Here is a 72089-nt window from a genome sequence, read left to right as displayed (position 1 = left end):
CAGCAAGACTTTTGTTAGCCGCTCTCCAGCCATCTATTTAAAACTGTATACAGCTATGGTACGACCACACTTGGAATTCACGTCATCAGTTTGGAATCCCTATCTTGCTCAGAACATTGACCTCCTGGAATCTGTCCAGAGACGTGCAACCAAACGCATACCCTCCATCAGACACCTACCATATTCTGAGCGCCTTGTTTCCCTGGGCATGGATTCACTGAAGCTCCGGCGTCTGGCGACGGACTTGGTAAACACCCACAAAGTTATCAACCACCTCACCAACAACAACACTGAACACCTTTTTGATCTCCATGTGTCTAACACACGTGGACATGCCTACAAAGTCAGAAAACAACACAGCTCCCATGACTTTCGGAAACATTTTTTCACGCTCAGAGTTGCTGAAGCATGGAATAAACTGCCTGCGTCAGTTGTTGACTGCCATGACACTGCATCCTTTAAGGCCCTCATGCTTTCCGAAATCCGTCGAAACTACACCTGATTATATATACACTTTAGATGAGTTGTAGTGCACCTGAGCACTGTACACAATTATTATTATTATTATTATTTTATTATTATTATACACAAGCATCATACAGTCTACCTTTTACTCTGAGAGGCAGTCCTTTTGTTACCAACAGAAGTAATAACTCTCTGGACTTCTTTCGCCCTATTCTTATTCTAAAAACAGTACTTTCAGAGCATCCTCCAACATTGCTAATTTAGTCACCTGGGTAACAGAAGCTATCTACAGCCTCAAGATAACCTCCTGGGCATTTGAGAGAATCTAAGAGTACTTAGTACTTACTGTTCTTGCACATCTGCCACATACAAAAATGGCTTTATCTGTTAATCTACCTGTGATTCTACTGCACCTCTTATGTGTCCATAGTTTACACTAGACATAATGAATAGAATCTCTTCCAACTCCTTTACTACATATTGAGCAGGGTCATTTACTCGAGAAAGGGAGTTTTATCTTCTTTCTTGCTAACAACTTTGGTCTTTGCTAGGTTAACTTTAAGGCCCTTTGATTCTAGGTTTTGTTTCCATACATGAAATTTCCTCTCCAATTCTGCAATAAGAGTGAAGTCATCAGCATACAGCAGTTCTCATAGGCATGATGATGATGAATTCCAATATTTTAAATCTGGGTTTGTCCCCATTAATGGGGGTGGCTGGATTTACCTCACTCTTACAGCAACCGGCTCTCACACTATCCCGCCATCTCACCTGGTTTTGGGCATCCTCCCTCCTCAAGCCAACCTATTTCTTTATTACCCACAAGGGGCTAAACATAGAGGGGACGAACAAGGACAGACATAGGTATTAAGTCGATTACATCGACCCCAGTGCGTAACTGGTACTTAATTTATCGACCCCGAAAGGATGAAAGGCAAAGTCGACCTCGGCGGAATTTGAACTCAGAACGCAGTGGCGGACGAAATACTGCAAAGCATTTCGCCCGGCGTGCTAACGATTCTGCCAGCTCGCCGCCTTATCCCTCCTCAAGCCAACCCTCCCAATCTCCTCCTCCACCTGTCACTTCCATGTTTTCTTTGGTTGACCTCGCTTTCGCAGTTCATTCACTTTAAACTCAAGCACTCTCCTCAGAACATGATCCTCATCCTCCTTCAACACATATCCATACCACTACACTTCATTCGCCCTTGCCAGCTGTTCCAATCACAGCATCCCCATTAAGTACCCAGCCTTCTTTTTATCCAATAATTTCACACCACACATTGCTCTCACCATTGCTCTTTCAGTCCTCAAAATTGCCATTTCGCTTTCCCTCAGACACCATTGCAGATCTCATGCAACTCCGATAAACCCTTCCTTTCATCTTCAAGGAGAACCTTTTCCCATATAATAATGCTCTGCATTCCCTGAACTTCACCCAGGCAAGTCTTGCTCTTGCTGTCATAGATGCCTCACATCCACCACTTACATCCACCCTATCTCCCAAATGAAAAAACCCTCATCGTATAGAATTTCCACTGGTTCCACCAGCCCTCCATCTCCTTTCTCACATCTTCCACAAATAAAGTCTCTTGCCAGTCTTGGGGGTCACCTTCTTCAGTTTTGTACATCTACCATGAATCCATTTCCCACATTTCATACACAACATCGCATTTGCAATTACCTTCCCACACACACCACATGGATCTTCCTTACTCACTAACACTTCTCCTTCCATCCCACTCACTATCACCTTTGTCTTCCTGAGGTTTACTTTCAAACTCTTGCTTTCAAATGCCTCCTTTCATTTCCGAAACTTCTCCCTCAATCCCGCCATCGTCTCACTCACCAGAACAAGGTCATCTGCATACAGTATCTCCAGTATCAATCCCTCTCTTGCACTCTCTGTCACCACATCAACCACTATTGCAAATAACAACGGTGACAACACAGATCCCTGATGCACACCAACTTTCACCGCAAACTCCTCCAACAACTCTGATCCAACTCTACCTCTTGTCTTTACCCTTTCATACACTCTATCTGGGTTCTCATCCAGCCCACTCAACTTCTTCTCACCCTCCTTCCTCATAGATCTCGCAACCACCCCCTTTGCATCCAGTTTTGAATTCTTCTGTTATGGCCTAGAGGACTATAATGAATAAGAGTGAGCTGAGAACTGAGCCTTGGTGATCCCCTACTTGTACACTAAATTCATCACTGTATTTGTGGTCAACTTACTGATAGCATCACTGTACATGGCTTGTACAGCTCTAACAAGCCACTCTTCTACTCCTAGCTTCCTTAGAGAGACCACTAGACAACAGAGCAGGGAACTCCATGAAAAGCTTTCTTCAGATCAATGAAGGCTAAGTACAATGGTTTACTTTTGGCCAAAGTACTTTTTCTGCAACTGTCTCACCAGGAAGATGGAATGTGGTACACTTCCGAGGTACAAAACTAAACTGCATTTCATCAAACTTAATTCTATTCCTGATCAATTGAGCTACAATGATTGTATGAGAACAGGGAATGTAGGTTGACCTGGGAAAGAGGATAGGGTGGCCACATGGGATGGCTTAAGTATTATATGTCTAAATATTTATAAATCAAGTACCGTTAACTGTATACAACACTCATTCAGGTGCTTGCTTGAAGGTATAAGGATATAAGCAAAATATGTACTCCCACACGTAGCCCAGGAGGAGTATATGAGTCACCAGGTGAAACTTCATGTATGAATTAAAATGATGGTGGGGGAGGGAGGCAAAAGAGGTGTGCAAAAACGGATGTTGCTGTGCACAGATCTTGCGCAAAATAAGTTTAGTCCCGACTTAGCTATATGGGCTTAGAAGAAAAGTAGTAGTATTAGACTATTAATAATAATAATAATAATAATAATAATAATAACAATAATGTGGAATCTAAAAACAGAAACAATTCCTATCATAGTAGGTGCATTAGGCATGATAAAAAAATATTCAGACAAATACATAACAAAAACACCAGGACTTACAAACACATATAACATACAGAAAATTGCACTACTAGGCACTGCACACATCCTACGTTGAACACTTTCAATACAGTAACCATCAGAGCATCACAACAAATCACAGCACATACCCAAGGCACACAGAGCTGCGCTCGGTAGTGAAGTGAAAGCACGTTATAAAAATAAAACTACTGAATGATAATAATAATAATAATAATAATAATAATAATAATAATAATAATAATAATAATAATAATAATGTTAATAATAATAACAATAGCAATAAATACTAAATTAATACACATGTACATTTTAATCAGCAAATTTATTGTATAAATATTTTGCAATGGGAAGGGGAGGGTGTCTGAAATTGAAATGAAATACATGTGGCCTTGGCAAACGAGATACTGAAAACCTAGATTCATTGACTATGTCACATTTGAACAATAATAAAAACTTAGCTGTTAGTATATCTCTTATCTTTTATCTTTTTACTTATTTTAGTAATTTGACTACAGTCATGCTGGGGCACCGCCTTGAAGAGTTTATAGCCAAATAAATCAATCCCAGGACTTATTTTTTAAAGCCTAGTACTTAATCTATTGGTCTCTTTTGCTCAACCACTAATTTATGGGGATGTAAACACACCAACACCAGTTATGAAGTTGTGGCAAGGGAACAAAAACAGACACATAGATACACACACACACACACACATATATATACGATGGGCTTCTTTCAGTTTCTGTCTACCAAATCCACTCACAAGGCTTTAGTCAGCCTGAAGTTATTATCGGAGACACTCATCTAAGGTTCCATGCAATGGAACTGAACCCAGAACCACATGGATGGGAAGCAAGCTTCTTACCACACAGTCACGCCTGAGCCTATAAAATAATGGTGCACCCGCAGAGGGACTTGAACCTGCAACCCATAGATCATTTTTCAGGTCAACTTTTATAAGTTTGTTGCTCTACTGGCTGAGAAATGTGGGAAAAAAATCTTTGAAGAAAGTTGATTAATACAAAGGGTTTCTTTAGCTTTTCAAACCTGTAGAAGAGAGTAATTATTTGGACCTTGAGTATATGGTTAGTAATATGCTGATAAAAGCACTTTCACTGTCTAGACTACCTGATGTCACTCACAGTTTTAATACAAGTGTTGCTAGATCTACCTCAGAAATTCCGCTGTGTCTATTGAATTTATAATGAATGAGGGAAATGGAAAATGAAATTCACAAGAATCTTTATTCATCACAACGATCATTTTAACACATCCTGCATCAGTCCCTTGTAGGTGGGATACTAACTAGTTGAACAGTATCTCACCTGCAAGGGACCGACGCAAGATGAGTCGAAACAACCGTTGTGATGAATAAAGATTCTTGTGAACTCCATTTTCTGTTTCCTTCATTCATTATGTACATATGTACATTATATATCATCATCGTTATCATTTAATGTCCATTGTCCATGCTGACATGGGTTGTACAGTTTGACCAGTGTTGGTAAGCTGAGGAACTGCACCAGACTCCAGTCTGATTTGGCATGGTTTCTACAGCTTCCAAACTCCAACCACTTTGAAAGTGTACATACATGTACAAACACACATATGTTTACACTAACTAGCGGCTCACAAAGGACTTGGTGAGTGATGCCAAGATACCCTTAGCCTTCTTGGTAATTTTGGCGATGTGTTTTGTCCATCGCAAATTGCTGTCGACAATAACACCCAGGTCACGTTCATGGCATTAAATAGAAAATATGTATGTAATGCTCATACATATATATATAATGAAATTATTGTATACAGTGCTCAGGTGCACCACAACTTGTCAGAAAGTGCATATAAAGTACATGCAGTGGTGTAGAAATGTCTGGAAAGTGAACATGCTTGTGTGTGTATCAAGTGTAGTGTTGGCGAATCTCAGGAAGCATGGAAGTTTTGAAGGATGCAGTGCTCCGACAACTAACAACCGATGCCGGCAGTTTGTTCCACGCTTCAGCAACTCTCAGCGTGAAAAAATGTTTCCTGAAGTCATGGGAGCTGTGCTGTTTTCTTACTCATGATATTTATCAATCACATTGTTGCTGAATTCATAGACGACACTAAGTCGCTTAACTTGATATATATGATGTAACCGGTAATTCCCGGGCAAACAAGGCTTATCCCTTGGTTCCATTCTCATAATTGTTTCGCTAATCCAATAACAACATTACAAAGTATGTAGCCCTTAAAACGGTTTTTGTGCATTTACAGAGAATACCTGTCTTACACAGGATCTTGTTTTTAGGAATTCCCAGTAAGTTATGAATACCCAAATTGTGAAGTCATTTATGTAATAACATGAAATTACTTACCTGATAGTAAGAATTCAAATAAAGTAGCCCCGAAAAGGGCTTTAATGCGTTCCCAGAGTATAATAGAACATAGGAGGAAATACTAATAAGGTATGTATACTAAAATCATGAAGCATGTAATGTAATAGCAGGTTAATCAGATATGAGATAACAATTCTAAGTAAATAACACTGAAAAGGGCTTTGTGTGTTCCCAGAGAATATTACCCTCAGGAGCGCTAGTGTTGGGATATTCGTGAATAAGTCACTAATCAAAATAAGTGGATCTGTTGTTTAGGAAAATACTATTTACTTGTTTAATGGTTGTACTGGATAAATTTGCGAAAATAACTCTAACAGTTCAAATACTAAGAAATAAGCATACTCAATTTAATTTTTACCAAATAATTTAGGAAAAAGAATGGGTTATTTTCCTTGGTTATATATAAGGATCCCTTCCAGTGGCCCTATTATCAATTTTGTTTTCAACAATCTGAGTATGCCATGAGATTTCCAGACATGAGTCCTACTCATGTATCAAGTTTCATCAAAATCGATAAAACAATGTAGGAGTTAGCTAACAACTTCACAAACACACCCACAGATAGAATTTCCCTCATATGTAGTATATATGTTACAGACTCCTTTAAGTTTCCTTCTACTAATTCTACTCACAAAGCTTTGGTGTGTGTGTGTGTGTGTAGCTAGCTAGCTAGATAGATGGATTGATGGATAGATAGATAGATAGATAGATAGATAGATAGATAGATAGATAGATAGATAGATAGATAGATAGATAGATAGATAGATTTCTTTATTGGCCACACAAAGCTGAACACAGAAGGGACAAAATACAAAGTAGAGCTTTCTTTTTGGGAAGAAGGAAAAAAAAAGGCTGTAGAGCGAATTGCGATCAAAAGGGATCGTGAAAAAAAAAGAGAGATAGATAGACAGATAGATAGATAGATAGATTTCTTTATTGACCACACAAGGCTGAACACAGAAGGGACAAAATACAAAGTAGAGCTTTTCTTTTTGGGAAGAAGGAAAAAAAAAAGGTGGGGGAGCAAATTCCGATCAAAAGGGATCGTGGAAAAAAAAAAAGACAGATAGATAGATAGACAGACAGACAGATAGATAGATAGACAGACAGACAGATAGATAGATAGATAGATAGATAGATAGATAGATAGATAGATAGATAGATAGACAGACAGACTGACAGACGGTCAGACAGGTGGACAGACAGATAGATAGACAGACAGACAGACAGACAGACAGACAGACAGATAGATAGATAGATAGATAAATAGATAGATAGATAGACAGACGGACAGACAGACCGACGGACATACAGACGGACAGACAGACGGACAGACAGATAGATCAATATAGATACGCACACATATATATGCATGTATGTTTACTTATACACACCCATGTATATACATACAATAATATAAAAAAAATATATGTTGAATATATTCTTGAGTTAGGTTTTAGTTATTTGTAAAAAAAAACCAGTGCCCATAGTCTATAAGGACCATCTGAATTAGTTAAGATGAGAAGAAATGTTAATAACAGAGTTTGGGAAATGTGATACATGAACTGAATTGTCTAATTTAGTGCAGTGGAAACTACTTGCCAATAGCTGGTTTTACAATGATTACTTTGTTGCCTGTATGAAAGCTGAGAAAAAAAAAGTATTTAGATTCCTAAAATATATTAGCTTTCTTTTGCTGAACAATTTCAGTGATATTTAAAGCAGAAAACAAATTTTAAAAAGGATGATTAATTGAATGCTCATCTTTATTGTAAAATTTTAAGATAAAGAAACTAATCTTTTAATATTTTGTTTTGTTAGTTTCTGAAAACTGATACCGGCTGTCATTGATTTCAGTCAGTCCCCATGAGTTAAGGAAAACGGTAGTAATATGAGATGCAAGTGCTGATGACACAGCATATTCAACAAAATAATGGTAAAAGTACCTTCAGGTCAGGTGACAAATGAAATACAAAAAGCACTTTTTTTTTAATATGATAAAAATATATTTAAACACTGAGACATTTTTTATTGATTTTATTTTCTGTCATTTAGTTTTAACATTTCAAACAATTAATTTAGTCATATCACAATAATATGATCTAAGATTCTTGTTATATACAGACGTCCCAATATGGTCACAGCTGAAACATGATCAAGAAAACAAATTATTGATTTTTAAACAATGACACACATCTCTATGAAATTATTAAACAGTAGGAATCAACTTAGAATAAAAACTGACTTACTAGCCTGCCTGCTAGAAACTTAACTCCTGATCAGTAGAGCTCACCACAAATTAACCCAAATATTGATTTCAAATTTTGGCACAAGGCCAGCAAGTTTAGGGGAGGGAATAAGGTGATAATTTCAATGCCAGTATTCACTGGCATTTATTTACTGACCCTGGAAAGGATGAAAGGTCAAGTCAACTTTGGCAGAATTTGAACTCAGGATGCAAAGACAGATGAAATGCCACTAAGAATTTGCCCAGCATGCTAACAATTCTGCCAGCTTACTGCCTCACAAGATAAACAAAAATATTAAGAACAAAATATTTTTTAAACATGGATCTGAAGTTTGGACTATCAGAATATTTTCAATCACGTTTTACAGATATAATAACATCACTAAAATTGACACTCTTTTCCACATAAAGATTTTATTCTTGTCTTTTGCAAAAAGACAAGAATTGTTATGATGTACTAAACTAGATTTGGTTTTATATATATATATATATATATATATATATATATATATATATATATATATATATATTTACAGTATACTTCTCTGTATACTTTAAAAGTCTACCTAAGCAATGCATTAAAATGTTGGTATCCAGGCTGAGAATTAACCAATTAACCATTGCAAACACAATTGTAAAGTGGAACAATAAAAATATGCAAGACTTTCCTAAAGTTCAACATGAAATACTATCATTTGTCTTATTCATTTTCTAAAAATGGAGCTATTTTTTTTTTGTTGGAAAACAGCTTTTTCATTGCAAAAAATTTTTGAGGCAGTATTTTATGGTTGGATGCCCTTTCTGATGGATTTTTATAGGTATAATGCTATGTTCTGTGTGTCATCATATGACATAATTATCTATGTCATATGATGTTAATGGGAAGACATGTTGAGACAAATACACACACACACACACGTGCACATGTGCATGTGTGTGTTGATGGGCATGTATGTATGCATGTATCTATGTACATTTGAAAAAATAGTAGGCAAAGAATGTCATTGATATTTCAAAGTTTTACTTTCTACAACTGTTTCAATAATGCACATGAATATTCACAATTATATAATTATTAACAACATAATTGTACAGGACTTGGGTATTATCTTTTCATCTTTTCATGCATATTTTCAAAAGAAGAAAATGAAATCAGTCATAGCCCAGTCTGTGTGTATGTATGTGTATATATATATATATGCCAAATGTTGATCCTGTAGAGGGACTAGCTATCCAAATAGACACTACCCTGGTAGATAAAGCAATTAAGGGTATGAAGCCAAGAAAAGTCCCCAGCCAATCAGGAATCACCGCTAAGGTGCTTAAAACATCTGGTGGTGTGGGCTATGGCCTAGTCACCTGTATTGTAGACCAGGTAGTTCATGATGGAGTCATAGCCAATGACTGGCATAGCAGTACCATTGTCAACTGCTACAAAGGTAAAGGTGATGCTTTAGATAGAAATAACTACAGGGGTATCAAATTTGCTGGATCAGGTGATGAAGGTCACAGAGAGGGTCATAGCCCAACTAATTGAGGAGAGAGTCTGCTTAGATGAGATGCAGTTCAGTTTTGTGCCAGGTAGAAGCACCACCGATGCTATAATCCTGGTACGACAACTGCAGGAGAAATATCTAGCCAAATATAAACCCCTATATTTGGCTTTTGTGGACTTGGAGAAAGCCTCGATCCCTTATCTGATGGACAATGCAGAAACTGGGGATTGACAAATGGTTAATAAGGGCTGTGCAGGCCCTATACAGAGATGCTGTTAGTAGGGTTGGGATTGGCAATGAATATAGTGAAGAATTCCAGATAGAAGTAGAGGTCCACCAAGGATCAGCCCTCAGCCTCCTCTTATTCATCATAGTCCTCCAGGTAATAACAGAGGAATTCAAGACAGGTTGCTCCTGGGAGCTCCTCTATGCTGATAACGAGGCCCTCATAGCAGAATCACAACCAGAACAAGAGAAGAAACTTCAAGTGTGGAAGCAAGGTTTAGAATCAAAGGGCCTTAGAGTCAATGTTGCAAAGACCAAAGTTCTATTAACTAGGAAGGCGAACACATCACACACCCCTTCAGGTAGATGGCCCTGCTTCCTGCTTAATCTGTAGAAAAAGTGTAGGTAGAAACTCCATAAGATGTACTCAGTGTAAGTTATGGACACATAAGAGGTGCAACATCAAAGGAAGATTAACTGGGAAGATAGCTTTCGTGTGCAGCAGATGTACAGGGGCAATAAGCACTACAGATGCTCAGAAAACAGACTCCATCACATGCCAGTGGGGAGAAACTAGAAGTAGTTGATAGCTTCCGCTACCTAGGTGACCAAGTCTGTAGTGGGGGTGGATGCTCAGAGAGTGTTACTACTAGAATAAGAATAGCCTGGGCAAAGCTCAGAAAGCTTCTACGCTTACTGGTGACAAAGGGTCTCTCGCTCAGAGTGAAAGGTAGATTGTAAGATGCATGTGTACGAACTGCCATGCTTTGCGGCAGTGAAACATGAGCCATGACTGCTGAAGACATGCGTAGGCTCGAAAGAAATGAAGCTAGCATGATCCACTGGATGTGTAATGTCAGTGTGCACACACAACAGAGTGTAAGCGCCATGAGAGAAATATTAGCTATAAGAAGCATTGGATGTGGCATGCAAGAGAGACGTTTGCATTGGTATGGTCATGTACTGTGGATGGACGAGGAGAGCTGTGTGAAGAAGTGCCACTCCCAAACAGTGGAAGTAATCCTGGGTAGCGGGAGACCCAGGAAGACATGAGATGAGGTGGTGAAGCATGACCTTCGAACGTTGGGCCTCACAAAGGCAATGACAAAAGACCGAAACCTCTTGAGGTATGCTGTGACTGAGAAGACCCAGAAAATAAAGTATCTTTAGCCAAGTTGCCAACTTACAGGGACATAAACAAACCAAGTTGTCAAGCAGTGGGAAGGGGGGAAAATACAAACACACACACACACACATACACATCAGGCTTCCACACAGTTTCCATCTACCAAATTCATTCATTGTTTGACCCAGACCTACAGTAGAAAGTGCTCCATCATCAGGCTGAAACATCGTGAGACTGAACATGGGTGGTTGCTAAATGAACTTCTTTACCACACAACCATGCTTATTTCTTCTGTATCTCTTCATCAGATATTCAGAATCTATTCTTTATTCTTTGCTTTGACTTCTTGGAAACATTAAACCAAATATCTAATTCCTTCTCTTGTTGAATCTCCACCAACAAACTTTGTAATAATCTATATGTGTAAAGATGAGAATGTGTGTCTGTCTGTCTATCTGTGTAAATCCCTAAAACTTACCCTTCCAATTGCTAATGCATCTTGCAGCTGTACCCGTCACCTGTATGTTGAGGAATCCTAGATTGGGGAGTGTTAATGACTAGGGTAGAGTAGCTGACTGCTTATTCTGATCATTCATCTTTTGGTTTCCTGTAGCTTTGCTCTCTTTTACAAACCCAGTGAACATACATATATTTCCGATTTCAAAGAAATTTGAACAATAGATATAAGACCCAAGTTAAAAAGATTCCCAACAATTCAACTTCTCTGGTTGACTTTAAAACACCCACCCCCAACAGGGGCCTTAACTTCCACATTTTAGAGCTCCATGAGCTCCACTTTTCAGGAGCAAAAGCCTTTGAATAGGTTCCATAACATTTGGATTTTGAAAACTGGGCATAAAGATGAGTAGTATGGGATAAATGTGTCATAATTAGAATTTTTGTTAGGGCGTGTAAAGAGGGAAAGAACCCTTATTAAAATTCTTCAGCTGCAATTTTGATGAAATTCGAATCATAGTTATTCCAGTTCATTAGAGAAAATACAAAAGTCAAGTCTAATTCTTCCATTCCATGTGACATGGGCAATGCTGGGTGACTCGGCTAGTAAAAATATAAAATGAAGACCTTATTATGTATCTGAGGTCAAATTATTCATGTATCCCAAGTATGGAACCAATTTGCACAGCTGTTTTTCCATGAAAAGCAAATACTAACACATACAGGTCTATTTTATATAATAGATGCATACACATATACATACTTATATATACATGCTTGTATATGCGTGCATGCATGCACACACACATTTCATATATATTTCCATATGTTCAACTTGTTCCTGAAATTCAAGATGGCTTTTAGTTTTTAATGAAGTGCACATCTCCAATAATATCACTTGTGTACTCCACTAAATTCTGCATTGTCATACTATTCAATTTATCTCTCTATACATCTGCCATGTAAATATGCTTTGCTACTCTCTGATTCTGTAAATCACTTCCTCATCTACTTACATATTTTTCATTTTCTTGCCAATCTCTTTCTCTTTCGTTCCCTGTAACTCAGTGCTACTCAAAGTGGTGGTCTGTGGACCAGTGCTGGTCCGTGAGCAATCAGCTGCCAGTACGCGACCGACGAGTTTCCAGAAAAGAAAGAAACACTATAAAATGCTTGTAATATTGTATTATTTGTTTACAAAATAGATATAAGGCAAAAAAAAGTTGTCAACTTTTATTAAATTCCTTGTATATATTGTTTCCAGTATGAATTAATATTAGTAAGAAATATTACTAGTCCCAAGCACATTGGATAGTTTGAGAAGTACTACTCTGACTCTTTAGTTGTCTTTCTACGTATGTTTCTTAGGGAGCTATTTTAAGTTTTTCTTGTTTCAGAATTGAAACCAGTCAATTACAGCCACTAAAGAGCAAAACCCTTTCCTTTAAGTCAAGATGGCTCTTGCAGTTTATAGTTATATAAATTGACTGATGTATGTATATATATGTGTGTGAATCAACTTGCACTTGTGGGCATGCGTACCACAATGGAACATGTATGTAATGTTCTCTTTCTCTTTTTGATAACAAGTTGTGAAGGAATGTATCTTGTGTGTGTGTGTGTGTATACATCTTTCTTTTTTCTCTCTCTCACTTTCTTTATTTCTTTCTTTCAAATGTACCTAACTACCTATCTGAATAGTCATCTTATACTCTCTAGCTAATACTAATCTATTGACCGACCTATGTACCAAGCCTAGCTGTCTACCTGTCTGCTGTCTACTTATCTGTCTGGCTCTCAGTCTGTCTACTTATATATTTACTTCTGTCACTTCATTCAGCTTTCTCTAAAGTTTAGCTTTAAACTGTATATGTATTATGTATATGTGTGTTGGGGCGTGGTTAGTGGTTGGGGTACTCAGCTCACAATTGTAAGGTTGTGAGCTTGATTTCTGATGGTACATCGTGTCCTTGGGCAATGCACTTTATTTCACGTTGCTTCAGTCCTCTCAGCTGGCAAAAATGTGTTGCATCTTTCGTGCAATGAGCCAACCTTGTCACATTTATTGACGGCGAAGTATGTTAAGGGTGCGTGTCCCTGTGGAGGGCTCCGCCATTTGTACGTTAATTTCTTGAGCAGACTGTTTCATTGATTGAGTCAACTGGAACACTCAATATATTGCCCAGCATATATAAATCCTTAAATCCTTAAAAACGTTTTAGCCCGAAGGCCGCGGCCATGCTGGGGCACCATCGCTATATATATATATATATATATATATAACGGGAAGCTTTATGAAAATAAACAAAAGACGAAGGCAGGTGGAATACAAACAAACAATATATATATAACAGAGATATAACAGTGCAGTAAGAAGTTTGCTTCTTGACACCGCATGATTCTGGGTTCAGGTTCAGTCCCACTGTGTGGCACCTTGGGCATGTGTCTTCTATAGTCTCAGGTTAACCAAAAACATATGAGTGGATTTTGTAGATGGAAACTGAAAGAAGCCTGTTATGTGTGCATGTGTGTCTGTCTGAACACAGATTTGTTTACAGACTGCTAAATTGCTAAGTTATTGATGAGAAAAAACATGTTTAGGTTATTAAACCCAAAAGTGTTCATAATTTAACATTAACAACATATAAAGCAAGAAGCTTGAAAGTTTACGGTTATTTGTTAAGTTTTTTATTTTTTTTATTTATGCACCCTTTCCAAGCCTTGGGCCCGGTTTCCCAGTTTCTATGACGTATGTGTTCCCCCCAGCTGGACGAGACGCCAGTCCATCGCAGCGTTACTCAAGAAACATGAAGAAAGAGTGAGAGAAAGTTGGGGCGAAAGAGTACAATAGGGGTCACCACCAACCCCTGCCGGAGCCTCGTAGAGCTTTAGGTGTTTTCGCTCAATAAACACACACAACGCCCAGTCTGGGAATCGAAACCGTGATCCTCTAACCGTGAGTCTGCTGCTCTAACCACTGGGCCATTGTGCCTCCATTAAGTTTATTTTAGTTTATATTACTTGCTTTACAATTGTATGATTTTTGTTTTTATTCTACAATTTGGTCACTCAGTTAACCTATTTACCTATACATCTCTCAATTTCTCTCTCCCATCCCCTCCAAGCAACTATCTATCAAGCTATCTGCATGTGCTTGTGTGTGTGCATGCATATTTGTCTATCTGTCTAAATATCTATCTCTGTTACTTCTCCAGTCTATGCAGTTTAACTTATAAACTTAAACCAATGACAAGGCATCTATTGTCTATTTTATTATTTTGCTATCTTGTTATTTTCATATTAATCTCTCATATTACAGTAAGCCAAACATAGCTACACTGAGTTAATACTTACAATACAAATATGTTTCTTCTGATATACATTCTTTTACATGAATAAATATATATACATATATATATATATACATACGCAGGTGTGGCTGTGTGGTAAGAAGCTTGCTTCTTCCCAACCACATGGTTTGAGATTCAGTCTCACTGCATGCCACCTTGGGCAAGTGTCGTTTACAATAGTGGATTTGGTAGACGGAAACTGAAAGAAGCCCATCGTATATATGTATAAATATATGTATGTGTGTGTGTGTGTATATGTTTGTGTGTCTATGTTTGTCCTCCCAACATCGCTTGACAACCGATGCTGGTGTGTTTATGTCCCTGTAACTTAGCGGTTCGGCAAAAGAGACCGATAGAATAAGTACTAGGCTTACAAAGAATAAGTCCTGGGGTCGATTTGCTTGACTAAAGGCGGTGCTCCAGCATGGCCACAGTCAAATGACTGAAACAAGTAAAAGAAAAAAAATATATATATAAGGCGCAGGAGTGGCTGTGTGGTAAGTAGCTTGTCTACCAACCACATGGTTCCGGGTTCAGTCCCACTGCGTGGCACCTTGGGCAAGTGTCTTCTACTATAGCCCCGGGCCGACCAAAGCCTTGTGAGTGGATTTGGTAGACGGAAACTGAAAGAAGCCCGTCGTATATATGCATATATGTATATATATATATGTGTGCGTGTATGTTTGTGTGTCTGTGTTTGTCCCATCCAACATCGCCTGACAACCGATGCTGGTGTGTTTATGTCCCCGTTACTTAGCGGTTCGGCAAAAGAGACCGATAGAATAAGTACTGGGCTTACAAAAGAATAAGTCCCGGGGTCGAGTTGCTCGATTAAAAGGCGGTGCTCCAGCATGGCCGCAGTCAAATGACTGAAACAAGTAAAAGAGTAAAAGAGTATATATATATATATAATATATATATATATATAATATATATATATATACTTTTTACTATACCTTGATTATAAACTTTTTCCATCTGGGCCCTTAGTGTTTTCCTAGATCTCATTATAATATCCTAAGTTTCATAGTGTACACCCCTTTAACTGAATATAATGACAAGAGTTAATGTCACCCCTACTCAACCACTTTATGGGCATTTACTACTATCTAATTGATTCCTAAAGAGTTTGTTTCTTTTTGTGGTGAGGGGTACTTATGACAGTAAGAAATTAAGGAACAGGGGAAACATCTAGTAATATCTATTTATGACCAGCAGCCAGCTCTGAGCTATCAACTCACAATGCTCTTTATTCTCAATAAACACAGTCTTCTAGCCTTAGATCTTTTGTTGATGATAAGAAGATAGATAAAAAAATTAGAAATGAATTACAATTCTATGGCCTCCACTGTGTTCCATGCCACTCCAAAATTGTAGCTGTTCTTCTCTTAGCTTATTCTTGCTGCAATAGTGGCAACATGAAATTCTTTCATCTTCTTGCTCTGATAAAACATTTGAGAAAAATTATATTAAATTATCCCATCTGTTGAAAATCCATATTTCTTGCAACTGAAGATGGCACTGTATTTAAATTGATGTAATGCTTGCATTGTTCAATTAAATGAAGCCTCTTGAAATGGTCATATTGCACTAATACTTGACATCCTGTTACTTATTTTGATTTTATTCACCTTACTTCAAGTTGTGCAGATAATACCAGACTGGCTTGATGCCTTAGCTCAGGTACCTAATTCAATTGAATCTTAATTATTTCTTTTATATATATATATATATATATATATATATATTATATATATATATATATATATATATATATATATCTTTCCTTCTCCTATGTTTCCGACGAAGAGCTCCGCTCAAAACATTAAACCCTCCTTCTTCCCTTCTTTCCTGAGCATCCAATAATACTTTATTTGTTTCACGTCCTCGCATTGCTGTGTTTTTTTTTTTTTGTGTTTTCTTGTTTGGATTAACCAGATATATATATATATCTTGTGAGAATTTACAAAAAAACAAAAGACAAAGACGGATGTGTAAACAACAAACAGATGTATTAGTTTAACACTCGGGAAGTGAGAAAGTCTTTTATGTTTCGAGCCTACGCTCTTCGACAGAAAGGAACACAGAAATCAAATGCCGGACAGAGGGGTCAAATAGGAGAGAAAAATGCAGATGGCATGAGGAGAAAAAAATACAAGAAGTGGGAGGAGAAGAAAAAAATAAAAACAAGGAGAGAAAGAAGGAGGAAGAAGGAAGAAACAAGGAGAATGGGGAAGAAAGGGAGAAGAGAAGACAAAAGGGGAAAGGGAGGGAGAGAGAGGCAAGGTAACAATACATACATATATATATATACATATTCAAAATGTGACCGTGTGTGTACTGTTGGCGATTTTTTTCCTCTGTCTTCCCTTCTCTGGATCTTTCCTTTTCCTATGTTTCTGACGAAGAGCTCCGCTCGAAACGTTAAACCCTCCTTCTTCCCTTCCTTCCTGAGCATCCAATAACACTATATTTGTTATTTGTTCCACGTCCTCGTGTTGTTGTGTTTTCTCTTTGTGTTTTCAGGTTTGGATTAACTTTATATATATACAAAAATTCTATAATTATAAGCATAATTAGGGTTCAGCAAATTGCTTCACCACATACCGAAATTTAGAAATAGCAGTTAAATACTATTCCTCTACCATAAGATATCTCCCAGACAGCAACACTCTTAATTTACATAGGTAAAGAGAAAAAATAACAAATCCACCCAGCTTTGATCAACCACATATGCGTTTCTGGATTAAAGAGATGTAAAATTTTAATTTTTACTCACTTATTTCCTTCTTCAGTGTATTATTTCAATTGTAAATTTGAGAGTACTAATAATTAAATATGTATTCGATGTCGCTTGGTCGAATACGTATTTATCTCTGTTGACACTGGAAGAATCTTCCAGTGTCAACAGAGATGATAACTCTCTAAACTTTCCCCACCTTGCTCTTATTCTGGCTAGTATATTTTCAAGGCGCTCTTCTCCACTTGATTAGATCTTCTAGGTAACAAAAGCTATCAACCATTTCAAAGCACTGGAAGGTGCTCTGACAGCTACCCACCTCTGTGCATTTGCTACATGCAAAGACTCTATTCACTGTCAGACTGCTTGTCATTCCACAACACCTTTTGTGCATGTATATATCACATTGAATACATTGTATGGAATTTCTATCTACTCCTTTTCTGTATATTGATTGCAGCCACTTCCTTCAGAGTAGCAAATTCCTGTCTTCTTTCCTTCTTTCTAAAATTTTAGTCTTCTCTAAGCTTACTCCATGGCCTCTCAATTCTAGGTTTTGTTTGCACATCAGGAACTTCTCTAAACCTTCCACAGTCCTGTATATAAGTACTCTGTCGTCAGCATACAGGGGTCCTTATGAAGAACCCATTTTAAATTCCTCTATTATATTAGAGAACTGCAAGAAGAATGAAAAGAAGGTTCTCCAGGCAGTTATTATTGTTGCAGGCTTTGATAACAGGCTTCAATTGTTGGTAGAATCATTCAGTCATGTGGAGCAGTATATGCTCACCTACAACATTAAGAGACATTTCAACACTTAAGAGTGATATCAATGCAATAAAAAGGTGAGATTCAAACTGATTTCTCTCTTCTGTGCTGATTGTAACAGGCATGCCAAAATGCAATGTCCAATGTTGAATGAAAATCTAAGCAATAGATTCTGCTGTAGTCTCTGAAAGTCACTATGAGAATAGATCAATTCAGGTTAATGGTTGGTTTGCAATTCTGTGAGAAAGGAAATTGTCCCATCGTGTTGATGTTCACATGCTGAAAACATGTATCAGGTATGGAGAAGGTGCCTAAAAAGGTTTTTCATGGTGACGAGTCTAGGCTTTCTGGCATGTGAGCCAAATCCTGGGTTGTCCTAGATGTCCTTGTTGATACCAATCCAATAAAATGGGCCAATATCACCTTCCGGATGAAACTGGCACCAGGATTCAGTAAATTGTGTAGAGGAGAAATATAAAATATGTCTGATTCAGTAGTATGTAACAGCATTGATGACCAGTAGAAACATCGCACCAAATATATTCCAGATAAGAAAGTAGAGGAACAAGCTGAAATTTCAAAGAAGAGTAATTTTGAAGTTGAAGAATTTTTCATTTCCCTTTTTGATCAGTAGAAAGCTGCTGCATATTACTGGATACAGAAGTGTGCAGTGCATTAAGATGGATACAAGAAAGTGCATCCACTGTAGAATTGTTTGAAACCGGAATGTGATGAATACTAGTCATATTGCAATATATACTTAAGGCAGCATAGTTCTCAATGTGTGTGAAGATCAAGCTTTGAAGGTATAAGTGAGAGGCTAGTGATCAGTGTGGAGGCAGAAGACAGAAGCTTTTAACATGTGTAAGAAATATTTAACTTTGAGATAATGCTAATAGTTTTCTCACAGAAGCACTGCATTTTATTTCATTTGGCTTGAGATGTTTTGAGAGGAAAGTAGTTGCTAAAGGCTGTTCACTCATTGCCAAAGAAAGCCATCATTACCACTAACAGAGTGGTGCATCAGAGTTGAGATAAACTGATCAAGAAGATTCAGTTAAGAAAATGTTTATTTTAAGAAAAGCAGTAAATTGTGTATCAACAAGTGTGAGAATTTGTTTCTTTAATTTTCTCAAAGAAGCAGAAAATCCAAGATAGATGTAACTGTATTGTCAAGTGAGTGAATTTTATGTACACTCATGAAATGTCTCAGGAAAGATAAAGAAGTAGCCTCCAAAAGATATTTATTTACTGAGGTTATTAATGACATAATGTTGAGAAAGTCAATTAAAAAGGAAATGGAGATTTTTTTTATGTTCATCACAATATGCTGGAGACCAACAGATCTGCAATATAGGTATAAACAAATGGTAAGCTACAAGTTACAGTATCACTGAAGCACTGGAACATTGATAATGGCATTCAAACAAAATCAAAGAGGGCAAAATAGTTCATGGTTTACAGTTTTATGACTTTCATCCAGCTCAGTAGGTATCTGGTTGTAAGCAAACACATGATCAACTTTAGAGAATATTTTAGCACCCCAAAGAGGAAGAGAAGTCCTATGATTAGGGTAAGGGTACTTACAGGATTTAGAACAGATCTTAAGAATTCAATAGTTGTCACAAGCTCATCAGTCATAGGCTGTTTTTTATTTTTTTTCAGGGGCCATTGAAAAGGGAAACAACCAGTTGCTATCATCTGGAAAAGACTTTCTAACTAGAAAGGGTATGGCCTGGTCAGCCTGTAATGACATGCATAAGATCTGGTCATAAAATCTAAGTAGAGACTTCAAACTTGAAATATTCAAAGCCACAGTCGAACCAATTCTACTATATGGCTCAGAAACCTGGACGTTATCAAAGAAGCTTGAGAGGCGGTAGGATGGAACCTACACTCGCCTCCTTATGAGAGCTCAAAATCTCTCGTGGAAGCGCCATCCAACCAAAATGCAAATATATGGGAAACTACCACCTGTGTCATCTCTTGTGAAAGGTAGGAGAGTCCAGTTTGCTGGACATTGTTGTAGAGCTGAAAAAGAAGTAATTTCTACTCTTCTACTCTGGAAGCCATCTACTCGCAATACCAGAGGGCGCACACTCTCCTACCCTGATGTAATCTCCAGGGATACAGGCATCCAGCAACAGGACCTCCGTAATGCCATGATGGACCGTGAAGTATGGCGTAGCATGGTAAATTCCATTGTCTCGACCACGGTCGAACAATGATGAAATGATGATGATCAGATGGGCAAATGATACCCAATTCCGGGATATGACTGAATTCTGCCTTAGTGATCTGAACAAAATTAGAAGTTGCCATGGTTTTGAAAAATAATTGTGGACTAATAGTCGATGAATAATGATAATGTTGGTAATGGAATGTCAGAGTAGGCAATTTCAGGGTATTTGCAAGAAATAATGCCATATCCACCTGAAGAAGTGACTTAAAATTTTGTTTCCATGCAATAAACAGTACAAAAAAATCATGTTGAAGGTTGAAGTCCATGAGCCGTGGTCAAAGGTGCCAACGGACCAAGAGCTCTGGTTTCAAATTTTGACTGAGGTGAATACCATGAAATGAGCAGATTTACTGAATAAAAGCTGTAGTAGTTGTCTAGCCCCAGTCAATCCTGATCAAAGATGTCCAGCCATGAGTATTTCATTGTTTCCCCAGAAACTGTGCACAGAAAATCATATCATTGATTATGTTCTTTTCTGAGATAGTAGGGTATCCTTTTAGGAGGATTTTGTTGCTATTCCTAGCAGATAGAAAGATTCTAGAAGATATTCTTTGTTGGCTTAAAACTGTTACATTTCAATTAGAAAGTAAAAATGCAATCACAAGAGTAACAGCTTTGTCATAGGATCTATTTTTCAGATTCGACACAGAATCATTTGTGTGTATGTACGTTTATAAGAGAGAGAGAGAGAGAGAGAGAGAGAGAGAGAGAGAGAGAGAGAGAGAGAGAGAGAGAGAGAGAGAATATGTCCAGTGTGCAGGTGTCACTTGTTGCTGCTGTTGGGTCCCTGGTTACCATTGAACAAGCAGATCTAAGATATTTCAACAATTACCATCCCATCTATTTAACATTATCTTATGAGGAGGATTTGGCAGTTATTTCTAGCAGGTCGAGTGACCATGTAGAAGTTTCATTTGTTGACTGGAAGAGGGTATTAGTTTATTAACGTATTCTGTTATACTGACAAAAGGGCGGATATCTTTGAATAGTCGACCCTCTCTCAATGCCATACCCAATAGGAAAATGTACGGAAATCGGAAGGACAAAAGTGTTCTGTTGTAGAAATCATCGGAATTCGAATGTGTGTGTGTGTGTGTGTGTGTGTGCGTGCCATTGTTTAGTTTTATATCAAGATTTCTTACCAATAGAGAAAGAGCCGGTTTCTAACCTAGATCCAAGGCTCCGTCATAGGGATTTCAACATTAACAACAGAGTATTTTTGTTTGTATGTATGTATGTATGTATGTATGTATGCAGATTTGTATGTTTTGCTTTATGTATGCATTATCATGCATATAGTTGGTATGTAGGAAGGTAGGTAGATATGTATGTATGAATGTATAACGTTCGATAAAGAGATGGAGTGCACATTTGAGACCTCCGTCCACAGTAATATTATAAACGAAATGAAAAAAAAAACAACAAAAAAAAACTACCCTTTTCATCTTCTTTAAGGTATGGGGGGACTTCGAGAAATAGTTATACTAAAACTCCAACGTCGAAGGTTTGAGTTAAAGTCTGCGCACATACTCGTATTTCAACCAGAGTACAAGAAATTAATTTACGCGCAAAAGGTTACTTGTTGAAATGGTTAAACTAAAGCGTTACACCATTCAAAAAAACAAAAAAAAATGTGTGTAATAGGTGTAAAACAACTTCCTCTGAACGAATATGAAAAAAAAAAAAATGCGCGCACGCGAAAGGGGAGTGATGGAGAGGCCTCGGAAAATTCACATCGGGAATTTCCGAAAGCGTCTGAGGGGCTGACCCGGGCACCAAAACAAACAAAAAATAGTGTAATATGTGTAAAACAACTTGAAATTAATATAGAAATTACTAATTCTACATATTATGTTGCGCACAAAGACTACTAAAGATTAGTGAGCATAGCAGGATTTGAACGTAGAGCAGAGCGGTACGAACTACTAAACTAGATACAAAACATCCAGTTCCGAGCACTGTTGCACATTCTCTCTCTCTCTCTCTCTCTCTCTTTCTCTTTCTCTCTCATATGCACCAGACTTCAGAGTTATAGAAGAGTAAACATGAGATAACACGACGTTCATACAAGGAAATAAGCAACACATGATAAATAAAAATGAAATTACATCAGCAAAAATCGAAATTAGGTTTAAGACTCAGCTCGCACTGAATACGTTCTTTTTTCTATAGCGTTAAACTTTTTGTCATAAGATATGTTTACTTTTTTTTTTACTTAAAAGACAAAAAAAAAAAAGATACAATTGCCATGTGACAATCAAATTAATCAAGCGTGTATTTATAGCGAGTAGAGGCCACCGTAAACGCGTCTCTCTCTATAAAGGGAGTGACACTGATTGGCCAGAGGAAAGTAAAGTCGGTGCAGCTTCATCAGAACGAGGCTGGTCGTCAGCTAGGCTCCAAATTAGAATTTTCCTCGAAAATGGCAGGATTAGAACAAGACTTAACGTGTTCTATGTGTTTTGAACTATTTACTAATCCAAAAGCGCTTCCATGTCTACATACTTTTTGCCAAGATTGTTTACACCAATATATAATGAACAAGGAGGATTGTGTTCGGCAAACAGGTCATTTAACATGTCCAATTTGCCGTTCATGTTGCAAACCCCCTGAACCAATAGATCCTGACCCTGGAAAATGGGCCCAATCGTTTTCTAGTAATCATCTTATTACAAGCCTTTTAGACAGATATGCTGCTCAACGAAATCATCAGCCTGAAACTTCTGATAATCTCAAAGACGTTACTGAAGTGGTTTGTTCATGCACTAAGAACCCAGCTGTTCGATGGTGTGAACAATGTTCCTATCCTCTCTGCAATGTTTGTGAATCCGAACACGATAAATACCATGTTATTGTCGATATGACATCTAAGCACGTAAACAGTACTTCAGGTGCTGAATCAAAACTGGAAAATTCATGTCCTAAACATCCAGGTAAATATAATTGTATTGGTTTTTTAAAAATTTTATTTAACATTATTCATCTGTAACCTTTTTATATACTTACACCCACTAATAAATTAAATAGACGATAAATTTAGCTTAAAACTTGCTCATTTTAATGTATGCTTATTATATATATATTCCTTGTAGATAAGCCCCCAAAATACAATATTCATATTTTAATTCTACATTTAAATTTCAACAGCTTGGCCTGCTTGCTTTCCCCCCTCCTGGGGTCTGCAAAACTAGTATCACTGAAATTAATTACTCATTGCAATGTGTTGGGGGTCGAAATCGGGCGACACTTGCCTACAAATGAAAGGTTTTATATGCCTTGGAAAGAAATCGATATTTGATGCTCTATACAAATAATCCTTATTGTTGCTAAACTCATTTTGTATTAAATTAACTGAATAAGGAAAAACCAGCAATGGCATATTTTTTTATTCAGTTTTCCCACATTGGATATTATTATATAAACGAATGTTGCAACAATTAACGCAGTGCTCTCTCTCTCTCTTTTAATTTCAATTTCAGCGAAACTTAAAATATTTCTCGTGTCTTAACTAATGTTTTTAAAAACCATATTTGAAGTTCTTTTTCAACTCAGAGCTACTTCTTCGGTGTTACTTGTAATAAATATTCTGTTGGTATTCTATAAATACACAAAAAATATATGGAATCAATTCCACTACATCAAGCGTGTATCGTAAAAACATAAACACACTGTATATATAACATTATTTATTGGTGTGTCCGTGTGTCCGTCTGTGCCTGCTCCTGTATTTAGACATTCGTTCAATGTTGTTAGCATAGTTCTGTTTAAAAGGCATCTCTTTATAAAGTGAAAACCCCCACCACTAGTTTCAACAATATTGGATAATGCATTAACAGGAATTTGTTCTTCAACAGGCGTGACCACTATGTATAGTTTACAGCAATGTTTCGCTAAAATGGACACGTTGTCATATTACCATCTAGTTTCGTTTTACTCTCCTCTGATGAATTCAATCAAGTTGTTCCGAATGACCGTGAAAATTGTAAAAACGACGAGATTATTATTCCTTTATTTTAAAAATGATTCATCGCTCCCTAAGAAAGTCTGCCTTTTTTTTTTTTGCGGGAGACGAAATCCTTTTTTTCGTATCGATTAAATTCGTCAGTAACAGTGGATCGTTTGGCAATGATTTTGATATTCTGCTTGTAATTTGTTCGACATGTATAAACTGTCCCGTGACATAAAATGATACAATAAGAAACTCGATAAGACGTATTTTTCTTTTTGATTTATTTACATCTTTTTCCATTCATTTCTGTGTTAGAAAATAATATAATTTTGCTAATATCATTACTTCAATTGAATACACATTAAAAAAAAATATCCAGATAGCTTGTTTTTTCTGTAGTTTGACAGTTTCTGTGTCCCGTTTTTACCGTTTTCACCACACATATACAGATATGCGCCTACACACATATATATATCTTTGTCTCGCTACTCCGAGTTGTCCTTCATTCTTGTGAAGTGGAAAGTGCTTGTGGATTTATAGTTTGTGGGGATCACTTTGGTTTTGTTTGTATGTTGTTTTTTTCTTCTTCATAGGTAATTAGGTTTAGATAATGCTTAGATATTCGTTTCTAATTTTGGGAGGTTCTGTGGCGTATATATATATAAGTTTTTAGTAAATAGTGTTACGTGGTTGATTTTAAGATGTAATACGGATCATTTATAATCGATTGAACTAATTTCTATTTTAGAGAAAAGTGTTTCAGTTAGATGAGGAAATCCTATAACATCGGAATAATTTTGAGAATAAGATATTGAATGAACGATAACGCAATAAAAGGCTTATATATAATTTCACCTTTAAATAAAATCACTAAAAAATTAGAAAATTTATCTGAATAGTCACCATGTAAAAAGTACGTGTTGATAAACTAACAAGGAACATTTCGCAATGGCAAAATTTATTGCTTCCATGCCATTCACAGAAAATTGTAGTGAAATGTTTTGGGGGCTCTTTCACTTGTCCGTGTAACTACTGGGATTCTGAAAAGAATGTACCTGAAGAATACAGGATTACTTGAAATTTGTATCTAATAATACAATGATTTATAATAATAAATGATTGCATAATATTCTTGTTTTACTATATATGTAGAGTTGTGTGTATTAAAATATAACTAGATCAAGCCTCGTGAATAAAATCGATAGGGTATAATAAGGGAAATAATCCCTAAATTTTATATCAATATCAATATATCAACAAATTTAGGAATATACTGTTTTTCCTTATTTGCCATTAGTAGTGCAACAATTTCTGTCTTTTCCTTTATTGTGGTGTGTGCACACGCGCTTTTATAGATATCCTCTTCAGTAAATCTAATCTATGATTTTATACGGGAAATGGGAAACCGAGGGGCTTAACCAGGTAAGAGAACTACTGATTTAGATAAAGGGAGATTGGTGGCAAGGGTGTAATCTTACATTTCAAATGTCAGAATTTCTAAATTATGCTATCAGTTTTTATGTGCTGGTTAGAATCAGTTTTTTTTTTTTTTAAGAAATTGTGGATCAGCATTTTCATTAATGGGTTCGTAGCAACTCTATTCTTCTAATACCTCTAATTACATATTTATATACATTTTTTTGGTATTTGTTTTGCAATATTGAGGTTCGTTTTGTCAATAAAAAAAGAAACTCACTAATTACGTTTTGCTTCATTTTATTATCATCATCATCATCATAATCATTCGTTGATTAGGTAAGTTGTAAACTGATAGACATAAGTAAAATCTAACCAGTGCACGAGGTTTATTGGCAAAATGACCCTCCCAAGATTTTCTATTAGTGTTCTGTTAGCATCCCCTACCCGCAAAAAAACCCTCTAAAAGGGAAACTGCTGCTATGTTCCTAGCTTTAAAGGAAGCTGCTAGTTACAAACGTTTTTGTTTCTTTCTTGCTTTGTTTTGATATCCTCTTGCTCGTCTTTTTGAAAATGCTAATAGACCCATTTGATACCAACCCGGCTCTGGCTCTGAGTACAAATATCTTGTTTTCATAAGTTTTGAATGAAAATCTTCCACCAAACCTTAGTTACAATTTATATTCCTAACACTAGCTGAATGATAACTAAGTTATTTTACTAAATTCTTTGTTATATTTAAAGTAATTGAAAGAAACACAGCATCTCAAAATAGATACAGTAACGAAAGGGTTAAAACTGAAATAAATACAAAAGGTGAAATATTTTAAAATTATACCAAATAAGGTTTGATGGAATACTTTTTATGTTTTTAAGGCCAAACCAACTTTGGTATAATTATGTCAAGCTTCACAATTTTGGATAATTTACTTGATAGATACTGGTGTACCTGATTTGGTCCTATGCTCAAGCAAACTGATACAAATTAACTTTCCAACCATGTGGTTTTGAGTTCAATCCCATGGCATGACACCTTGGACAAATGCCTTTTACTCTTGCCTTGAGTAAAACAAAGCCTTGTGAGTGTATTTGAAAGATGGAAACTGAGAGAAGCCTGGTGTATATATGCATGATGTGTGTGCTCTTGACTCCTTGTCTTAACATCACATGCTAGTTGTAAATAAACATCACTATCATACAAACGGTGCCATTCATTTGTAATTTTCCTAGAAATATCTGATTGTGTTTAGAGGACTAGGGAGAAATGTTACCTTACTTCAAAATAAGTGATAAGGAAGGACGTCTACCTAAGTGAATTTCATCCCACCCACGTGTGCATTGTAAAGTTTATGCATATAATCATCAATGACAATGATTATATTCTTTCACTTGTTTCAGTCATTTGACTGTGGCCATGCTGGAGCACTACCTTTTAAAGAGTTTTAGTTGAAGAAATCAGTCCCAGGACTGATTCTTTGTAAGCCAAGTACTTATTCTATCAGTCTCTTGTGCCAAACTGCTAAGTTATAGGGACATAAACATACCAGCATCAGTTGTCAAGCAATGTCAGGGGAGACAAATATATACATAAACATATATATATACAACGGGCTTCTTTCAGTTTCCGTCTACCAATTCTACTCTCAAGGCTTTGGTCAGCCTGAGGCTATAGTAAAAGATACTTATCCAAGGTACCACGCAATAGGACTGAACCTGGAACCATGTGGTTGAGAAGCAAGCTTCTTACTACATACCCATGCTATGTACATAAGATTTTTTTTTTATTGTATTCAGTGTTTTATAAATTTTCTTCATTTGAAAATTTGAGCTTTAGTTACATCATGACTTTAGAACAAGTTTTCAAGTTATTGTTGGCACATGTCATGTGTAAAGATCAACATGAAGCTCAATTCTTTTTACTCTGTTAAATTTAGCTGGAAATTTGCAATTATGAAATATAAAAAAGAAAAAAAGTTAAATGATTTTAAACATCTTGCTTTGCTAGCCATTAAATTCTGGTTTTTAGTTTAATATATTTCTTTACTACCCACAAGGAGCTAAACACAGAGGGGACAAACAAGGATAGACAAACGGATTAGGTCGATTACATCGCTGCCAGTGCGTAACTGGTACTTAATTTATCGACCCCGAAAGGATGAAAGGCAAAGTCAACCTCGGCGGAATTTGAACTCGGAACGCCACGCATTTCGTCCGGCGTGCTAACGTTTCTGCCAGCTCGCCGCCTTCTTTTTAGTTTAATAATACTTCTAATAAAGGTGCAAAGCCAGATTTTGGGTTGGGGGATTGAGTAAATAAACCCTTAGTATTTTACTGGTACTTATTTTAATGACCTGAAATGAAAGGCAAAGTTGATCTCGGCAGCATTTAAACTCGGAATGCAAGACCCATTTTTTAAAAAATAGGTTTACTACCATCATGACTTTTAACGGAAAATTATTTAGTCTGGCCTGATACTGACAACATAAATTAGATGGTTTTTGTTGTTTAGCGCCTACTTAATCCAGGTTGAAGATCTGTTCTAAAGCATTGCAACTATGAACATCTTGTCTTTAGATCTTACAGTCCTATGTAGAACTGTAATATCTAAAGTACCTGTCTTTATATAGGACTATGAAGTGTGATTTAGGAGTGATTTAGCTTATATTTTAAAGCTGGTCAAATAACCATGTAGAGACCTTGTTAGTTTTACTGTATTTTCTATTCATTTCTTTAATGCTGCTTTGTGAAAACTGTCACAATATTCACTGCTTATGTTCTTGTTTGAAGCCCTGAGCAAGCTTATGATCAAAGGTGTGCTGACTATGACTATTTTGATTTCTTTTTTTTTCAAAGGCCTAGTATAACTAGCACCACTTTATCCAGTATATTCCTCCTTTTTTAAAAAAGAGGTTTAATTAGTGGGTTGATTGACTACATAGATACTTCCCCAGGTCAATAGAATAACAATGTATGACCTACAGATCTCTCTTCTTACTTATCTCATGTATCCCCCACCTGAGTCAATTTCTGAACTCCCATGTAGTCCATTACTGCTTTCAGCCAAGACAAGCAAGGTGAACTCTCATAGTGTAACAGTTGGTCTTTCTATGCCCTCATTGTTCGTGGTTTGCACTCCAGAACATTGCTTGGTGCCAGTGAGATTATTGATGTTTATTTTTGTATCCAAGTGTTTTCTTTTGTCTTGATTCAGCAGAAGAGTGTTTTAGAATACTGTTACAGTCAGACTCAGTAGCATTAGAACTGTAAAATATTGAAAATTTTATCCCTATTAAAGAAAAAGTAACTCTTAAGAATAAAAGTTAACTGAAAAATATAAATCCCAAATTTTCTATCATCTTGTTCTTTGAAACAAAACTGCTTCTGTGAGAATCCCCTGTCGTAGCTTTTAAGTCTGGTTTGATTATTTTCAGTGCAGAAAATAGTCAAATTATGTGTAATTGGAAAGTTTAATCTATTATATTACACTTAGTTAGAACAAGTGCCTTTTTATCAACTAACGTCAGCAACCGAATAACTGCTTCTGACTGACCCCTTGGCTCTGACACCCACAGACCACCTACATAATGAAGCAAAAATATGAAAATTGAAGACAATCTGGATATGCAAAGGGCACAGTTTGTTGTGCAATAAGCTTCAACCTTCATTGTCCCTGCCAGGAAAAAAAAATCTTCAAATACCCATATGTATATATGACACTTCAGAATACTATATCAGTATTCTGAACTTTGATTTCACCCTTTCAGGGTCAATAAAATAAGTACCAGTTGGCTTTGTGTCAAAATTAGAAAGAAACATTTTACAGTATAATTTTTCTTTCATTTAATGTAATGAAGCAGATCTTAAAGGATTAACTCTTTAACCAGTTTCAGCCTGAAAGCTGCGGTCATGCTGGAGCTAGGTGTTCAGTCATTTAGTTTTATGAAGTACTTTACATTTTTTAAATTGGGCAGCTAAGATATTAATCTTCTTTTGTAGTGTTTTTATAGTTCATTTCTTTTGTCCCTTTTTCAGTCTTTTGATATAAACAGCCTCTTTAAATTTTGTAAGCTTAATTTGTGTTTGTAACTTCCATAAATAATATAAAATAGAAGGCTTCACAATTCACCATGTCTATATATATATTGGGTCATCCCATAAATAATTCTGTTTTTTTAAATACTTCTTTTACTTTTCAAAATTAAGATAAACAAAGTTCTTTTTTAATCTAAAATATACTCTCCTTCATTTTCTACAATGCTCTTCAATCTATCTGGTAGACTTGCAAGGCCCCTCTTTCAAAATTCACTTGCGCATGACAAAAAATACTCCTCCATTACTGTTCTGACCTCGTCTACAGAATTCATATTTTTTTCTGTCCAAATGATTTTGAAGACTGTGGAATAAATGATAATCAGATGGAGCAATGTTTTGCTTTACGAGTTCAATAAAGGCAATAGAAAGTGCAAGGAATATTAATGCAATATATGGGGGATTGAATAATAAGTGTAAGCCAGTGTCAACGGTGGTTTGAGAAATTCCGAGCTGGATACTACAGCCTAGAAGACGAGCCTTGTCCTGGAAGATATATAGAGCTCAATGGGGACATCCTGCAAACCCTGGTGGAACAAAATCCCATCATAACTTTTGAGGAACTAGCAGAGCTGCTTGGATTTGGTCGTTCAACCATTCGACATCTGCATGTCATCAGAAAAGTCAGCTAATTGGGTCAATGGGTTCCTTACAAACTTTCTGAGTAATCGCACACAGAGAGTGAATGTGTGTTCTTCTTCGTTGTCATGTCTAGCAAATGAACGTTTTTTGGATCAAATAGTGACAGGTTATGAGAAATGGGTTTTCTATAAAAGTGTCAAGCACCAAGTGAGACCATGGCCCATAGCCTATACCCACTTATGAAAAGCTGACGTGGCTGATGACAGTACCGCCTGATTGGCACTTGTGACAGTGGAATGTTAAAAGCACATCTGAGCGCAATCGATGCCAGGGTCACGGATTGGCTCCCGGGCACATGAAAAGCACCATTTGAGTGTGATCGTTGCCTAACAGGCATGTGAAAAACAACATTCGAGCATGATTGTTGCCTGTGCTGGCAGACTGGTTCCCATGCAGGTAGCACGTAAAAAAACACCTTTTGAGTGTGGTTGTTGCCAGAACCACCTGACTGGCCCTTGTGCCAATGTCACGTAAAAGACCCACTACACTCTTGGAGTGGTTGGTGTTAGGAACAACATCCAGCTATAGAAACTTTGCCAGATCAGATTGAGCCTAGTGCAGCCTCTGGTTCACCAGTCCTCAGTCAAACCGTCCAACCCATGCCAGCAAGGAAAGCGGATGTTAAATGATGAGATATATATATATATATATATAAGTGTTTTCAAATAGTATAATGTATATATGATTAGCCTAAGAGAGGTGTTTGTTGGAGTTGGTAGTACTAAAAATTGAGAAGTTGAAGTCAAAGGTCTCATATACCAACTATACTGTCCTGATGGGTATTGTCTGAAGAGCAGGAGATTATGTATAATATTGGTTATATGTTTATTCCGCTGAGTCTTACTTTAAGAAGTCTTTATTGTTACATTAAAAAATAGCTATCAGTATTGAGTTGAAAATATTTAAATTTTCACTAAACCTACAATTTGGTTTAATCCTACTAATTTAAAATTAGTTTCTCTAATACAGTAAAATGAAATTGTAATTTCACTCAAGTGATTTTCCTGATGATACTACAAAAACATTGGCTTCATTATTTATCGACATCATAGGGAAAGTGTCAAAAAAAAACTTTAGCATTGGCTTGCAATCTTTTTTCCACATTGCATTGCAAAGTAAGTTAACTTTTCAGTAATGAACTAAGAACTGTCCACGTTCTAGATGATATGTTGTGGGCACCAAAGTTAACAAGTATGTTAATGCAGTATTGTAGGAATTAGGTTGCTAATGCAATGGTAACAATGAGTAATTGTCCAGTCAGATATAAACTTAATGCAGTAACCATAACAATTTTGACAATTGGGATAGAGCTGTAATGTAAAAGTAGTTTCTGTTACGAAATTTCTTGAGGAGGTTGTGCTGCATACATGCATGCCTTGCATATTCAGTTCATAATTGCGTGGCAAAATGCACTGTGTTGCCCCTGGCTTATTATAAATGTGTAGCATAGGCAGGTTATATATTTTGTGGCCTAACAATTATAGACTAAATATTTTTATTCATTATCAGACTTATCTAGAAGACTTTATTTTGGGTGGCTTGGCATAGCTTGTTTTTGAATTTGTTTTCCCTTGGTGTGTGTGTGAATTGTTGGTATCTTCAACAATGTTAGGAGTGTATTTCTCTGTGTCACCAACAGTTTATTAACTGGCCTTACTTAAGATCTATGAAAGAATCTGCTAAACAGTTGTCTCTCAAAGATCCTGTTTCATTTATTTTAATGTATTCTGTTCAAACCAAATAATCTATACATTGTTGCATACCTTGTATCAGGGCTGTCTTAAATCCTGGTCAAACTGGGTAGTTGCCCAGGACCCAATTCTGATCTATGTATGCTGTTGCTGACTAGGGCCCAGTACATTCATTTGCCCAGAGGCCTACAATGCTGCCAAGGCAGCTCTGCCTTCATCATCATCATCATCATCATCATTTAGCGTCCGTTTTCCATGCTAGCATGGGTTGGACGGTTCAACTGGGGTCTGGGGAGCCCGAAGGCTGCACCAGGCCAGTCAGATCTGGCAGTGTTTCTACAGCTGGATGCCCTTCCTAACGCCAACCACTCCGAGAGTGTAGTGGGTGATTTTATGTGCCACCGACACAGGTGCCAGACGAGGCTGGCGAACGGCCACGCTCGGATGGTGTTTTTTTATGTGCCACCGACACAGGTGCCAGACGAGGCTGGCAGACGGCCACGCTCGGATGGTGTTTTTATGTGCCACCGACACAGGTGCCAGATGAGGCTGGCAGGTGCCAGACGAGGCTGGCAGACGGCCACGCTCGGATGGTGTTTTTATGTGCCACCGACACAGGTGCCAGATGAGGCTGGCGGACGGCCACGATCGGATGGTGTTTGTTACGTCCCCAAAGCACGGAGGCCAGTCTATGCGGTACTGGCTACGGCCACGTTCGGATGATTTTCTTGTGTGCCACCGGCACTGGTACCACAAAGATACAAATTCCATTATGCTCATCTATTTTGATTTGTTTTGATTTGATTTGATTTTCACTTGCCTCAACAGGTCTTCACAAGTGTCACTTGCCTCAACAGGTCTTCACAAGTGTCACAAGAAGGAAGGTATGCACAGGTGGACTGTCTACGTCGCCGGGTCTTCGGATGGTGTCTTTATGTGCCACCGACACAGGTGCCAGATGTGGCTGGCGAACGGCCACGATCGGATGGTTTTCTTGTGTGCCACCGGTACTGGAACACAAAGATACAAATTCCATTGATGTTCATCTATTTTGATTTGGTTTGATTTTCACTTGCCTCAACAGGTCTTCACAAGTGTCACGCGTGTCACACACTTGCCTCAACAGGTCTCCACAAGTGTCACACACTTGCCTCTGCCTCAACAGGTCTTCACAAGTGTCACACACTTGCCTCTGCCTCAACAGGTCTTCACAAGTGTCATAAGAGGGAAGGTATGCACAGGTGGACTGACTACGTCGCCGGGTCTTTGGATGGTGTTTTTATGTGCCACCGACACAGGTGCCAGGTGAGGCTGGCGAACGGCCACGATCAGATGGTGTTTGTTGTGCCCACAGCACGGAGGCCAGTCGATGCGGTACCAGCTACGGCCACTTCGGATGGTTTTCTTGTGTGCCACCGGTACTGGAACCACAAAGATACAAATTCCATTGATATTCATCTATTTTGATTTGGTTTGATTTTCACTTGCCTCAACAGGTCTGTGTATGAAAATTGAATTAATCTTTGGAATATCTTTTTCAGCCCTAAATTTTGGTGTTCATTTACACCAACACCTAAAATGTTAGTATGTGTTTAATGCTTTAATAAGGCAGCTAGTATAATTGAAATATTTGACTGTTCATTTAACAGCTACAACTCAAGCTTGCTTGACTTGTTAGAAATAGCAACCAATTCTACATCGTACCAAATCCTGCCATCTTAAAGCTGTGTATCTTCAATAATGTAGTCTTAGATACAGTACCTAAAGAGGTGGGTTGGTCTTGACTTATAGCTAAACAGCTATTACAGCTCAATTGTTATTCAAATTTTATACCACCATCCCACTGCCCATGATTTCCACTAGCTGTAGGCCCCTCCATTCTCTCTCACATCAGCACACACTCTCCATGCTCTAACATATCTACTCGACCCCACTCCCAGCCACTCCATTTTCTCTCACCATCACTTGTTATTGTCATGTCTTCCCCATCTGTAAACATTTTTCCTCACACTTTATGGAACATCCCCATCACACTCTTATCCCTGCTGTACTACTTATACTCCTCCTCACTGTTCCCTGTAAATAGCCCCTAATACATCTCTAACACCATCTATTTCTCTCTCTCTCTCTCCACCTTCCCTATCTTACTGGGATAGCCAGATATTTTCTCCGACAGCCACTTTCCTCTCTTAGCTGAGAGGTTTTCGTCTTCCAAGCTACTTGGTGACCCTGCTGGTGCCACATAAAAAGTACCCAGTACACTCTCTGAGTGGTTGGTGTTAGGAAGGGCAACCAGCTGTAGAAACCATACCAAAACAGACAGATGGAGCCTGGTGTAGCTCTCTGGTTTACCAGTTGCTGTCAAACTGTCCAACCAATGCTAGTATGGAAAACGGATGTTAAATGATGATGATGGAGTTACCTGAACAATATTTTGAATAAATAAAATTCCTGTTTTAAATTAAAGACTGGTTTGCAATGTTATAATTTTGCTTGCTTAACTCAATTGGCCACTTTTTCTTAATCATTTTATGTTTAGTTTCATTTGAATCTAGTCTTGAAATAGTAGATATTATCAGCTCTTGCATACATATGGTATTTTTCACAGCCTTGCTGTACTTAAACATAGAACTGTATTCTTTGCAGAGATAACAGCTGACATTAGTATATTCTTTAAAAAGTTAATCTACTGGGGGTTTTAATTGGCAGTTATCTTCCAAATTCATTGTATGTTGTATCTTCTTTCAAGTAACTAGCGCATGGAAATACTCACAGTAACTTCTAGCCTATTTTACGTCAGTTGGAATTTATTCTTAAAAATTTGAAATGATTTTCACTACATGAGCATATAATGTGATTTGAAGAAAACTTTACACTGTTTGGAGAAATAATTTGAAGGTTATATTAAATTGACATCAGATTGTTGGAAATAAAAAGGCTTTCTACTCAAAACAATAGAATTCTTATTCTTTATCTTTCACTTGTTTCATTCATTAGAATGTGGCCATGCTGGGGTACTGCCTTGAAAAGTTTTATTTGAACAGATTGACTCCAGTTCTCATTTTTTAAATTTGGGTAGTTCTGTCTGTTTTGTCAAACTGCTAAGTTATGAAGATGTGAAGAAACTAACACTAGTTAGGTGGAGAGAAGGACAAACACAGACACAAATACATACATAGATATATATATTACGAGCTTCCACACAGTTTCCATCTACTAAATCCACTCACAAGGCATTGGTTAGCCTGATGCTATATTAGAAAACACTTGCTTGAGCTGCTATGCAGTGGGACTGAACTTGAAACCATGTGGTTACAAAGCAAGCTACTTAACCATGCAGCCATGCTAGTATCTCATCACCTTTTATCAATTTCTAAGAAATTATCTGCTTTTAAAGAATTTTAATTTTACCAGTTCGAAATATTGCATTTATTTAATGATTAAATATGAGATAGTATTCAAATAAGTTTCCATTTAAAACACCTATTCCCAAAGCCTTTCAAATATTTAAATTTAACAGAACTTTTTAACATAAAAAAATATCACAAATTGTTTAACCCTTTCATTACCAATCCGGCTGAAACCGGCTCTGGTTCTGAATACAAATGTCTTGTTTTCATAAGTTTTCAATTAAAATCTTCCACCAAACCTTAATCACAATTTATGTTCCTAACACTAGCTGAATGATAACTAAGTTATTTTACTAAATACTTTGTTATATTTAAAGTAATTGAAAGAATCGCAGAGCATCTCAAAATAAATACAGTAACGAAAGGGTTAAACTAATCTAATTTTAAGATTTAGATAGTTATCCACTTTGCTTACACTAGTCATAATATCATTACCGACAAACTATGTTTTTGTTTATGAGTGCTATTTTTATATCAGACCTAATTACTTGTATGGGAGGACTCCTACTGTTGGAGAAAACCTCTTCAAACTGAAAGGATATAATACAGGATTAGATATTTAAAATTTTGAAGATTTGAATCTGAAAATGATGTGTGGACATGTTAATTTATGATTGTAATTATTACACATTAACACTCAAATCTATCTTATTTCTTAAAGTTCTGTTTTTAAAAGGAAAAGATAGCTAATAATGTGTTGTAAATGACCTGTTTAGAGTAGATAAATTTAGAAACTAGATAAACCATGTTGTTGTAGGAGTGTTAATTTGTATTTTTGATTGAAAATATGCAGGTCACACTTATTAACAACACTATTATGATAAAGAATTGCAAAACACTAAAATGTTATCTTTAATCATTTTGTGACTCACCCATGCTAGCATGGGAAATGGAGATTTAAATGATGATGATGGTTTCTGATGGAACATAGTGGCATTGTGTTTCAATTAACTGCTTAAATTTGAACGGGGTTTAGTAAAAGCAAAATAAAAAAAGTGTTCCTTGCATATAAATTATGATAAATTGCATTTTATATATAAACCTTCTAAAATAGAGCATTTTGTATTATTTTATATATGGCTTCAGTGGTGTTGATATTAAGTGTTAAACATTTTTTATTATATAACAACTGCAATAAAAATGTTTGAATTCTTTAATGTATAGTTTCTAATAAAATATCTGAAGGTGCTAATTTTGCATTATTTCATCTTGGATTTTATTTACTGTAGTTATCTTCCACTGCATAGTTATTGTACTTTTCTTACCAATCACATAACATTCCTGTAGCAATACATCCAGTATATATTGATATTTATTTTAAAATTCATCTTTACTTTGCTTTCACCAGTTTAATATATATGTAGTAGATCATACTCTTCTCTATCTATTCCAGTTTCTATAAATCTTTGTACCATCACTGCCTACACACTATCTCGCTTCTCATATAGCACTTATTTATTATTATTATTATTATTATCATCTCAGGTTGACTATGATCATGTAAACTTACATTGAAAAGCATTCCAGCTATGACTTTTTTTTTTTTTTTTTTTTTTTTTTTGCATATTCAGGGTCAAATTACCTAATATTTTCTTTACTTTTTAAGATACTACTATAGTGTCATTTGGAAATTTGGCTACTATTTTTAGTAGATAGACCAACTATGTAAAGCCTCACTTGGTTTGGCCTTTGCTTTGTTTATGATACATGTAGTTGTCAAAATGTATTTAACCCTTTTGATACCAACCCGGCTGAAACCGGCTCTGGCTCTGAGTACAAATGTCTTGTTTTCATAAGTTTCGAATTAAAATTTTCCACCAAATCTTAGTCACAATTTATGTTCCTAACACTAGCTGAGTGATAACTAAGTTATTTTAATAAACGCTTTGTTATATTTAAAGTAATTGAAAGAAACGCAGAGCATCTCAAAATAAATACAGTAATGAAAGGGTTAACTCTAAACTAGCTGTTACTATGTCACAAATTCCACCTCCAGCATTATTATGTTAGTTACTATTTTTTTCAAGCCATTTGAACTGATAATACATATTTTGTGTATTTTGACTAAAATGTAAATGGTGTGTAGAACAGTAATTTTACATATCAATCCTATTCTGCTTGTTTTATGTGCACACACACACTTTTGGTATGGCTATTTTCAGTTGGAGCATAATAAATGATAATGATATAAACTTAGAATTAACTTGTCTAAGTGGGTACATACACACAGAGGCATGTGTGCTGTAATTTTATTTCTTTTTCATTTATTTCTCTTGATAGTTGTATTAATATTTTTTGTTTTTTAATTTCAGATAAAAATCAAAATTTGTACTGCTTGAAATGTAGTGCATTTTGCTGTGATAGGTGTGCATCTGTAGACCATGAATATTGTGAAAAAGTTTATCCCTTGAAATTAGCTGTCGAAAACAAATTGCAGTTGGGTCAAGTTTATAACTCCATCTTGAGTCTCCAAAAGGACAATATAAATTATCTACGAGAGCTTATCACAAAGAAACTGGACAAGAACAAAAGCCATGGGGACAATCTTAAGCAAGGAATTCAGTCAATTCGGATTCGTGTCAACAAGCTCCTTTTGGAGCAGGAAGAAAAACTTCTGGATCAAGTACACACTAACTCCCTGATTAAGATAAATTTATTGAAAAAAATACAAGAAGATTGTGATAATAGTATTGAAATGTTAAATACAAAGGTTGAGGTGATAAATAGTGCCTTATCAGTGAAAAATTCCCAAGAAAGGGAATTCTTAAAGATTTGGGATGATGTTTCAAGTTTTATGACCAAAAACACCTCTCAGCATAGAGAAATAAAAACTAAGTTGGAAAATATTCATATTTCTGATCTTCATTTTGAACCAGGAGCTGCTGTGTGTGACATTCTCCGCCACACTTCAAATCTTGGTAAGCTTACTGATTCCATTCAGTCTGACATTTTTACTCATGAAGTATTCTCTCCAACGAGAAAGCATTCAAGCACGCGGCGATTGTCTTTTAGGTACAGTACAAACCTTTTAATGGATTCTGAGCTTAGTGTTCATCTGACTGGTATATGTGTAACTGCACAGGATTCTGTTGTAGTCAGTGATTACACAAACAGGAAGCTGAAAATGATTACTAAAGATAACCATTTAACTTGCTGTGAGCTGATGTCTGGCCCCTACGGAATCGATTACATAGCCAGTCTGTCCGAAGTAGTTGTTACGCTTCCAGATATTTTGAAAATTGCATTTGTTTCTGAAACAATGAACCTTAAAAAACAACTAAGTGTTGCCAAGGCATATTGGGCAGTGGCCTATGATGAATCTAAAATGACTCTAGTATGTTGTTCTTCAAATCCACCTGCTATAGATATTTTGTATGATGGAGTTCTGATCAAAACAATTGGGTTTGAAAATGAACGCAGACCACTGTTTTGTGAACCTGAATATATAACCGTCAGTTGTCATCAAAAATTTATTGTTTCAGATTGGAAAAAAAAAAGTTTATTTTGTTGTGATAAATCTGGTAGGGTTTCTTCAGCCTTTATTGGTGACTATGGTGTCAACCAGTTACAGTGTCCTTTAGGTGTTACTCTAGATGCAGATGGTTTTATCTATTTAGCAGATAAAGATAGCAATAGAATTTATAAATTTACCCCAGAAATGACATTTGATAGTATTTATCTTTCAGATGAGGATGAAATTGAACAACCTGTTTCACTGGCTTTTAACTCTGTAGGTCAACTTTTTGTCATTGAAATTCCTGGTCTGTTGAAATTTTATGGCTAGAATTTACACCCTTGCAAATTATTGGCTGATCACTCAAATCTTTTTGATTGATTACTTAATAATATATGAAAATGAATCATTAATTACCTGCAATCCACTTAAATTTTTTTTTTCCTATTGGCAAGAAAATTAGTTGTATGTGCATCAAATGTCTCTCTCTAGTCATTGTGGAACATGTTCAAATTTGAAACATCAGTTGTTATGATAAACATATCCTAGTCTTTTGTGGATTATTTCATTAGCAGAACCAGTACAAATTTGCATATTCTTTACCACTTCATCAGTAGTTACCCATCTGTTCAACAGAACCTTATTATGGACGCATTCAATATGTTTATGATCAGTACAGGATGTGGTTGGAAAACCGGTTCCTTGCTGGATTACACATATGACCATATTTTAATTTTCAATCCATTTGTAGATGGTCCATAGCAGTAAACACAGTTCCTGTATTGAAAGCATTTGGTGGATTTTGACTCTTTATGCACCTTCATCTCACAGAAAACAGATCACTGAATACTGTTCTTTTGCAAACCAAACAGAAAGCATAGTGGTTATGATTAAGGTCATAATGACTGAAGACCACATCTAGTGATGCCATCATTGTTTGAACATCCACTTTTCCATCCTTGCATGTATCAAACAAAATCTGTTGAGGTGGACTGTCTGCAGTCAGATGCCTTCACCTGTTTCCAAGTAAGGTAATATTTCCTTATGGCAAGGCATGTTTTCACAAAAGATTAGAGGCAAGTGGCATTGCTTGCATAATGGTGATCTTGTTTACAACTATGACATCATGTCAAGACAAGGAGACATACATACATACACACACACATGATGGGGTTTCTTTCAGTTTCTGTTTACCAGAGCCATTAATGAGGCTTTGGCCAGCCTACATAGCTCTAGCAGAAGATACTTGCCCAAGGTGTTACATTATGAAATGGAACCTGAAACCACAGGGTTGGGACCTCTTAACAACACAACCATGATGTGTGTCTAACTAATTCTCCTCCATCCCTTCCTCCAAAAAGGGAAAAACTTGTAAGTGTATTGTGGTTAATTCATGATTCACTCCTGCATGTCTATAGACTTTTAACTTATTCCTTTTAAAATTTTTTGCTGTTTATTAAAATGTCTGCCCTTTCCTTATACATTCTTTTACATACATGAATTCATAAACATGTTCACATATATACATATGCAATCTGTATTGGTGAATATTCAGACAGATGCATGCGTACAATTCATTAGCCAGTGATCTATTTTCTTTCCTCTGTAAAATTATCAGAAATATGAGATTAAATTTTTTTTTCTTTCATGAATAAGGAAACAATTTTACCAGATAACATTGTCAAGATACCCATTGCTACTTTTGAAAGCATTTTCTTAGTTATGTGTTTAGAAATCTTAGATATTTTATGATCTCTGTATTGTATCCAGATTTAAGACTATTTTGTCAATGGAGAAGGGAAGGGCAAGAGGATAAATATCTTAAATGGCTCCCTGTTTGTGAAATAAATAAATGACCTGTTCGTGCCCAATAAATTCCTAGTAGTGTAGTAGTATGACTGGATTTTCAATTTTGAGGAATTCCTTCATTTTTATGTCCATTTTTTTCCTGCTGTGAAGGATTAGATTTATATATAATAGTGAGGCATTGTTTTACAGCTGAATGCCTTTTGTATCACTAACCCTTACATGTTTTGTGAGAAAGGGGTCTCTTGTCTTCAAAAGTGCAGAGTGAGTGAATAATTTGTGGACAAGGAAATAACATTGTTTGTAGCTCGGCAAAATTTTCAGAGAAGCACAAATGTAAGCATTCACACACACATATGCACACATATATGCATAAATATATATATATATGTATGTATATAGAATGGGCTTTGTACAGTTCTGTCTCCCAAATTCATTCACAAGGCATTAGTCAGCCTACTACTGTGGTAAAAGACACCTTTCCAAGCTGTCATACTGTGTGACTGAACTCAAAATCATGTCTGCAAAGTTAACTTTTTAACCACACAGTCATATTGAAAATAAGATTTCAGTTTTAAAATCTGAATTGCTTTTAAGTAGTTTCTTGAAATCTGTTTGTGAATTATGTTTGTTTCCATTTTTTTATGTTCCAACATCGTGCTCATAAATCTAACCATCATTGTGCAATCTATTGGCACAGTCCATATTTAACCTCTTACATACAATTTGTGTAGTTAACATTTTGTGCCTTATTTTATATTTATAAGAAATATATAGTGAATAAATAAACAGTTACTGTATGTAATTCCTTAGTAAGATGGTGCAATCTCAGACATGAATATTGTGTCCTTCCTCCAAGCTGGGCACATTAGCATTGTATCTACCAGTTTACATGAGAAAATTACTGCTGTTTCTTCTTTAAAGAATAGTTTCAGGGAAAACATTTAGATGTAAAAACATTTGTCCTATTTTATGAAAATATGCATGTTTAGAACCATTGAGAATTTGTGTCGTTTTTATGAAAGAGACAGTATTTAATATGCATTAATTCATATAAATATTTTCATGATTTCAACAGATTTGAACTGAATCCATTTTACGTCCATCAATACTTGATACTCACAGTCAAACAGCTGCTTCCTTAGCTGTACAGCATGTTTAGTTGTGTTCTTCTACACTATTATTTAACCTCTTTCAGTCATTGCACTGCCTTCAAGGGTCCATTTGATCAAATCAACCCCAGTATTTTAAAGTCTACTGCTTATTCTATCAGTCTCTTTTTGCTGATACACTAAGTTATGTGGACATGAACAAATCAATACTGATTGTAAAGTACTGAGACAAACTCAAAGACCCGCACATCTATGCGCACACATATTTGTGTATACTTACACACACAAACACAGAATGGGTTTCTATCCATTTTCCTTCTACCAGATTCACTTTCGAGGTATTATTTGGTGCAAGGCTCTAGTGGAAGGTACTTGTTCAAGGTGTCATGCAGTGGGACCAAATCTGAAACCATCTGGTCGCAAAATGAACTTCTTAACCATACAACCATGCCTATTCTCTTGATATTTTTCAGCAGATATTTTTAAAGATATACAAATGCAGAAGACTGTGCAATTAACTTTTAATACTATGTATTTTTTATTATTTTTCTTATAATTTTGGAGAAATCTTTTAATTTCTACTGCTTAGACTATTGTAAATTTTAAAGCAGTGTTCCTCTTACAATTTGCCATTACATCTAGTTACCAAAGCTCTTATATTCATTCATTGCCTCCATTTCTTTGAAAGTCTATCTTCTGCTTTCTCTTAAGCTTGCATGGGTCTAACTGATTTGTAAAGCTGGACTTCGCATTTGTTCTTATGAGCAAATGCTTTATAGCTAGAATCTCTTAACATCGAACCCCTTTAACAATTATCTACTGGTACCTATCTTCCACAAGAAAAGAAATAATTAAAAGCAATATGTAGTTTTTACATTTTCCCAATGTATGTATGCATAGAAAAATTATTCTATTGTTTTACAGTTACAACCACTCTTTATATATATAGTGAATTGAATATTTATTCCTTGCATATGAGTTTAATTTTAAAACCTTATTTTAAATGGTCACAATTTAAGATTTGATCTCTCTACATAGATAGTAAATGTGGACATTGTACATATAGCATATTAACAAAAAGTATTTGCTCTTTACTCTTCCTTGTCTATAACATATATTGTCCAGCCCATAATAATGGAAAAGTAGACATACGAGTTCTTATCCAGTGTCCACACACATTGTTTTGAATTATTTAAACTTTGCTCAAGATACTGAAAAGTTTTTAAACTCCCGCTAAACACTAATGGATGTGACGACCTTCAACCCAAAACAGTAATGGCAGCCTAAAACTATTTTGTTAAATAGCTTTACAATATCGACCCTTTTGCTATAAAAATATGGGCTGGGAATATTTGCAAATTATCTGGTAATTTTTTTTTCCAATTTTCAAAATATCGGTGTTCAGTATGAAAAATGTCACCCTTGCAATCTTATACTATTACTTCCATCCATTTTTATTTTTATTCCATTTGCAAATTATACATTCCATTCCTCTTCTCTTCCATACCTTCTGTCTTTCACTGAAAACTGCTTCTACAAATCTTCTGAAAAAACTCTGAAAGGAGCAAGTTTATCTTAATTAAAATGTGGCTGAAATTGATTTGTTGGTTTCAGTTTATATGATCACTCGAACATCCTTGCTCTGAAATAACTTATGGTATAAAAAAAAAATAAAATAAAATGAATGATTAAACTATATTCAAAATTATAAACAAAATAATACAAGGTTCCCAGTGATTTTTAGTATTAATAATACATGCCTCATACATTTTCATGTCTATATTTTCATTTATTAAGTTATCTTAATGTTTGAAATTACAAATATACACTTCTATAGGTTTATACATATACATACATATATATATATATATATATATATATATTATATATATATATATATATATATAATTCCTGAATACCTTTTATCCATTCAAAATTAGGATGCATAGTTTATGGCATTGATTGAAATCATATTGTCTGTAGTCTTGTACTTCAACAAACATGTTTCTCTTTGTACATAGAATACATTCAAACCTATTCTTAATGAAGCTTATTTATTTTCCATAAAGTAACCATTCTCTCTGCACACTTCAAACTCTGAATCATCTCATTATATCTTGTCAGAAACTAGATATCATTCCATACTTGGTAGAATTACAAGTTTGTAATTTTTTTAGAAATAATTTTGATATTGACAGAATCCAGTCAGTATAATGGTTTATTACAAATCCATAATTTTTTTAAAATGTTTAACTTTAACATTTGCATTTTTAATGTAGAATGAATATTGCCTATTATCAACAAAATGCAATGGAAAACTATTCCCTCCACAATCATAAATAAATTCTTTCAAGAAAGAATGAAAAAAAAAAAAGTTATAACTGATTCTTAGTCTTTTCACTGAATAATATATTTTTGTCTAAGAATTTAAATTGTAATATTTCTTCATTGTACAACTCATCAATCAATAGTCAAAAAAAAAAAACCCACATAGTTTATCTACTTTCAATGACTTTTATTTTTGGAGCTTATGTTAACATTTACTTGGATAGTTGTTTTTTCATCCTCCCCTCCTAATTTTCAATCTGCATAATTTCTCTTTAATGCTAAATTGTAGTTGCTCATTGTTTCACCCATTCTCTTTATGCTCTAAACATTTTTAAAAATTAATTTTAACAATGTAAAATTATGTCAAACTAACTAAATCTTACTGGATTTATATGAATATCTATATGAGTGTATTAGTTTAGTATTAGTTCTGTGTTAAAGTTGTTGTCCAAATAATTTGACTGTTTGCATCTAGTCCCTGCTAGTTATGTCAACAAAAATGGCCATCAAGATAGGCAGCTTGCTGGCAGAAAACTCAAACTGTTTTGATAAGAGCTACAGTAATACCTGCTCAATTTGCATGTCTTTGTTTTGTGGAGGTAATTTTGGTTCAAAAGATACAATTAAACATTAATAATAATAAAATTATGAAATTCTGCCCAGCATGACTAGATGTAAATTGAGAAGAATCTGGAATGAACTAGTAGAGTCTGCTGTATTTTCATGTTTTGACATCCAGTGTAGCATAGTCATTTGTATATCTTCATCTCACAGTTGGTCTGAAAACAAAATGATTATATTTTCAACTCCACTAAATTATTACAAAAAACAATTTTATTACTTGTCATTAATTGTAATTGTCATTATAACAGTAATTTATGTCATGTTCTGTATTTTTTGTTGTTTTTTTTTCTTAATAAGAATGTTTATATTTGTCAAATTTCCTAATTTGTTCATGTCATATGTAAACAGATTTATCTTGGTGAAGATACATAATGATTTTTTTCCTTTTCACTTCTTCCTATGAAGAGATTATATAAAGTTATAATAAATAACCAACATTTCCATATCAAATGTTCATTTTTTCCTTCTTTGTTTCAATGTAAAATATGCTGTTTTTTCTTCAATTTAAGCTGTAAATTTTAAGACTGCTAGATCCATCCAGACAACTTATAATTTAATTTCTCTGGGGAAGAAGAGTAGCTTGATTATATATTCACACACACGTGTATATCCCCTTTTGCATATTTGTGAACTCCCTACTCATGTACCCTGAGCAGTCCTCTACATCATCATCATCATTTAATGTTTGTTGTCCATACTGGCAAGTAGGAAGGCTGCACCAGACTCCAGTCTGATTTTACATAATGTCTATAGCTGGATGCTGGATGCCCTTTCTAACACCAACCACTCCAAGAGTGTAATGCATGCTTTTAAGTGCTACTGGAATGGTTGTGCCAATAGCATTTACATGACACCAGTATCCGCCACAACTGCAGTTTTGCTTGGCTTGATGGGTCCTCTTCTCAAGCATGACATAATGCCAAAGGTCTCGGTCATTGCCTCCATGAGACTGAACACTTGAAGGAAGCTTAACCACTTTGCCTCCATGAGGCCCAATGCTCAAAAGGTGCCTTTTATGTGCCACTGGCACGAATGCTAATAGTGTGATACCGGCATCAGCTACGACTATGATCTTACTTGACGAGTCCTCTCATGCACAGCACATTGCCAATAGTCTTAGGTCACTAGTCATTGCCTCCTTGAGGCCCAAAGTTCGAAGATCATGCTTCACCACCTTGTCCCATGTCTTCCTGGGTCTATCTCTACCACATGTTCCCTCCACAATTAGAGATCGGTACTTCTTTACACAGCTGTCCTCGTCCATATGCTTCCCATGATTATACCAGAGAGAGAGGCCCTTTGTTGCCAGCAGAAGTAGGAGCTCTCTGGACTTTGTCCAACCTAATCTTATTCTAACAGCTACGTTCTCAGTGCATCTATCTCCACTACTAACTTGGTCATCTAGGTGACAGAAGCTATCTACTACCTCTAGCTTAACCCACTGGTAGTTGATGGAATCTATTTCTGTGTATTTTCAGTGTTTATTGTACCTGTGCATCTTCTGTACACAAAAGCTATTTTCCCTGTTAACCTTCCTCTAATATTGCGGCACTTTTTATGTGTCCAAAGCTTACACCGGGTGCATTTTATAGAGTTTCTACCTACACCTTTTCTACAGATTGAGCAGGGCCACTTACCTGAAGGAATTTGGGATTTGTCTGCCTTCCTACTTACGAAGGCTTTGGTTTTTGCTAGGTTAACTCTAAGGCCCTTCGATTCTAGACCTTGCTTCCATATCTGGAACTTCTCTTGTTCTGGTAGTGAATTAGAGAAGTTCCAATACCATTCCATTTATATTCACATCTTTGTATCTTGCACATTGCCACCATCTCTATATCTCTCTCTCTCTCTCTCTCTCTCTCTCTCTCTCTCTCTCTCCCTCTTACTGGGATAACTATCTATCTCCTCTCTAACAAGACACCTGTTTCTGTCCCTCTATCATAGTTTAACCTCTGTAGTAAAACAACTATCCCTGTTGATCCAATCAACTGTTTGGTGATGGACAGTTGCTGAATGGCAATGCACATATGGAGACCTGTGGGCAGAGCAAAATGAAGTGGAGGAAAGCTACATTATGAGTGTTAATTTCCCATGCCTGAGATCTTTTCTATCTCATTACGGCTTTAACTTCTATGAGCTGGGCAAAAAAAACAAAAAAAATCCTCCCTAAGAAAAGAAAAAGCACCTTCAGTAATTTCCAGTCTGTGCATCTCTGCTACACACCAAATTGAAGCAAAAATATAATTATAGAGCAGCGTCTTCTCATATCTGCCCTCAAGTTCCACTTACTATAACTACCCTTGTGTACCCCTACATCTCCCTCATCACCCCTCCTACACTTTGCCTATTATCACCCTACCTTCTGATCTATCTTTCCTGAGCCACTTCTATCTCTCTCACCTTACATCTCTCCATACTGATATTTCCCATCAACTGCACCTCCACTCTTGTTCATCATTTTCTACATTCACCTCTACTCCCAATTCTAGCCATTTGTTACTCTCCCCCACACTCTTATGAATACCCACTCCCTCCTCTCCCCTAATCCAATGTCCCTATCCTCTCTTCTACTCACCTTCTTGCACCTTGGAGTTACCTCAATAGCACTCTATTATTACCATCTTTATGTCATTTCCAACCATTCCCACCCACTCCTATATAATGTTCAGTAGCCATCAATTTTCTCTATAGTAAAAACACCTGTGCTTGTCTCACTCTGATAGTAAGACAAGCACTTTCACTACCTGGTATAAAGTTACCTCCCCATTCAAATACTCCTCACTACTTAGTAGTGAGAGCTTTTCCTTTTCCAATCCTTTATTTTATTTTTTTTTTTTTGTCTTTCAAATTACTTGGCAGTCTCACTTGTGCTACTGGCACACACACAAAAACACCCAGTTCACATTGTAAAATGGTTGACATTAAGAAGGGCATCCAGCTGTAGAAAAACAATGTCAAAGTTGACTCTAGAGCTTGGCATTGTCCACTGGATCCCGTCAAATTGTCCAACACATGCCAGCATGGAAAACAGATGTTAAATGATTTTGATAACATACCCAGCTTAGTGTAGTTTACAATAATTATAATGAAAAAGCACTTGGTTTAATTATTCTGAGGAGGGTGGGGATTTCCTGAGCAGGAGGATCAAAAGTATAGGGAAGTTTAATGATGCTAGTGTGATTAATACAAAGTTAAAAAAGTTCAAGATTAGTATTTGATGAAAGGGAAGAAGGTTCTCCTCTGAGCTGTTACTTGGATTGAAACTTTTAACTATTGATAAAATACAGAAAGCACAGATTTGGGATAATATACAAATAAATCCCAGAAGAAATTTATTTTAATACAAATCAGTAAAAATTAACATTGTTAAAAAAGATAGGAATCCAAAAGACCATTGAATAATGAGAGTTTATTATAGAGAAGGTTGCTTTTATGTAGGTATGATTTTCACACGGGTTGTTGTTTGACCCATATTGCTCATGATTAGTTAGAATTAGGTACTTTAACTGTGATCATCCCATTGTTCTCGCTAGGCAAGACTTTGAAGATTCTGCCATGCCATGTGTTCTTTCTTTTTTATGATGCATGATATGATTTCAGGAAGATTTGGTTGCTTTTTCTAGCAGGTCAGAAAGCTACACAGGCTTTTTTATGGTATTTCTAATATGATATTTAGTTACCTCCATTAATTATTTGTTTTTTTTAATGAATAAGGCATCCTTAAATAAAGCACCAAGTCAACTGGAAAAAGAAACCTAGTTAAATAACATAGTCGACTAATTCAGTCTTTGAAGTTAAACAGTGCATGTAGGAATAAATATATATATGTATATATATATATTCATTGAGTTAGTTCCAGAATTATTTTTGCTTTAAGCCTATCTACATTCAACTTGCTACAATATGCTGAAACGAATTGCAGTATGTGTGTGTAGCTCAGTGTTAGTTATTAGCGTTGTTGTTCTAATTCGCACTTTTACCTTCAATGTAAAAAATGACACTATCAGTCCCTGTCAGCAAACAGAGAAACATTTGAAGATTGATGTTGAAAAAAATTCACAAAAAATAGACATTTTTCGCCAAGCCTTAAGATTTAAGACCATTTCTTGGAGTCCTGGTGTTTATGAAACTGAAGAACTGACTAAGTTCCGTCTTTTCATCGAGCAAAGTATGTACAATCTTTTTTATATTGTCTATGTCTCTAACTTCTTGTATTATGCGTGACTAACATTTTATATTTGGTATATTTTTAGTATTTATCACATTAATCAAAGTAATATTGTAGTGGTCAAGTTTACTTGTTTTTCATGCCAAAAGTATCCCTGGTTTATTCATAATTCTTTTAGTACTGGTTTCAAATTTTGGCACAAGATCAGCAAGTATGGGGGAGAGGGTAAGTTGATTACATCGACCCCTGTGCTTGACCCCAAAAGGATGAAAGGCAAAGTCAACCTTGGCAGAATTTGAACTCGGAACATAAAGACAGACGAAATGCCACTAAGCATTTGCCTAGCATGCTAACGATTCTGCTATCTTACCACCTTTGATAATTCTTATAATATTGCTGCAGGTTATTTCATCTAACAAACTATAATCATAGGCATTCAGTGTATTTCTTGCATGTCCAAGTGTTATTTCATTTTTATTGCATATATGGTCAATGTGTAAGTTCCGTTGTATTTAATATGAATGGATGGGTGTAGATTTTGAGCATAACCACTTTATCATTACACACACTTGCCTCTAATATGTTTGATAGCATTTCTACTGCGGGCCCTTAGATGACTACGTAGTTCTGAAATTGTTTAAAATTTCTGTGACAAATGCAGCAAAATTTGGTCAAGAATTGCACCAACATCAGGTCTATCTTTGTTCTTTCATCTAAATTGGATTTTCAACCCAGTAGTGGATGAGCACAGCTTTAAGCAATAGTAGTGCTCCATTGGGGTCACTGGAGCTGTAGCACCGTAAGCAACCTGTGTTTGTCTCCTGATATGTAACTATTCATGGATAACAAGCTTGACTTTTCAAAGTGTAATACAATCACAGACTGCAAGTGAGATTATCTCTGGTCTCTCTGTCATGGAAAGTTTCAACTTCCTGTAGGTTTTGGGTAGTATGTTTCACCATTTAACAGACAATTTAAATTTTCTTAAGCTGCAGTCTATTGTTCCCTGCAATAGACCATCATTTGTTTCTTTCCATTGTGAGATGTTTCCAATGAGCAGTTCTAATATTTAAGGACTTAAGGCTGTTTGTGGTATCACAAAATCTCTCTTCTTGATTTGTGTTGGGAACACGTTCTGAGAACTAATTCTCCATAAAGGAATTACCTAGGAAGTTTGAAATTGTAAAAGTGGATGCCATAAGCAACCCATCGTATGTGCAAAAGATTTCTAATTGATGTTTAATATATATGCCTTAGACACTTTTGGTCACTTCTTTTGAGCATTCTGAAGTGTCAATACAAGATCTGTGTCTCAAATGAGTATAGCAGGAATATAAAGACACAAGTATCATGAATACAAAGTGTGGTTGACAGATTCAAGTCCCTGTCAGACCACACTTGTTTCTTCAGTATCCCAAATGCAGTGGAAGCCATCTTGATTCTCATTTTGGTTTCAGAATCTAGGAATTCATCCCCAAAGACAGAGTTAACAAGATGCAAAAAAGAATTCATCATATCAAGTCTGACCCTTTCATCATTATCATTTAACGTCCGCCTTCCACGCTAGCATTGGTAAGATGGCTTCACAAGAGGCGGCCAAGTAGAAGCCTGCACCAGACTTCTGTGACTGTTTTGGCAGGATTTTTACAGCTAGATGCCCTTCCCAACACCAACCACTCAGAAGAGTGGACTTTAGTGAAATATATTTGGTTCCACATATATACTTTTATATATAAATCCTACTGAAGACAACTTTGCTTTCATTCTTTTGGGGGTTAATAAAATAAAGTATCAGTAAAGTTCTGGGTTTGATATAATAGACTTGCCCCTTCCCTCAAAATTTCTGACTTTGTGCCAAAATTATTATTAATATTATTATTATTATTATTATTAAGGGGGCGAGCTGGCAGAATCGTTAGCATGTCGGGCAAAATGCTTAGCAGTATTTCGTCTGCTGCTGCGTTCTGAGTTCAAATTCTGTTGAGGTCAACTTTGCCTTTCATCCTTTCAGGGTCAATAAATTAAGTACCAGTTGAGTACTGGAGTCAATGTGATTAACTGTCTCCCTCCCCACAAAATCCAGGCCTTGTGCCTATAGTAGAAAAGATCATTATTATTATTATTATTATTATTATTATTATTATTATTAAGCTTGCAGTATCATTAGCATGCCAGGTAAAATGCTTAATGGTGTTTCATCTGCCACTACATTCTGAGTACAATTTCCTTTGAGGTAAACTTTGCCTTTCATCCTTTCAGGATTGACTATACCTTTCATCCTTTTGGGGTTGATTAAATAACTACCAGTTACGTACTGGGGTGGATGTAATTGACTTAATCCCTCCCCACAAAATCCAGGCCTTGTGCTTCCAATAGAAAGATTATTATTATTAAAGTGACATGTTGGCAGAATTGTTAGCATGAGAGCCACTGCCTGGTACTGCATCAAGGCATTTATTATTATTATTATTATGGTGATGAGCTGGCAGAATTGTTAGTACGCCAGGCGAAATGCCTAGCAGTATTTCATCTACCACTACTTTCTGAGTTCAAATTCCACCAAGGTCAACTTTGCATTTCATCCTTTCAGGATCGATAAATTAAGTACCATTTGCATACTGAGGTCAATCTAATCAACTTGTCCACCCTACCAAAAAAAAAAAAAAAAAAAAATTAAGGCCTTGTGCCTATAGTAGAAAGGATTATTATTATTATTGAGTGAGAGATCAGAACATGCCATCAAAATGATACAGGTACAAATAGACAAAGCCCAATATACACATTACGACTACCCATCTGATAAGGGTACACGAGGTACATGCATCACAACCATATATGCATGACATGATGATACCATATATATAAAAAAAAAAAGCATGACCTTGCAGGTGGGGCCCAGTTAGAATTTTCTTTGAATCATGTAATTCATCCCACTCAAAAGGTTCCACTACTGTTGCTTGTGATCAGAGATGCATATATCATCAATCACAAAGGGACATTCTCAACTGGTTAGGCTCAAGTAATTGACAAGCAAATCTGTGGTATTGAGCAGAATATTTGCTGTAGCCCAAAATATATACACTTCCAATCATTTAAGATTGCAGCAAAGGACGACCTCTCCTGAGATATAAGGATTAAGTTGAAGCAATCACTAAAATCTTTACAGCTTAACATGACATCTTGAGAAAGTAATTGCCTACACTTGTCTGTATGGTGTAAAAGGTGTCACAAGGAGTTGAAGAAAAAGAATAGAAGAATTATATCCCGCAACCATCACACTTGCCCAATCCCAGGCAAAATCAAAATCATCAATGTCCCATTATGACTTTAGAGGAAAATCAATGCCTGGACTGAAGTTACATTCACACATCCATCACAAATAGATGCAACTCCTTAGTGGGTTTTTTTCTCTCTCTTTAACTTTATGTCCTCTCCTTCAAACACACATACGTTGAAACCAACAGGTGTGACCATCATCATCATCATTATTTATATTATATAATAGCCTCATAACAGCTAATTTATATTACTAAACAGTTTAATGCTGATATCCTTCCAGAAGTGGAGAGTTAAATTAGCAATCAAACCTTTCTTAATTGGAAAGTATCCCACTTTGTGTTTTTTTTTTTGTCTGGTTTATGAAAATTTATTGGACAACACTATATAGTTACATTATTTACAGATTTAATTGAATGATTGTGTGTGTGTGTAAAACTATACATATATGTGTGTGCTCACACACATATCAGAATCAGTCAATTCTATCTGTAAATTATATTAATCAGAGCATGTTAAAAACCTGTGGAGCAGAAAAGAAAAGTATAATTGTTTATTAAGTATATTTATAAATACCCTGCATATAAGTTTTTTGGTATTTCTGACCTGATTTAGTATATTCATTTGCATTAGAATCATTTGATTCAATTTGTAAATCTTATTAATCAAGGAACAACAAAGCAAGTAGAAAACCTAAGCAAGAGGGAAAAATGTGAAACACATACCTCTGACAAATCAAGCAACCATATTGAAAGAAGCTCCTTTTTTTTGGTTTGGACACAGCATTTGTTGTTGTTTAACCTTTACTGAAAATATCCCATATTGTTAATCTAGGGCAAAGGTTCTCAAAGTGGGTGGACGTTGAGACAGTGGACGCTGGTGCCTAAGGGGGCAGTTGAGGTGGGGGTAGAGAAAAATGAGGCGTTGGGAGGAAGGGGAGGATGTTAGTTTCATTCAGTCCATGCAAGTATATAAACTTGTCTGGTTTTCTTTCCTCCACTTAACAGGGCTGGCATTCATCAAATTTTTGCAACTTTAAAGACACCAGTTGCTATTAAAACAATATGGTGTCACTTATATAAAATTATCAAAATTTAGTTGTGACATTTGCAAACACTCATTCATCATCATCATCATCGTTTAACGTCCGTTTTCCATGCTAGCACGGGTTGGACAGTTCAACCAGGGTCTGGGAAGCCAGGAGGCTGCACCAGGCTCCAGTCTGATCTGGCAGTGTTTCTACGGCTGGATGCCCTTCCTAACGCCAACCACTCCATGAGTGTAGTGGGTGCTTTTTACATGCCAGGTGAGGCTGGCAATGGCCACAATCGGTTGCTGGACACAGGCCCACTGAGAGGGTGGGGTCTGCTGGGGCGGTGCCTTGACATCCATGAGTTTAAGGTGCCAAAAACAAGAAAGTAAGTGAAATAAGCTTATCAACAAATTCCCTAGGGAGATAAAAGAAAAACTAAAGAAATCAAATAAAATGAAACTAAGAAGCATCAACTATCACAACAGTGACAAGAAGCAATGGTGATGAAAGGTGTATGCAAATACGTATACATATAAACATACATAAGGAAGTCTGAAGGATATCGCACTTATTCACAAGGAAACAGAAATACCAAAATTACACACTGTTTCTGTGTGGATGACTTAAAACTTTATGCAAAGAATATGCATGAGGTGAAAAAGAGCCATGCCCTAGTTACAATATTCTCAAAGGATCTAGGATTGGAGTTTGGTCAGGATAAATGTTATATGGTTGTGAAAAGGGGGAAAACTATAAACCAGACTTGTAACATCTCCATTAATGATTTGACTGCTTCCCCTGTATCTGATGAGGAATGTTACAGGTATCTAGGGGTGGAGGAAAATATATCTTACAGTGGCACCTGTAACAAAACACGTGTCACTAAAGAATATTACAGCTGAATAAAGAAAAATTGGGCCTCAGAACTCTCTGCATTCAATAAAACAGGGGCCAACAATGTGTTTGCAGTACCAGTACTCATACCAATATTTGGGCTGCTTGATTGGACGCTTGATGAGACCCAAGCTATTGATGTGAAAACCTGAAAAATACGAACAAGCACACATAATTTCCACATAAACAGTGATGTAGCTCGCCTCTACCTAAAATGAAAACAAGGTGGAAGAGGCTTAACATTAATCCAAAATGCCTTTGGATGTCGCATCATATCCCTTCGGCAACATCATTTAACCACCAAGTGTTTAAGTGCATCCCTTGACCAAGTTTGCATGCATGAGGCTGATAACATCATAAGACTTGGAAGGCAGCTACTTGAGCAACACTTTTTGTCTGATAACCTAAAATACATGCTGAAAGAAGTTGCATGACTCTACTGCAATGTATCATCAGATGAAAGCCTATATGAGTAGATGACTATGCTTGGATATATTACTAGAAAGCTCTGTGATGATTGTAACATTGATCATCAAAGCAGTTTATCATGGACCAATAGCCGGATTACTACCTCCCACTTTGAAGGGTACGCATTTGCAATCCAGGAACAAGAAATATTAACCAAGTACCTGATGCATAAAAGGAATAGAGATGCAGGTAAAGCCATAAAGTGTGACAACCGATGCAGACTTTGTGGAGTTCACATTGAAGATATCACCCACATCATAAGCAGTTGTCTGACAATGTCATCACAGTATTATCTACCGATGAGACATGATGTTGTAGCTAGGACACTCTATAATGAAATCTGTTGAAAGGATAATCTTAAGGACAAAGAAATAAGAACCCAAAATCTGGTAGAAGCCATAACTACTCATAATAATAAGGAATACTGGTGGAATATACCAGTGAAGACCTCAATAAAATGTAAGCACAACAAGCTTGATATAATGATTTAGGATAGAGAAGAGCAACTGTGTACAGTTGTGGAAATTAGCTGCCCAGCGGATGTTAACCTAAAGCTAAATTAAAGATCAGTGAAAAGGAGAACACCTATGCTGAACTATTAAGAAATCTGCAGTTACTCTATCCAGATTACAAGTTCAGGTTTATACCTGTAATTATTGGGGCCCTGGGATATGTAACACACTATCTAAATACCAATCTTGAAAAATTAGACTTCTCAAAACAAAAAAGGAGAAAGTTAATTTGAAGCCTACAGATCCAATCCATTACTGGAACTGTAAAAATATGTAAAACTTTCCATGCAACTATATGCATGAGAATACATATATAAAACACACATCTGCACATACATACATACAAACAAAAATACCCTGTTGTTGATGTTAGGTTAGAAACTGGTTCTTTATTGGCAAAAAATCTTGAAATAAATTGAATAATGACACACATACATACATTTGCATAGTCAGTTTGCTTGGCTTTTTTTTTAATATAAAATTGGAAGAGATGATGTTTTATAAATAGAGACAGTTAGGGAGAAAGAGAGGAATAAATTAGAAAGGAAGGTGCAGGGGTGAGAGAAGGAGAGAGTGGGAGATAGTGAAGATAGAGAAGAGAAAAGAAACTAGAAAAGAAGAAAGAAAAAAGTTTGAGATGTAGGGCAAGGCATAGCTTTTGTATCAGTGTGGTCAAACTTACTTAATTCAATATGTAGATATTTTCTCTTTTATTGACCTTTTAGGTAGGGATGGAAAAGAATCTATTGTATTGGAGTATTTTTTAATTGGAAGGCCAGATGTTGTTTTTGATTTTCTCCAGTAAGAATTATAATTACATTTCATGGTCTTGCTTTTCTTAATTCTTTTGTATTCATTAATGTGATGGAGAGAGAATGGTTGTATAGATGTGGTCATATTTTCAGATGTTTTTGATTTGATGTTGTTGAAAAGTTGGTCACTTTGTACTCAGAGCAGTGGCCTTTGACCTCCATAGGCAATAAAAATTGGAGATGACATTCCTTCTGTACCCAAAACAAGACATACACACACACACACACACACACACACACACACAAGTTTGTGTGTGTGTATAAAGGGATACAGATATTGTTTGCTCATTATCACCAAGCATCTCAATTCAGTCGTTGCAACTTGTTTGTGATTGAGGTATTTTATTTTGCAAGGTAGACAAAGGTAGGAAATTCTTCATATTTCATCAGGTTTTGAAAAGAACAGAAAGCCTGCAGACAAGGATCTATTTGTCTTTTGCTCCCACCTCACTGAACTGCAAGAAGATATGAAGCGTTGATTTCATGATCTGTTTGTTCTTCGAGTTCCTGACTGGATTGTCAACCCTTTCATTGACATCGGTGGAGAAAAGAGTGGAGAGTTAGAAGAGGAGCTGATAACTCTTCAAGATGATATTGAATTGAAGCCTGAATTCCGCAAGTGCTATCAAGAATTTGGGCTTCAAAAAGCTCTCTGTGACCACTATCCGGAGCTTTGGAAGAAAATCAAATCGATTTTCATTGCCTTTCCAACATCCTATTTGGTTGAGAGAGGATTCAGTGTAGTCGCTCGCCTTCTTATGAAGCAGCAGTGTAAGCTCCGAATTATGGAGCGTGGTGATCTCGGGCTTATTTTTAGCACAATTCAGCCTGAGGTTGAGAGGCTATTTTCACTTTACCAAGCTCATCATTCTCATTGAAGCCCCTCCCTAAAAGTCTACCTGGATGGGCTGTTTTAGTGGTATACTATTATGGCTTTAGTCTTTCATCGCTCTCCTTTTGCTATGAACACCGTAGCAACATATACTTTTTAATGCACGAACTTAGTGACATTTATATGAACAAACTCTTGTTATTGGTGTGAAATTCCTTTCATACAGGGCTTATAACATTGCCTTTTTAATACATTCCTTTGTTGCATGTATTTCTTTTCTTTTGTGGGAGACTCTTGTACCAAACACTGCTGCATACTAGTAATCAAGACCTACAGTTGCAACTACTTACTGACCACTGTATTTTGAGATTTCTGTTTCATGTAAAGTTGTGCATAGTTTTTAGAGGTTATAAATCACATGTTAACACTACAGAAACTACCTTTCTGGGCAGCATACTACTGACACTTGCTCTCAGTATGTCTACATATTTTGTTCTTTATTTTTCAATTTTTGTATTACACTGTTGCTTCCCTTTTTTCCTAATGCCTTACTGGCTTGCCATGGGATAACATGGTGATGTATCAAAGCGAGTTAACTACCTTTCTTCACATATTGTTTGCATTTACAATGTGGAAAGCTCCGTTTACCGAAACCCTATCACTATGCATGTATGCAGCACTTTGCTGAATGTTGCTACTAAAGGTTCTTTTGCGAAACAGAGAGGCAACAAGATCTGTTTCTGCTGTACTTCGAAGAGAGAACTGCGACTGAAGTGTAATTAATGTTGAACTACCAGAAGATCTCAGAAACCTTTGTCCAACAACCAAATGCTTTTGAACACCTTTCTCTCTCACATTCCTAAAGAAAAGGTTTATTTCTTCTCTGAAAATTCAATTAATTCACTGCAAGTTTTGTATTATGATATTTCGACACAGATCATGATATATTCTCTGCTTACACCAAAACACCTTTCTTTGACACACTTAGCTATATCTGTTACACTTTCAGTGTTTGTTATTCGTATATATAATTTATGACATAGGGTTATTACGTTGTTGATCAGGTGAGTCGAGGATTTAATTTCACACCTAACAAAGACGTTTAGTTAAGCCCAAAGCCTTCTCCTTCTGATGTAATTAAAACCATTAAAAATCATGCAAGCCACTACAATGCTGTCTTCTTCTATATGCGTTTTAAATTTGTGCATTATTTTATTGAGTAAGAATATGTAATGAAGGTTTCTTTTTTGGCAGTGGATTGGGGGACGCTATGAATTTATTATATTATTATAGTATTATATAAAAATTTTATAATATTATGTTAAATATCAAATGATTCATAATACATATAGATTAGTAAAATATTTATTTATACATAAAAATATGCATGTGGCCTTGAGGGGGTGTAGTGGCTTAAAAAGTTTGAGAACTTTTGATCTAGGATTGTGTGTCACTACTGTCCCCTTCTACCCTTTTTCAACAAATTGCAGTGAACCTGAATACTACATACAGAAAGTTCATTATATTTTTAGGTAGCACTGTGTGATTTGAAGGGTATTTAATTTATATATCAAACCTATGACAAGAGATTGACACTCATTGGCTCAGATTCATAATGAATGTTTATTCCCAGATCAATCTTGATTGTGCAAACATGTAATAAAAGGCATTGAAACTATGTTTATCTTGTATTTCCCCTATACACAAGGAACCCAAGATCACATTTCCCCAATTTGTCTTTTTCTAAGTTAGGAGGATGTGATTTTGTTTTTATTTCAGAATCTTATATTATAAAAGAGAAGCTGATCTCTGTCTGTCCATCACAGCATCCATTAGAAAGAGGGAAAACGAGGAACAGAAAAAGTTGTTGTTAAGAGAGAAATATAGTAACAGAGAGAGAAAGAGACAGAGAGAGAAAGAGAGTGTGTGTGTGTGAAAGATAGATAATGTTGTTACCATAGTAATTTACAAGTTTAATGAAAAAGCAGAAATTTTAAGTGCAACTCTGTCAGCACAATGCTACACAGACTTAAAAAAAAGCCAGTATGTGTGTGTGTAATATATATATATAGTTATTTTTTGGGGGAGTTGTGTATGTATCTGTGTGTCTTTCAAAGTATAGACAGCACATCACAGAGTTTAAACAAAGACTTTCACTTTGAACAATTTATGAAGGTATGTGCTAGATTAAACAAATATTTTCATTAGCAGTGTAGTGACAGGTAACAATTGAGTCTCACTTAAACACTAAGAAACATGTCATTCTCTTGTAAAGTAATTTTATTAATTCTAAAGAAAATTTTTTGGATTGAAGTGATCTGAGCAATTCCTTTTTAATGTTTCACATCATCTTATTCTTCTGGCAACAATGGGTTGTTTTAAAGAAATCGACTGATTGTTTCTTTTCTTTAAATGTATATTTTTTAATTTGTTTGACTCCCTACTCTCATAATAAAATATACACATGCATATCCAACATATATACAGAGTTCCGGTTTGTGGAAATGTGATGAACCCCTACAGCGAATATACTTTGAATATTACCAACACCTTTTAACCCCACCTACCACCAAGAAATTCATAGGTAAAATTATTTCTAAAAGCAATAAAAATTATTGAGAGACTTGTTGCAGAGAAAATAATAAAGAATGAACAGCACACATACTTTTTCAATAAAGTTAGTAGAATAGATAAACAAGCATCTAACAAAGAAAATTAGAAGGAAAATGAGGACTCTTTTGGTAATAACAGAAGCCAGATAGTCAGAAACAAAATTTTTGGTTTTATGGTAATCCTGAACATGGGAACAATGATGTCAAACCTGTACCAGAAATTTCTGACAGATCAGCTAAAAACATGACTATCTGTAAGATTCTTTGAAAAAAAAGTGAAGCTTTGTCATTTTAAAAACAATAGAACCTTATAATAATCAGTAGTTTAATACATGAATTTATGAATTTATTTTAAGTTTTAGAATATCCCCAAACTCTGAGAATAATAAAGGCAACAACAAAGCAATGACCAAGAACACAAAGTACACATCAAGAACAGAAGACAAAAAAAAAGGAGGAAAAGAAGAAAAAGTTTTGTGGAAACCAGTGTTGTTATTTCAAAATATGCATGGAGAGTGAGTTAAACAAAGTGGGTGGAGCTGAAGTATTTAGAATAATCTTTTACAGCTAAAGAGTGATAGCAAGGTCATCTGTAGTAATTGAGCATATTAATGTGTGAGGAGGAGTGTATATGTATGCTGGGGAGTGTATGAGTGCATTGTAGATTTTGGACTGTAAACAGCTATAGTTTGTTAATATAAGGGTGGTGTAAACAAAGCATAAAGTTATGCATGTAGTGGACAGATTGTGTGTGTGTACACACATATGGGTGGGGACTGAGGGTGAAGTGAACATAAGGGCATTTATCAAAGTGTGGGATTGTTGAGAAGCAGCATCATTACAGGAGGGCAATGTAGTTAGTAATTTTGAAAGAAAAAAGAAATTAATTATTGTTCTCTATGCAAGTGAAAAGTGGGAGTTCTGTGGTGCACACAGTACAGAACATTGAATTCACCTCTTTCTTCCTTCATAGCGTAATTACATATTTTGTATTCTTGTTTACTGGATATTTCATTACCATTATGCTGACACAGACCTCAAAATTACCACTGCATTTAACTTGTTTTCTCCACATTTAAATAGATAATTGCCCACTGTTATATAGAGACAGATTTGTTGGATCACCAGCAAATTTGATGGCAGCCTTTCAATTTTAGACCAATGTCCTCCAAAATTGACAATTTCCCAATCTATTGATTATTTCCTACTAGTGGTCCTAGTATAAACTGCCATTTGGATATATCATTGATTCAGTGCAGGGCCTCTTAAACCATTTGGGTTCCCCTACACACAGTTTCAACTGTGATTCCTTCAAATGTCTTGAGGTCCTTTGTTTTCAGTCTGTAGTACTCCTCAAATGTGCCAGGACTCCCATGAGGCCATATGATTCCTACTGAAAATGACTAATCTCAAATACTGAAGTGTAACATATTTATAGTAACTCAAAAAATATTAATTAAAATTATGCCTTTTGTGAAGAGAACTATCATTATCAAAATGAACAATTCTAACTGAAAAAGCAGGGGAGACAATTCCCAACCTTCTGTTTATGATGGTTTTAAATCTTCTATGGAAGCGGTATATTACAAAGCTATTTCTGCTGGTTTATACATGGGTTTCAAACTGTGTCTTTTTAGTTGTTAATTAGAAAGTTGATTACATATCAGCTCTCTTTCTTGCCATATTTCTATCATGGTATTCGTTAAATTTTCAATTACCAGTGACTTAGTCCTGAAAGTTACTAATTGAAGTATAAACAGTTTCAAAGCTCCCAGTGAAGATGCTTTCATTGATTGTTGTTTGAGACTGTTACTAGTTTATTATTTGTTATTATTGTTGTTGAGAGTGTAGAACGACCGTGAGAAAACCCCTATCTTGCCCAGGATATCAATCGTCTGGAAGCTGTTCAGCGACGTGCAACCAAAAGAATACCCTCCATCAGGCATTTGCCATATCCTGAACGCCTTACTTCCCTGGGCATGGACACATTGAAACTCCGACGTCTGGCAGCTGACTTGGCAGACACCCATAAAATTATCAACCATCGTACAAACAATAACTCTGAGCACCTTTTCAAACTCCACCCATCTAACACCCGTGGACATATTTACAAAGTCAGAAAACAGCACAGCTCCCATGACTTCAGGAAACATTTTTTCACACTGAGAGTTGCTGAAGCATGGAACAAACTGCCGGCATCAGTTGTTAGTTGTCGGAGCACTGCATCCTTCAAAACTTTCATGCTTTCTGAGATTCGCCAACACTACACCTGATTTTCTCCCCTCCATACACACACAAGCGTGTATCTGACTCATACATTGTTCACTTTCCAGACATTTGTACATTACTGCATGTACTTTATATGCACTTTCTGACAAGTTGTGGTGCACCTGAGCACTGTATACAATAATTTCATTATATATATATATATAAAAGGAGATGGTGACGAATAAATGACTCCTTTAAACACTGCACAGTCGCTTTACAATAAAGCCAAAATATGGATAAATGAATACAAGTGCCAGGAAGGAATAAGAAGACGACACAACCATAATATGTTTAAGAGAAAGGTTTTATTTAGGTGTTGACATGTGGGAAGCAGAGTGTGTGTCTGTGAGTTTGACATAAGTACATACATAATAATAATAATAGACAGGCCGTCATACAATAATATGTATGTGTGTTAGCAGAGTGTGTCTGTGTGTTCAACATAAGTACATATATAATAAGAACAATAAAACAGGCCGTCAAGCATACAATAGTGTGTACAAACAAGGTGTATGCGTGTGAAATAAAATACAGAGCATAGAAAGTCTATTACAGGACGTTAGAAGTTCAGACACAATGAAGTGTGAGATACAATACAAAGTATAGAAAGTGGTTACAATAGGACACTAGATGAATGTTTAGGCACAAGGTAAAGATAAATATTAGTTCGCAGTAAGAATGCAATAGTTGGAGTCCTGTACAAGAGATTGAGGCAAAAAGGGCAGAGCCAGTTACTACGTGTGTAGAGGTTCTATGCTGTGCCAGGTTACTTGGTACAGAAGGTTCTCACAGGTAGACTTGCTGTTAACCATGATGAAATATTCACAAACAGCATGAAGTTAAACCTAGGCGAATTTTAGTGTCAATTAGATGAAGGCAATGGTGGTGGAGACGACGTTAAGATTGAAGGCGACATAAGATGAAGGCGACATTAAGATGAAGGCGACAGTGGTGGCGGTCATGAAATGCTGCGGTGGTGTTGTCTGTCGCTGGAACTGGCTGTGTGTCGCTGGATGTTCTATGGTCAGAGGTTAGTCCTTAGAAGGACTAGAACCAAAGACACAATATGGTTTGTTGTGACTAGCTTTATAGAGATTAGTAGGCTCCAGAAGAAAATTTAGAAGACTGCGTCATGGGACCTTATCAGAAGGCTGCGATTAGTTGGGTTACACATTGGCATGAAATAAAACAAGAGACAAACTGCACCAAAACTAACCAATCAGAGTAGTGGACACAACAGGGCCTAAGCAGCCGAAGGCTAACTGTTATCTGCTACTTCTGTATTTGTATTATATATGTCAGAGAGAGAGGATGAATTTCACTAAGCTTCGCTACAAGAGCAACTCCTCTCAACTTTGATAAAGCAGACATTATGGTTAAAGGCATTTCAGTGTGACCAACCTGCCACTTTTTAATTATGTTGAACTACATTGTTTTATGTTTTTTTCTACCCTTTACTTAAGAAAGTATGAGGATCAGCTGAGAAGTTCATAGGCTGACAAAGATACTCTCATGGAATATGACCAAATGAGGTTTATTTTTCAACATTGCCTCTATTGTGGTCAACACACTTTCCCCAAGAGTGCCTGGATCTCATTGGTGAACAAACTTTCATCCTGTTAGTCAAAAAGTTCATCAACAGCAGACATGACGTCAACATAACTGTGATACTGGTTCCTAGCCAAGTGCTTTTTTATGTTGGGGAACAGATGATAGTCAGATGGAGCCAAATCAAGAGAATAGGGAAGATGTTCAACCAGTTCAAAGCTACAGTCACACACAGAAGCCATTGAAACTAAGGGCTTGTGTGTTAGAGCATCATCTTGATGAAACAAGAACCATTTCCCTGGTTGCTTGGTCTTGATAACTTTTTTTAACTGTGTCAGTAAGTTGGCATAGTACTCTCCATTAATGGTATGGTTCTTTTGAAGGTAGTCAATAAACACAACGTCTTTTGCATCCCAAAAAACTGAAGCCATCACCTTCTCTGCAGATAAAACAACCTTGGTCTTCTTTGGAGCAGGTGAGGAGAAGTATTTCCACTACATGGGTTATCTTTTTGTCTCCAAGTCTAAGTGATGAAGCTAACACTCATCCTGAGTTAGGAAATGTTCAAGGAAACCAGCTGGATCTGTTTCAAACAATGTCAGATATTCCCATGATGTGATCAGTTTGGTGAGCTTTTTATCAGGTGTCAGAAGATGTGGCACCCACTGAGAAGAAACCTTTGTTTTGCCAAGTTCATGGGCAGAATATTCTCAACTCTCTCACAAGATATGCTAATAGCATTGGCTACTTGACTTATAGTCAATCGCCAGTCATTCATCTTCATGTGGTGAATGCAATCGATGTTTTCTTCAGGGGCGGCAGTTACAGAAGGTTCAGACCTTGAGTCATGTTGAAGACTCTCCCTTCCCCTCCTAAATTTAGCTACCCACTTTTGCATTGTTGATGAAGCTGGAGCATCATCCCCTTAAGTAGCAACCACGTCAGCCTGAATGCCCTTGGAGGACTAAACCCTTTTTCTGTAGGTACTTGATAACACTGTGATGCCAAATTTGATCTATTTGCAAGAGAAGTTACTACTACTTACTTTTTTAAGTCTGAGGTCTTCTTTAAGCAGGCAGATGTCAGTTTACCTGGAAAGAAACAATCCAATTATTAATAAGAAAAATCGAAATTTATAATCTAGGGAAGGTATGAATGGTGATGATGCTGAGAGAGCCGAGGACATAGAAATCAGGTGTAAGCCACCAGATGTGAAAACAGCCAGGAAGTGGAAAGCAGAAGCAGAAACTGATGACATTCAGTCTGACACACTGAGATATGGTGGGTGCAATACAAATTCGTTGGAAGGAACTTGGTTTTGGTGCAGATCGGTTCAGACTGTCTGCAAGTATGATGCAGAGCAAACACAGATCTGTTGTTAGCAACAGCGTCAAAACAAGGGAAGCAGAGATAAGAGACCTTCATTTGATCCAATGCACTCAACAAGAACAGATGACAAGATGGGAGGAGCATGTTATTGAGAGAAGAATAAATTGGAATGAGATATGGAGGTGGACCACATCTTGGCTAAGTTTTCTGATTCATTCATCCTGTGATGTCTTACCATCACCTGCAACTCTAGTAAGCTGGAACGTCTCAGAGAATGATATATGCAAATGCAAAAAGGTCAGAACACTGAAACATCCTTTCCAGCTGTTCACTAGCTTTGAATAGGTATACATGGAGACACAACCTGGTCCTTAAGGTTATCTTCAATGCTATAAAGAACCAAATTGATCTCAAAAGCAGTGAAAAAAAAACCGTTGAAAGTACCAACTAGAGATTTTATTACCTTTGTGCACTCAGGATAACAGATCCGTTTCAAGAAGTAGAAACTTCCTATGAGCGAAAAAAAGTGGAATGGCTATTGGGAGGTGGCTGCAGATTTACCAGGGTGCCAGAAACCTTTTCCCATCCCAGTTAAGAAAAATACCAGACATTTTAGTGTGGTGTGAAAGAAAGAAAGTTGTAAATCTAGTCAAGTTAACAGTTCCTCATGAAGATAAGATGGACGCTACTTGGGCTTGAAAGATTGACTGTTATGTAAACCTCCTCACGGAATGTGAAGACACAGGCCGGAAAGTGGAGCATTTTCCAATCGAAGCCAGATGTAGAGGATTTGTTGGACACAGTATGAGACAACTGTTGTTATCATTAGGCCTGACTCATCATAAAGTCAATACCACCAGGACCAATATCCAAACTACAGTGGAAAAGTCTAGCCACTGGATTTACTTAAAAGAGACGATGAGCGTTGGCTAGAAGAATATTGAGCTTTATTTGACAACCAATTGATCTAGCAAGTGGGGCCTCATATCAATGAGAGAGGCTGGTGTGCATTGATGCCATCGAGAGGTAGGCCCTGAAACGGCACGCATTTTCTGCTGATGATCCCATACACTTGCTGGCTTCTGGTATGCAGAGCTTTCAACTGGTAGCACTTGCATGTGCAAGTTATTTTCAAATCATCATGCAAGATTTCATAGCTCTAGTGTCACTACCTCATAGTCAGCTTCTGAACTCTTCAGCTCACCCTTGTAGACTGTGATTTAAAATTTGACTGTTATTTCAAGCATGAAGTGATTCCTTCCTCAAATCAATTATTTGTTTTTGTTTACCTTTGAGGTTGTCTCCATCAAGGAGACCTACAGTCAAAGATATTTTAGCCATGATTAATCCATCAGTTTTTTTCAAGAATAGTATGTCGCAAATACATTTTTGCATATGTTGTCCTATTTTATAATTTATTATCATTATTTATTTATTTATTATTATTATTATTATTATTATTATTATTATTATTATTATTATTATTATTCCTTCATAACACAGTGTAGGTAAAAATGCACCAGAGTCTTTAGTCATCTGTCAAGTCACAACAAGGACCTCAGACAGATAATACTTTCCTTAAGATGTGCACTGTGCCCAATAAGGCTGCTTTTTGCAAAACATCAATGGAATTTCCAGTTTCCTTAAGAAGTTTTGAAGTTTCAATGGGATTGAGCCCAACGCTCTGATCACCACTGTTTTTCACTTTTACATCAGCCTCTTGCATTCCATACAGTCTTGCTATTTCCACTTTCAATTCGGTGTACTTGATGATATTTTCAACCTCTTTTCTCACAACATTCATGTCATTTGGTATGGCTACATCAATGATCTGACAGTATTTGTCCCTCTTATTCAATATGACAATATCCGGCCGACAGTGTTCGATTACATGATCCGTCTGAAAATCATAGTCCCAGACTTTACTTGGTACATACATAACTTTACTTGGTACATGCTCATAGTTCTCAGTTACTTCATATTGGTATTTACGGCATAAAAGCCAATGAAGATCCACACACACTTTATCATGGTGGCACTTCTATTCTTTTAGTGCAAGGCTTTCACATCCACTTACCAAGTGGGTCACATTTTCCACATTCTTTCCACAGAGTCTGTATTTCTGGGTGTCAGAAGTTTTATAGATGTTATACTTCACAGAGTTGGTAGCGAGAGCCTGGTCTTGGGCAGCAATGATCAGGCTTTTGGTGGTATGCCTCAAATTACCTTGCTCTAGCAATGCCCATGATGCTGTATTACCCTTAACGTCTTTTGTATTCCTTTAAAACTGTCCATGCATTCCCATTTAAAGAGTGCTTCTGTCACTTGTTCTTGGACTGCGCATATAAGTGCTTCTGTCATTATTATTATTATTATTATTATTATTATTATTATTATTATTATTATATGAAAACTCACAGCTTATTTTGCTGGGTATGATGGAAAATGTCAGCTGACCACAGCCAGCAGACCAAAGTGACACTTGTTTACTGGTCATGCTTCAAGAATCTTGCAAAGAATTCTTGCAGTTCCAAACAATGCTGATTTTTGCAGGTGTTCTATCTTCACACGTGTATCAATCTTTTTTGAGCCATATCGGTAGTTGAGTCCTGATATCTCCAAGTGTGCCAATTACTATTGATATCATGTCTACTCTCCTCATTGACCACAACCTTCATATTCCCTGCTTCAAATTGTCATAGTTGTTTATCTTTTTCTTCTTTCTCTTTGATCATGTCACTGGGACATGCTATGTTGATTATAATCCATGTTCATTCTGTTTTATTCACCACAACAATGTCTAGTTTCCGATGTCTGGTCAGGTAATTGCGCTGAATCATTGCATCCCACAAGATCTTGCAATTCCCATTCTCAGTGAATCCTTCTGGGATTTCCTCATACCACGTCTTTGCTCTTTGTAAGCCGTGATTTCTACAGAGCTCCCAGTGGATTGTTCTTGCCACATTTTCATGTCTTTTGTTTTCGCGCTGTGCCAATTTCAGGCATTCGCTAACGATCCACCATACCATTTCATCCCTCTCACTACACATTCTGCATTTGTCGCTGTCGGTAGTGTCTTCTATTCTGCACTTTACATAGTTGTTCTAGAGCTGCACATGTAAGTGCCTCTGTCAATTGTTCTTGAGTTGCATATATAAGTGCTTCTGTCATTATTATTATTATTATTATTATTATTATTATTATTATTATTATTATTATTATTATTATTATATTATTATTATTATTATTATTATTATTATCATCATTATTATAGAGTGAGAGAGTAGTGCATGCCATCAAAGTGACACTGGGGTAAAATATACGAAGCCCAGTATACCCATCATGACTACCCGTCTGATAAGGGTACACCAGGCACATGCATCACAACCATATGTGCACAACATGGTGATCTCATATCAAGATAAACAGCACATGACCTTGCAGGTGGGGCCCAGTTAGAATTTTCTTCTGGTCGAGAAGCCCATCCCACTCAAAAGATCCCTGAATAAGGATTGTTTAAGGATGTTGAATGAACACCCATGTTTCCAAAAGTGAATTATCCAAACCTCTAAGAATTCCTTTCAACACACGACTATGATGCTCCCCCACTACTTCTGCTCATGATCAGAGATGCACATATTGTCAGCCACAAAGGGGCATGGTCAACTAGTTAAGGTCAAACAACTGACAAGTGAATCTGTGCTATTGAGCAGAATATTTGCTGTAGCCCATCTTTTATACCAAGACAAAACAATGTACATGATAACACTTCCAATCAGTTAAGATCAGGAGCCATGAGAGCCACTGTCTGGTACTACATCAGGGCATGTATTATTATTATCATTATTATTATTATTATTATTATTATTATTATTATTATTATTATTATTATTATTATTATCGTTATTATTATTATAATCGTTATTATTATTATTATTATCATCATTATATCAGGTTTTGCTATAATTCCTGGAATCTTACATGCACAGCAGGCTTGCAGCCTACAGTATCATGCTATCTGTTCTTTCCTGATTATTCTGGCCATGCCAAGGAGGCAAACCTTTTGTAACAGTTCTACTAGGCACTCTATTCCAATTTCCTTTATATTCCTCTTGATGCCTTCTGATACTGTTTTCAAGGAACCAACAATAATCGGCTCTATCTTTTCCTGCTTCATATTCCATAGCTGGGCTATTTTGTACTTAAGAGGGTTGTATTTATCTATTTTTTTGCCTTCCTTCTCGACTACTTGTGAGTCAAAGAGGCACGCAACATCAACTATATAGGACATGTGGTGCATCTTATCCACCACCACTAGGTCCAGTCTGTTATGCTCTAGGACCTGATCCATTTGGATTGGGAAATCCCAGAGGATTTTGCAGGTCTCTGTGATTTGTGCTCATGCCATGTCTTGCTTCTCTCTAGCCCCCACTTTTTGCACAGTTTCCAATATAGCATTCTCACTACCTCATCGTATTGCCACAACTTGTAGTGGTTTTGGGTAAGTCTAGGGCATTCATTCACGATATGGGCAATGGTTATGTCCACTCTATTACAGATGTAGTACAGTGGAGACACTTGCTCATTCCTAAGGTTGACTCTACAATTCGTGGCAAGTGCTTGGTCTTATGCTGCCAGCATAGTACTCTCAGTGTTCCTTTTTTCAGCCAATCCCACTTACGTTTTCCGGTAACTTCAGTTGTGGATATGTCGAATTGATTGTGTAGTTCTTTGCTGCATAATGCTTCTTCATGTCTCTTTTGTACTTCTTTCTTTGTCCCCCCCCACACACACTTTTCTCTGCTTTCAATACTCTCTCATTATTATTATCATTATTACTTTCTATTTTCTTTTGAGATGATTGGGTGAGGTTTCAGAGAAATTTCTAACTGGTCAAGCATTATTTGGTTATTCATTTTGTTTATTTCAGCCTATCCAACTGTCCACAAGTCACCTTTTGTGAAATATGAAGTTGTGGCTAATTACAGCATGCTGTATACTGTTGAAGGAAGTGATAAAAAACTCTTTCCCTATTTGTTAACATCACATTTAGATGTAGTTCCTGTGACAGAAAAAAACTGGAAATTTGATCCTTTTGCAGCTGAACTCCATGAGGGTTACATTTATGGTAGGGGTGCTATAGATGTAAAAGGTAGTGTTATGGTATGTATTGACAAATATTGTAGTTTTGTATACTCTTTTTACTCTTTTTACTCTTTTACTTGTTTCAGTCATTTGACTGCGGCCATGCTGGAGCACCGCCTTTAGTCGAGCAACTCGACCCCAGGACTTATTCTTTTTGCAAGCCCAGTACTTATTCTATCGGTCTCTTTTTGCCGAACCGCTAAGTGACGGGGACATAAACACACCAGCATCGGTTGTCAAGCAATGCTAGGGGAACAAACACAGACACACAAACACACATACATACATATATATATATATACATATATACGACAGGCTTCTTTCAGTTTCCGTCTACCAAATCCACCCACAAGGCATTGGTCGGCCCGGGGCTATAGCAGAAGACACTTGCCCAAGATGCCACGCAGTGGGACTGAACCCGGAACCATGTGGTTGGTTAGCAAGCTACTTACCACACAGCCACTCCTGTATAATTATGATTTTATTGATTATTTTCCTCTTTGCACATGTTTTTCTTGCTGCAGTCAAATTGTAACTGTTCGAGTGGAATGTTAACCATATAAAACTCACCAGCCTCAGAAAGGTTGCAAAAGCCATGGGTAAAGCCTTTCCTTCAGGCCAAAACTACAAAAATAAATAGATAAAAAATAAATGACTAGTCCTTAACTGCTCAAATAAATTGCTGAAAGAAGTAAATATATTGTTATGTAAGTGGTATTGGAAGAACTTTATGGCTTATAATTGTAAGCAGCATATTTCTATGGCCAAAGAATAGTATATAAAGGAAAGGGTGATAATCTTTTCTGAGTTGTGGGCTGTAAATATGGGGAATCAGCAGTAACTGGAGAAAAATTAGATTAAGAGAGTCAGTTGGATATATATAAATATTAACTTATATCCATATCAATAAAATTTAGCATTACAAATGAAAGAATGCAGATCCAACCAACACTTGCTAGCATAGTGAAACAGTTGCTATTGATAATGTTAATGATAGAGTTATTAAAGCAGCTTGTTGTATATAGATGTTATTTCTTATAGCATTCAGTCATGAAGTAAGTATAATGGCATTTTTTATTGAGATAGTAACACCTATTATTAATTATTAAACTAACTACTTAGAGCACAATAAAATGCTAATGATCCAATGAGGGGACTCATGTTGTTGCTCATTCGGAAGAAATGGTCACCAAATCTCTTAAAGTGCACCTCATTTTGAACTAAAACAGATGCTATATAATAGCCTCAAATTGTAATTTTAGTACTTTGAAGGCATTGTGATATTTAATGATTGGACTGCATAGACCAGTACCTTAATCATTTAACCATCATTATCTAATTATAAAATTGTAAGGACTGGCTTGCAACTTCAATAGATTAATGCTAATTTGTGGAGATGTTGTAATGGTAGAACACTACGATTGCTTTGTATCTCAACCAGTTTGGTAAATAATTGTGACCAAATTCTTTATTAGAGACAGAAACAATATTTGTTCAGAGTACCTTTTTAGCACTACAAGTCTATATGAGATGCCTTCTGAAAATGAACACAGAATAGTGGATTTCTACCATTACCATTATAATGATGATGGTGATGATGGTAATGGTAGAAATCCACTATACTGTGTTGTTCATTTTCAGAAGGCATCTCATATAGACATGTAGTGCTAAAAAGCACAGAAGTATCAGTAGAAGAAGTAAAGCATCCAGCAGAAGTGGTGAAGTAGCTAAATCCCTGGATTTCTGCATATTTGGTAACAAGTCTTCACTATCAACTACATGCTTAGTCAAATTTTACCTCTATCGATATAGAAAAACTGTTCAATGTAGTCATTTGTATATCTTACTTAACATGTCTAATGTCAATTATTCTTTCATTTCTGTTAGATTAATAAAACAAATGTCAATATTTTAAGATTGAAAAGGGTTGTCAAAAACACAGTGATGATTTGAACAGAGAATAATCAATAAACTTAAACTTAATAAACAATTAACTGTTTTGATTAACAAATTCTTCTGGGGATGATTAGGCACAAGAGTGGCTGTATGGTAAGTAGCTTGCTTACCAACCACATGGTTCCGGGTTCAGTCCCACAGTGTGGCACCTTGGGCAAGTGTCATCTACTATAGCCTCGGGCCAACCAAAGCCTTGTGAGTGGATTTGGTAGATGGAAACTGG

General features: G+C 36.2%; 2 protein-coding genes across 5 annotated transcripts in view; both read left to right on the top strand.

Annotated features, from left to right (window-relative positions):
- Positions 1–22789: 22789 nt before the first annotated feature.
- On the top strand, positions 22790–45458 carry LOC115213440 (E3 ubiquitin-protein ligase Trim36-like). Its single transcript, XM_029782419.2, has 2 exons — positions 22790–23425; positions 38002–45458. Exons 1-2 carry the CDS (start codon positions 22915–22917, stop codon positions 39471–39473), a joined length of 1983 nt encoding a protein of 660 aa, XP_029638279.1. The 5' UTR covers positions 22790–22914; the 3' UTR covers positions 39474–45458.
- A 3402-nt stretch (positions 45459–48860) lies between these two features.
- The window catches only part of LOC115219067 (N-fatty-acyl-amino acid synthase/hydrolase PM20D1.2-like), a 67431-nt gene continuing 44202 nt past the window's right edge, over positions 48861–72089 (top strand). For 3 of the 4 annotated variants that reach the window (XM_036513112.1, XM_036513143.1, XM_036513211.1), the window contains exons 1-2: positions 48861–49181; positions 69696–69928. In XM_036513112.1, coding sequence (XP_036369005.1) covers positions 48917–49181; positions 69696–69928 — 498 coding nt within the window. In that variant the 5' untranslated portion in view covers positions 48861–48916. Of the gene's footprint in view, positions 49182–60959; positions 61042–69695; positions 69929–72089 lie in introns of those variants that run through there. The other variant, XM_036513174.1, reaches the window with a different exon arrangement.

Source organism: Octopus sinensis, linkage group LG1 (genome assembly GCF_006345805.1).
Source record: "Octopus sinensis linkage group LG1, ASM634580v1, whole genome shotgun sequence".
Taxonomy (NCBI): domain Eukaryota; kingdom Metazoa; phylum Mollusca; class Cephalopoda; order Octopoda; family Octopodidae; genus Octopus; species Octopus sinensis.
The sequence above is the reverse complement of the archived record's forward strand: the minus strand, read 5'-3'. Positions and strand labels throughout refer to the sequence as shown.

What these genes read in the sequence shown, in the direction of transcription:
- LOC115213440 (XM_029782419.2), top strand. Translation starts at nt 22,915, where the DNA reads ATGGCAGGATTAGAACAAGACTTAACGTGTTCTATGTGTTTTGAACTA. An exon ending in TTCATGTCCTAAACATCCAG is followed by an intron (nt 23,426 to 38,001) that starts GTAAATATAATT and finishes TTTTAATTTCAG; the next exon opens with ATAAAAATCAAAATTTGTAC.